The following is a 71,864-nucleotide window of genomic DNA, read 5'->3' as shown; positions in this document are numbered from 1 at the left end:
ATTGAGCCAGGAAACATTCAAAGTTCTGTTATAAATTATCTTTTAAGGTCTGGAATAGTAGACATAGTGGCTGTGCCAAGCCCTATTAACTGGAATAGATGGATTTAGAAGGAATCTTATTTTAGGGCTGGTCTCTAAAAGATATGGGGGCTTTCTGTCCCACTCATCCTTCAAAGATTATTTTTAAAAAGGGTTATAGAAAGCCCATCATGTTGTTAGGACCTGAGTAGCAAAGTATATATGGGCAACTAGAAGTATATATTTCAAAGGAGCAAGGTATAATAACAACAGTTTGATCCCTTCCTGTCCTATCCCATAAAAGTTATCACTACCATTTATAGGAGTGGGGGAGAAAGAGGCTTCTTTGGCTTGGTCAGATTTTGATAGGAGCTGCAAATGATAGGTTGTGCTGTTCTCCTTCCCCTACTGCCCTCAGACTGCAGTCAGAGCAGCAACCAAAGACAGGCAGCTGATCTGAATAACAAAGTTTTTCTGCTCCTCTCTCCAGCCTGGGACACTAGAGAGATAAGCTCACACACCACTACTTTACTTTTACTACAATTGCATGGACACAGAGAGTTTTTTGGTAATGCTGGGAGTTTGAAAGAGCAGGAGACTACGACGAAGTTCTTCTAATTTTCCTGCTGCTTGAGGAGCTGAAAGGCCTGTAGGTGCTACCTAAATCTTGATTGCATGAAATGGCAAATGTGGGGTAGCAATACTGTGCCAGGTCTCAGTGCAGACAATTTTATTTGGCTGTAGTAGTTCTTTCCTCTTTATGAAGAAACTAGGGGGTTAGGGGAAGTTTTTGTACAGATCAGTTCCAATTAAACCCCAGCTACAAACCCCTTACATTTATTTCCTGGTGGAGGCAAATCTTTACTAAGAGAAAATTGCTAAATCCCAGAATCAGAGAGCTTGGAGAGGGGATGAATCCTTTTCCCTATGGGTCTGTCCTTTAGTAGTCAGGTTTACACCTTGCCAGCATCTGCTGAGATGAATGGAAAGGTTTTCATACAGAATGGGACAGGACAGCCTTTAAAATGAACTGTACTTTTCCTTTAAGTATGACTAGCATGCTAGCTAGTGAGAAGTAAAAGGGACAAAAATAGAAAGATGAAAAAAGAATCTTTCTTTAGGTACAAGACTTGATACAGAGATTTTTGCTACGTAGTCTGTGCTGAAAACCCTCTAACACTTTGGAGGGACCATTCTGGTTTAGTTTACCTGCTGTGAACGAGACAGAACAGGGTTAGTGTTGAGACAGCAAGAGAAAAGGATTTCCTCTGGCAGGTGTATTGACCTAGCTAACAAGAAATGCCAAAGAGATGCTGGATGTGATAAGAGATTCCAGGATACCTTGCTCCAGTGTCCCCAGCTTCAGTCAGTTTATGTGAATCCAGTGTTGCATACCTTAGTAAAGCCAAAAGAGACAGCAGACTATGCATTCAGCTGGGGCTGGGTTTCACAGTTCTTCACTCAATATGTGATGCTTTTGTGAGGGCCATTCAAGTTCAGCAGTCAAGCATGGAGCAATGCAGACACCATGTCCTCACATGTTCAGGTACTCTTTACAACTTGCAGTGTTGCAGTACTGCATGAAGTGTTACTCGGAGCCAAAACTGGTTCCTACCCCTGCCAGAAGGTAAATTAGCAATAGTGATTTTTTACAAGTACCGTTTCTCAGTTGTTCTAAAGTCAGTCAGCAACATACGTGGTTACTTTCTTAGCAAGAAAAGTGCTTGTGCAGTATCTGCCCAAGGTGCTTGAATTATCTGGCATTTAATCATTCATTTTAATTTAACAGAGAAAGATAACTCTTGTGTCTAGTCTCTTCAGGAGGTGACTTACTTCCTGTGTAATTTCCCTTCGTGCAGCATGAAAAACAGCTATGCTGTTCATCTCTTCCTGTCTCCTCATTTTTAGCTCTAAGGTACAGAGCTGGGTACTGTTGCACATTATGCCAGAGGTCTATTAAGCAGCATACTGGTGCACCGAGGTGGAAAAATGTAGCAGGCAGTGATGCTGGCTGCATTCAGCACGAGCCTCGTAAATCCCGGGCACATTCTCTGCATCGCCTGCGAGGTGCTGAGGTAAAAGAGAAAAGCTGTGCTACCTGCATACATGATTGACTGCCAGCACTGAAATGTTCCCCCACACTGTGCTGCTGCTCCTCTGCCACCTTCTCTCCAGGCCCACGTCAGCAGGGGAGGCAGAGACAAGAAGGGGAAGGAAGGGCAAGGGGATGTGCCCAGGTTACACCATCCGTACGCATCGGGACTGAGGCCTTGGACATGCTGCTAAATGCTACACGGGAGCAGCTCCATGGCTTCCCCAGGCTGGTGTGGGCTGGCAACCAGACACAGAGTTAGGAAGTCATAACCAGCTCCTCACTCTGCTTCAACAAACGAGGACTCAGCAAAGCCGAAGCTCTGGCCCAGCGCCTTTGCTGAACACGGAGCCTGGGATGTGGGTGTATTTTTATCACTCACATTCTCTCTTGGAGTCTGACTGGAACATTTATGCAGAATTCATTTGCTGGGTTTTTAATTCTTTGCAGGCAAAACAATGTGTCAGCAGGTGTTGTCTTGCTCTCTGAAAGAAGTAATCATCTTCAGCAGCACTTCCAGTCTCCAGGGTCAACTCCAAGCTCTGCAGAGTCAAGGGGGATGTTTGAAAGAGAGGGCTCTGGATTTATCTCCAAAGCCTGTCAAACAGTTTAAGTGTCACATGGCACTCCGTGGAAGTATCACTGTCCCCATGTTTTGGGTGTAAATTGCAACATAAAGTGACACAAGTTTACTACAGGCTCCTACAAAGTGGTGCTGGCCAATATTGAGAGTGATATCCCATGTTTGTCCATGTTCTCCTTGGATGATGCACCTCTGAGAGTATCAGCACCTCAGCCCTCACAGGTGAGCCAGAATTGGAAATAGCCTCTTAGCTTCTGTCTGCAAGGCAGCTTTGAGTCAGTGCCTGCCTGTCGCCATCCCTGTGAGGCCATGCTGCCCCTGCAGCTCCCATGCTGCTGGACAGCCTCACCCCTCCAGCCACAAACACCAAGTGCCCAAACACATATCAGAAATGATGCTCCAGCAAATTGTTCCTGCTATGGGCATGAAAACAAAATAAAAACCCTTGCTTTGATAACTTGTTTTGAAGTTATCGTCCACTCACTGAATGGGACTGAAAAAATTAAGGTGCTCTCCCTCCCCTGACCCTGCTGTTTCTGGTGGCAGCCACCCCCACTCCCAGACCTGTCCTTCCCACCTACACAAGGCTCCTGTGCAGCCCTCCAGAGCTAGAGTGGGCTGGGAAAATGCAGTGGCTGAGTCACAAGGCTTGGCCAACAGGTTAACAATGCACCCACAATAAAAATGCCAGGGTGCATCTCAGCAAAGGTGAGCCCTGGGTCAGCGCTGCTCACACACAGCTCTGTGCCTGCAGCCACCACCCCAGGCTCCGTGCTTGGCTTTGTCCAAGAGCCAGCATGGAACCAAGGGGAGACAGCAGAGACACTGCCAGCCCCTCCATGCTGCGAGCAGATAAAGAGGGGAGCACCTCCCATTTGGAACGCGGAATAATTAAAACATCAGGATTTAATTTATTTATTCTTGTCCTAAAAATGTTGCATTAGAAAGCTGCTGTTTTCTGCAGGGTTGCAGAGGATAACAAATGGGTGGGGAGGCCAGGGGACAGAGCCCTGGCAGCTGAGGCAAGAGCCATGCTGAGGAATACCTCATGTTAAACAAGCAGGATAATTATTCTGCTCTACTTAGCACCAGCTAGGCCTCATTCGGAGAACAACGCTCATTTTGGGGCACTGCATTTTAAAACAGACAGAGACACTGGAGAGGGTTCAGATGAGAGCAACAAAAATGATTTAAGAGTTAGTAAATAAGACCTCTGAGAAAAGGTTATGAGAGCAGGGGCTGCTCAGTCTGGAGGAAAGAGGACTGAGGGGAAGCATTACTGTCTACAGATATGCAAAGGGCTGTTACAGAGACGACATAGACCAATTATTCTCATTAGAGAACAAGAACAGAACAGGAAGCAATGGATTTAAGATGCAGCAAGGGGGAATTTAGATTAAATAATAGGCAAATGTTATAACTATTGGAAAAGTTAGGTTACGGAACAAGTTTACAGTAAGGTTTGCAGAATCATCTTTACTGGAGAAATATGTGGCTGAGATGAGAGACCTGTCTGTCAGGGCTAGGCTAAGACTAGGGACATACAGAGCTCTCCTCCACTGCTCAGAGGTGATCCTGAGCCCTTCACAGGCAGACAAGGATGGCTGCTAAACAGAAAGGAAAACGAGGGGTTTGTGTACATGCACATGAATGCAGGTGTTTATGAATACTGCTGCAATTAACACTATACAACAAAAGAAATGCTATCAGTAGTCACAGCCCTTCTTGTTATTCCATGTTTTGTCCCAAAACACCATCTCTCCACATCAGTGTTTCTCCAGCACTAGGGAAGTCATGACTGGGACATCAGTAAAACCCTACATACATACTTGGGTTCCAGTTCTACATGATTTGTCCCACAGGATGGTGAACTTGGCAGGAAGCTCACAGAGCTTGATTTACAACCAAAATAACACACGATGTGCAAGTGCCATGGATGGCCAACCATGCTAGTGCCATGGAGGCTTACAGTGACAGCTCCATCATTTCACCTCTGTGCTAGTTCAGATACAACTGCACAATCCAGGCCCTTTGTACTCAATGGTTATCTTAACTGCAAGCCAGAAATCAACAAAGGCACAGGTGGGGAACCACAGATGGAAATGGAAGCACTGAGTCACTCCCACTGCTGCCTGCAGTTTTAGAGCAGTGCAAAGCCTGAGAAATGCCACTATGAATATAGAGTGCAAACAGAGAAATAGCTGTACCTGAAGCTCAAATATTATCTTGAATTCATATTATCTCTACCACTTCTGTAAAGTCCTAAATGCTTTGAAAATGACACTTGCAAGTAAGCACTGGGCTATCAATACATTTAGGGTTCTTTTTTCCTAAAACATTAACTTCACCTTTTTTCATCAAAAGAATGTCCAGCCCAAACTAAAAAGGTTCCCACACTAGGTCCATTCTGAGTCTTCAAAAGCTAATCTGAGAATTTTGAAAATTTTGGACTAAATAATATGATTAATGCTGACGTACCATTTAACCTGGAGTGAGGCTTTGTGCTGAAGTTTTATAAATATATTTGAAAAAGAAAAAAAAAACAAAACATGGGCACAGTTTTAGTCCAAATCTGAACACTGAACAGAGAAGAATGACAGTGTAGTCAAGTACAAACCACTTATTTGCTGCTATACTATGGCTGCTCAGAAACACTCCTCTCCTTGCTGTAGGTCACTGCTTTGGAGAGGTTATCACCATTGACCAAGCTCTGTGCAACATTTTTTTGAGGCTATTGTAAAGGCAAGCAAGAAGCATGTGCTGATAAAGAACTGATTTGAAATGTCAGCCTTACGGGAGGAGGTGCCACTACAGCTGGCTGGCTTTTTTTTTTTTTTTTCTTTTACTCAAGTACAAGAGGATTAAAACCTTCCTGGTCAGGAAGAAAACCCAGAGGAAAGGAAGCCAAAAGTCTAACAGGGCTATGAACCTCATAGCTATAGCAATAATTTTGCAAATGACTAATAATAAGGAGTCGATAATCCAAAGGATGATCTCTGAAGTGAAGAGCACCAAATTACTTTGGGGAGAAAATCAATTATCTCCTTTTGCGGCTGCACAGCCTACAATATGCAAATGCACAGAAGTTACCATAGTCACAGAAACCTGAATATCAACTTAGAAGAGAAAAAAAACCTAGGGATTTTACAAGAATTGCTCAAAAATATCCTCTTCATGAATGGATGTGTATCTGCTTTGTTGACACAGCTGCAATGCTATTCTGATATTCTTCATCACAAAGGCTGACAGCCTTCTAGAGATGTCAGCATCTATGAAAGAGATGCTGCACTATGGTGAAAGCAGAATGGGGCTACTGGGTCTGGAAGGCAGCAGAGAAATCAAATTATCATCAAATATTGTGGACAGATTTTTAACATCTCTTCTCTTGCTGAGTAGTGTCTTACTCCATAACTGGGTCACTGAAATTAATGGAACTACTTGCAAGTAAAACAGTACTCAATGTGCCTTAGAGCATCAGAGTCTGACCCACAGCACATATTCAAATGTCACCTTGTATTTTAATGTATCTCAGACTTGAGGGGGTTTAAAAATATTATTAATTTAGAAATAGACTCCTTATTGGGATCAGGCTCTTTTTTCACTAGAAGCACAAATGTCTTTAGAGGAGATGTCTGAACATTTGGCCACTTGTTACTAAAAATCCCATTTCCATGCCTGTGTAATCCACATTCCCTGAAGGTTTTGAGAGCAAGGAGCTTATTGTTGATGAAAAGGGAGAAGTGCAGCCTAAGGGCTGCTTGGGAGCTCCAGATGGATGGAGGTCTCCAAGGGGAGGGGTGCATTCCTCGAGCATCTGCGGGTGAGCCAGGAAGACTGCATGGGACAGACCTCATACACGTTGCAGTTAAGCATCGGGTTTAGGGACTTTGGTTAAAACGCATTTAACCTCTGGATTTAAGGATAAAACACTATTATCCCTATTGGGGGATAACTGTATCAATTGTGCTTGGAAGGATGAGGTTCCCTAATTACAAGCACCGCCTTTACGACCACACTAGGGAAGCCTCTGAAAAGACTCAGAAACGAGACAAGGAAAGTTTTATCCAGAACAGCTTATTTAGGAGCAAGGATTTTTCTCAGCCTCAGCGTATCCCTGGTATTTTCTAAAAATGGGAACAGAACGGTGTCACTTCTGAGATGCTGAAAAGAGCTGAAAGTACTTGGACTCAAGCCACAAAGAGAGAGAGCAACCCAACTGAGGGACATGGATAAGGACCTCCTAGCCTTATGACATGATTTGAGAGATGGCACAGACACTTCACTCAATGTTGAAAAAAGGAAAGCAAAGCAGTGAGAGATCTTTGTGCCCCACAGGTGAATTTCCCTTGTTCTCAACAAAAAATTCTTTTAACACAGAATATGGAAAAAGTATTTGTGAATTGCCTCACTACTTATTTCTCTGAGAGACAGGGGTTAAAACTTCACTAGGAGGGGAAAGTCTCACCTAATACCATTTCACTGTTCCTCAAGCTTATTCTGTGACCCCTTTTATATCTGCTTGAATATCTGCTCTTCAGAGACGCATGGAGTGATTAACACCATCATAGATAACTTCATTTAGTGTCCCAAGCTACTGGGATAAGACACTAATCTATTTAATTTAATTTATTATTTATTTAGGTTTTTTTTACGGTATCTCCTAAAGCCTGAATACAGAACTTATTAATACCTGTAGAGTTTCACTGAAAACATGATGAGGTCAAGTTGCAATCTTGTCCAGTCCAAGGTCCACTGAAATATTTATACTCCACAGGCCACCTGCCATGATACCAAAGGTTACCTCCAAGGATGGTTTAGGTCAGGACATGAAGCTCTGGGCTTTCAGCCTCCCTCTCTGCTGGGGTGTTGCTGCTGAGCTAATTTTCATTCCTGAAGTAAACTGACACAGCACCTGCATAAGAACTAAACCTTCAGTGAGGGAACTCTTCTTTTTACATTGGGGAAAAACTACAGAGACTGGCCCACCAAATCAACATTTATGGCAAAAAAAAAGTCAGTCATAGCTGAGAAAGCTGGGGAAGATCTACTGTGCATGTGGTACCTCAACTATACTCTTCACTCTTTTGGAGCAGCGCTGAATTATGACCTCTTGCCAGCTGTAGGATATGATATGCTCTAATATAAAAAACTTGTATTTGGAAATAAGTAGTAACAGTAAAATGTACAGGCTGCACATCACCTCCGTGCCACTGGGCATTGCTTTGCTTAGGCTCATTCCTTACAGGAATTACCATAGAAATAAATTGGTTGTCTAACACAGCAAGTTACAAGAGCTGTCTCAGAAGAAGGTGCTATGAAATATTTACACACATTAATTCTCTGGAGTCACTTATGGTATGCATAGGCCTTAGAAAAGTTTTGTCCCACCCCCATTTTGTACAAGTTGGTCATAACTCTGCAACTTCAAAATCATTACCCTCTCCATCAGCTGCTGTTCTTGCTCTTATTGTCAACCTGAAAGTCCAGTCTGAGGCACCCACACCATTTAGCCTTTTATAAGACAAACCTCATCAAGAATTCAGTTCAGCAAATCTTGACAGGAATTTTTTTCTTTGCAAGTAGCAGACAGACTATGTATATATATTTAAGGATAACATGGGAGTTGGTTGCCTTAGTAACAGGATCTTTCAGCCATTGCATTTAGTATTTACTCAGCACTGGAAATGTACACTGTATTGAGAAAAAATACAGTATTTTTATTAGTCTGCCCCTGTGTATATGCCCATCAGCAGCAAATACACACTGTGTAGTTTGACTTTCCATTTCTGAGTTATGTGAAACCTCTGAGAAGGGAGCATGCAGAAATGAAACCAGGGCACCTGGTGCAATGTATTTTTGTTACAAGTGTTTTGAAAGAGAAAAAAACCAAAAAACTGTTGTGAGAGTTTAAAGCTCTGCACTAAAGATATTCCTTGTTTCTCAATAATACATCCAGAAGCAGAAAACTATAAAAGCATTTCTATCCCACAGGTTTCATACTCTGCTGAAAACAAATATACAGAAAATAGTTATGCAAGAGGATATTTGTAAAGTGGCAGTTTCCACGACTGCATTAATGTGCAGCACCAGTTAACAAGATGTGTTAAAAGGCTGTTTTACTTGGCATTTGGGGGGATGGAGGGGAGTGTACGTACATTTAAAGTGCTGTTTCAAATCCTGCTTCACTCTGGGTGAAACAAGGCACCAGTTACAGCTGCATCGCTTAAAATGCAGGAGAAATTAAACAGAATTGAGCCATTAAATTTTGGGACCAGCCAGGATGCCAAAAAGTTCATAACTTTTCCTGTGCAAACATGGCATGGGATTTTTCATCCTCCCAGCAAGACGAAGTTGCCTTTAGGTACTAAGCACAGACCCACCACCTCCAGCTGCCCAGAGCCTCCTGTGAGGACACGGGGCTGCCTGGGAACAGAGTGGATGCACATGGCACAGAGTCCCCCCCTCCTCTGGGAAGTGCAGAGCCAGGAATTGCTTTGCTCCAAACCAACAGGCAAAGACCCACTGGATTTTCACAGATTTTATTTCAAGACCCAAGAACAGAAGCAGGCTCTTCTGCTTGGAAGTATGAGAGCAGGTCACCCAGGACCTTATGGTCCCAAATGTTCAGGGCTCAGGCTGGAGAAGGTTTAAGCACATGAGCCTGGCAGACTGTTTCTTCTAATAGTCTGTGCATTACCTCTTTCTCTTATGGTAACCCAGCTCTTGCACTGATAAGAAATCCACTCCTGGGCTGCTCTTTCTCATTATAATTTAAGAAAGTGTAAAACACTTCTGTATTATAGCAATTTAATATCTGATATGGCCTCTGTCACAGTGTTATATCACACCCTTACAGTATGATGGACTCCAGTCTAATATGGCTTTTCCTTCTCTAACTACTGCAATCTTACATCCATTTTGTAATTCAGATGGAACAGACCCTGCTCAGACAGGAAAGCAGAATGTTATAATCTCATAAAATAACTTAAACGTAATTACAGACAAAACATTTATTCTATATTAAAAAAAATAAGAGCTAGAAAATAGATGTGGAAAAGGCCTAACAGTGGAGAGAGCAGGCTGAACCAGATAGTTCTGCTGGTTTAAAGCACTGCCCAACAAATGCAGGCTTTTTCTTCTATCATGAACAGTTTTCTCCCCAGTCCTGACTTTCTCAGGTTTTTTTTTCAGCACAAAATATTGTTGCATAGGTAGGTTTGCAATGGACTTTTGGGTTAACTGCAGAAAAGGAGACCTGAAGACTCTGCTGGCAGACAGCATTACTGGGCTTTGCACTCCCCCCAGAGGGGCAGAGTGTGAGTCACTGTGTTCACATGTAGGGCTCTGCTGATGCTCCACCAGCTGGAAAAGTCAGTGGTGCCATACAGTGTCAGTGCAAGGGAGGCTGCAAAGCATCCACCTGGATAGGGATCAGCAGCAGGAGGAGCAGCGAGGTGGATCCATGACCCAAGAGAAATCACGCCCCCCCAGGTCGAGTAAAATGTTTGTGCTTAAAAAGAAAAGTGCTTTTTTGTCCCGTTTCTGTTGCCATCCTTCAGTGTACTACACAGAAAGATTAGTATTTCTGTAAAAAGTGGAGGGGAAAAAAGTAGATACTACACATTGTTTAAAAATGGCATTGAGATGGCAAGCTGCTTTTCCTGACAGGCCCTCCATGGGTTACCTCATTATCATAGGTTGCAAACTAAGCTGCATTTTCTCAGGACTGTCTTTTACAGGAAGAGCTCTGCTGCTGTTTATCACACACTTGAACTAAAATCTATCCATTTGCATTAAAAAAAAGGAGTTGTGAGAACTGGGAAAAGGTTTCAGCTAATTTCAGGTTTTTCAGCAGGTTTCAGCTTTTTTGTCTAATTGAAAAAAGAATCTTGGCTTGTCCTGCTCAGATTTTAGGGCCACAGAATTTGAAACAAAAAAAAGTAAAAGTCACACAGAAAGAGGCTCACCTACAGAATTCTTACCCACACAATAATCAGAAAGAGGAAACAAAATGGAAGTGTATTACTAACCCTCAGTGACTGCAGATAACAGACAACTCAATATTTTATGTATCCCATGTACAAAATTAAATTACTAAAGAGTTTTAATTATTTGGCTCCCAATCCCATACACTTTGGAACTATCCAGACATGCCATATTTTCCATATATTGACCCAGAATGTGCAATCCAACTTCAAAAAGCTGTGTATTAGTAGCTGTGACCATACAGAGCATGATATACAACTATGGTTTTGCTTTCAATTAATGTAGTAGCAACAAGGACGCAGACACATCTTGCAATTTGGGTTATTCATTACTACTGAAATTGCAACACCTTTTGTTTCCATTTGTTTGATTTTGCTGATAAGCATACTGCAGGGTTTTTAACTGTATTTTTTTTGACTGGCACAGCACTGTATATCTGTGTCTATCCTAAAGTGCTTCTGTCATACCTAACTGCTTCTGAAATGAAAGCACAGATGATAGTGACTGCAATAAACAGCAGACAGAAAAGGACAGGTAGTTTGTTGTATTGCTCCTTGGATCCTTTTCAGCAAAGTGAGTGCAAAGTATTGATGTTGCATGATGTGAACTGAATCTACATCTCCTCATGAGAGAGAGCACAGCTACAGCGGGAGTAAACAGGTAAGGAGAAAAAAAAAAGGGTGGGTATTTTTTTCAGCAGCTGAAGCTGTCAAGGTCCTTAGGAAAGAGAAAATCTGAAAGAATCGACATCTGTCAGCTCTGCTCACTTTGGGACTGACTGACAGCAAGAGAAGAGCATTATACTGAGATGGGAAACATTTGGGACTGCTCCAGACCATAAGAAGAGATGCATTCTCTGTCCCAACAATTCAACAGAAATTTATATACTTCTACTACCTCTTCCTGAGCTTGTGAAATCCCTCCCTCACACTGTTTAATTGCAGCTGTGGGTGCTGTGGGAGCACCTTAGTGTGATCACAGCCACAGAGCCCTCTGTGTTATGTACTGCAAACAGAAAAAAAAAAAAAAAAGGCAGGCAGTCCAGCCCAATGAGAGTGTTTGCACACAGTCAGAAATTTTTCTTAGTACCACGACATAAACATACTGTTGCATTTTTATCAGTATTTTGTACTTGGTAAAAATATTCTGAAGCTTAAGGGCTCGGCGCCCACAAATATGCTGGCACAGAGATTTTGCATATCTTGTAAAGTCTCTGCCTGTTCTTGGGTGTGCATAAGCAGTGGCTGATTTTTCAAACACTTCATATCTGAGCTGCAGGACCGAGCCAAAAGCAGGGCAATGAATTATGGGCTGCACGAAGGTGTTGGTGCAGTCCAGCAGACCTACACACGGTGCAATCATTCAAGAAAGAGAGGAAACTGGCATGGGACTTTTATTTTACTGTGATTGCACAGAAAGGCTAATCTCTGTTTCTGTGGATGGATCGTTTTCCCTAGCTGCACACACTTCTTCTGGAATGGCTCTAACTTTACAGTATCTGCTTCCAACAAACTTCTCTCCAGGCTAAACAGACACTTGCTACTCACACGACAGTGCAGGGGGAGTGATGCTGAAAAAAGAAGACATGGTGTGGCTGACATCTTTGCTTGTCTTGTAAGAGTAATCTGAGTAACGTCGGAACGATTCCATCAATACTGTCAGAAACAGGTTTAAGAGCCCTCCAGGTAGGTTGCAAGCCTTGGCACAGGGAACAACTAATGCAAAGTGGTTGCCAATTGACCAGAGGTTCTGGGAAGGTACAAAGCAGCACTAAGGACCTTGACTTAGGCTGATGACAGAGTTTTCTTCCTCTGTGTTCTCAACATTTCAACCTCTATTTCAGAGGGTATGAAAGAAGCATGGTGGGCTATGCTGTCAAGTGCTATTGGTTTTACATATGGCACTCAGGAATGAGTGACACCAAAACTGAGTTTGTATAGTGCTGGATGAGCTTGCTCACATCTCAGTTGTATCCAAACCATGTATCCACTAAACTGAAGTAAGCTGGACATTTACACAACGATGGCAACTCTGGTTCCTGCAGGACAGATGTGTACTATAAAGTTCATTAGGAAATGACACTACCACCTTGCCCAAAGAGCAGCCAAGGAGATGACACTTCTCTCCCATCAAATCATTGATGATATTGCTTAATAGAGATTCCTAAAAATAATGGAAGAAGGTTGATGCTGTTGTGACATCTCTGGAACAGTATTTGAGACATCTTTTCTCAAACTGTATTGGCCCTCCAGGCCTGTTATTTATTCTTGAGTCACTGACCTTCAGTGTTCCTTTGCTTCACACAGTGTAAAGAGGAATACATGCTCTTACCTATTATTTCTTCCTGGATTGGAAACAATACAGGCCAGGGAGCTAGGTCTTCTAGGAAAATAGGCAGAGCATAGTTCCTCCTGGAGTACCATAACACTACTTCTAAGTGATGACTGAAATAGTGCCAGTCAAATGATTCACAGTAAAGGCACAAAAGTTCTTATCCAGTGCACAAACCCACTGAGGTACTGTAGGTGATACCTCCAGGAAAAGAACAAATGTAAAACAGATACTCTGATACTTCTGCCTCAGTACTCCACAAAAAACCCCCAAAAAAACAAAACAAAACAAAACAAAAAAACAAGCAACAAAACAGAACAGAACTTTGCTCTATCCACACATACTGTGAAACTTCTCCTCTGCCTGGGGAGTTCACTGCTCAGGCAGCTATATTTGAGTGCATTCTTGTGTTTATCCTTTTGTTGTCATTTACAATAGACTGAATTGACAAGCCTGACTGACATCTGTATGGATTTCATATACACAGCATGAACGAGGTAAAGTGGCCTCCTGGGAGACGGCTGGAACTCTTATTCATTATCATTATCACCAAGATGATTGGTGCACATGATGAGGCTCCCAGCCATTCCATCCTTGAGCTCTGCAGCCCTTCATGGAGCGAGGTGCTGCAAACACTGCTCTCTGTGATCACTGTTCCTGTCACCCCGTGCAGCCCCACTCTCCCTGCTCCCACACAGGACACCCAAGCTGAGCTGGTGGATGATGTGTTCCAGGCTCCAGCATGAGTCCAAGGCAAGCCATGATTCAGGCCCACTACCCCAGGTTGCTGTGGCTGGGGAGAATTCAAGGCCTGGCAACACCGGCCCACTTCATCATGGTCAAGCAGGAAGAGAAACTCTCAGTTACCAGACCAATAAGTGCCAAACTGCCTTCTCTCTTCAATAAAATGTCTCTGGTTTTTATTTTTCACACCACAGAAAGCTGCATGGGCATTCAGATCAAATGAAATTCAAGAAGAAAAGTGGGACAGATAAAAAAATCTGTGAAAATCTCTTTTGTCTTCCAAATTGTTTTTCCTAGACACCTACTGGGTTACATTATATTGGTATCACTGCAACTGTATTCATGAAAGGGGAAACAGTAATTTCATTGTTAACCTCAAAATTATTTCATGAGGGTTTGGTGAAATGGGTATGTTAAAGCGATTAAAGAAACTGCAATGAAAATGTGGCACCGTTTTCATGACTTATGCCTTTACAAGACTTTAGATAACTACTGCTAAAGGTTAACGTGCTTTATTTGAATCTGCAGGTATCTGTCAGACACCAAAAGCAATCTGGGGAAGGAATGCTGCATGGCAGAGACATCTGCTGGGTGCTTCTTGCACTCCTCCCACGCCTCGTGGTTCAGCTCTCCGGGGCTGTGGATCCTGGGAGAAGCCCTGAGCTGCTCCTGCTGCCTCCAGCTGGGGAGTGAGTTTGTGACTAATGGAGAATGCAGCACACCCCTGCCCAGCCAGCCAGCCACTCAACAGGAGCCAAAAGTCTTCAGGCTGTGTGCTGGAATTTTAATGGAAACTTCTGCATCTAAATTGAAGGCTGTGCTCCTCTATCCAGCTGCCTGACATTGAACTGTCAGAGGAAGGCTGGTGAAATTCATCCCTTTCCCAAGCAGATCCAGCAGGAGAAGATCAGTGTTTTAATTAGGGAAAGGAACCATCAGGGACCTCTGCAATTTTGACAAGGTGCTCACACTAAGGCACTGTTATCTAAAGTAAAAACTGAAAATGAGGTTTCAGATTCTAGCATCTCCTAAATACCTTGCATCAATCACCTCCCTTCTCAGAGAGACAGTGATGCTACTCTCCACCTACAAAGTGATCTCAATCCTTCTCCCCCTTCCTCCTTCATCGTGGGAAAACATGGATTGATCATCCTGGGTTGACACTGGGATCACACTGTGCTTTGACCATATCCCAGCATCGTGTGTTTCAGTTTTAGACACTGGCTGGGGTAGTGCAGAAAGCACTCACCGAGTACACCCTAGAATGATGAAATCCTGTTTTACACAACAGCAGAAAAGAGGATGCTTTGCAAACTCAATTCCCTTTTCTCCAAATGCAAGGATACAGCTGATGCAAAGCATCCTGCAAATGAAAACAAGCTGTATTTGATTCCACACGCACCGAATGCTTGAACTGTGTTTAGCACATCACAGGTGTAGGGTTTGAGTGATAATCCCCAGTGCAGCAGGATTTTTCCTGCAGACACCAGTTCACATCTGATGGGAGACTGCTTTAAAACCAGCCTCTGCTCTTACATTGTAAGAACAATTCTCTCCCTCAAGCTACTTGCAGACAAAAACATGTTTACCTCCACCTATCAAAGCACCAGGGGAAAAGAACAGCCCCTTGAAGGAAATTAATCCCCGAAAAGCGTTTGAAATGTTATAAACAGCTTACTACCAGAGTGAACAGATGCACTAAGAAGGATAAACAAGCATTTGCCCAGCCCCTCAGAGGCAGCTGGCTGCACACCCCTGTTACAGGCAGAGGCAGGCAGGTGTTGGGGTGCCAGTGGTGGTGGCCAAGGGCCACTCGATGTGGCCCAGCCCAGGTGTCCCAGGCTAGCAGCTCAGGATGAGCAGCCCCTGGCACTGCAGCCCCTCACTCAGGGGCACCCAGAGAAGCTTTACCACAGCTTTTGGAAAGCAGCTGTGCAGGTCTGAACTCGCACTGCCCACCCTCGGGTGAGGGTGCTCACCACGGAGAATGTGCCCTGCCTGCTGCTGCAGGGAAGTGGCAAAAGCACAGCACTCCAGGAAAACAAAGACCAGCCTTCCAGTGACTGCCCCAAACACATTTATGCTTTCCCCATGAGGCACTCTGTGGGGCAGAGGCTCCATAGCTTTCTCTCCCAGTCAAATAAGCCTCTCCCTCTATTGCCCAATGAATATTGAATTATTCTGTGCAAAATCAAGCCATTTTCTTGTTCAGGAACACTGAATGTTCCCTTGTGTTCCTGAACAATCCATTCCTGAGTGTAGCACTCCCTCAGATAATGGAGGAAAATGGAGACAGGCCTCCCTGTCACAAACAAAAGTAGGTTAAGAAAGGTGATACAGAAAACACAGTGGTAATGCCCAAAAACACAAGGGCAAGGTCACTAGGATTAATTCTGCCCATTTTGGAGATGCAAGACAAGTCTGGCATCACTGTGCACAGTCCAGGAGCCTCCATGAGCAGGTCCTAATTATGCCATGGAGAAGACGTGGAGGGAAACAATTAGGAACTTGTGGACTTCTTTTAAGCACATCTGCTGAAGAGCATGTGCTCAAGGGACTACAGAATACTTGTGGTGGACCGAGCCCCAAACTCTGCAGCAGCCCAAAGCAGCTGCAGGGGAGGCAGTGGCTTCTGCTGCAGGGCACAAAGCCTGCTGAGATGCTCCCCTTGACTTGACTCCCAGGCAGGTGGCCTGTGCCGTGTAATCCTGCAGGAACAGCCAGGCCTCCAGGGAGCCAGTCAGCTGGGGAGGCCTTGACTGACACACTGGAGTCATTAAGCTGCTTTGCTAATGAGAAATAGAACGGAAATCATGCAGGAAAAAAAAGAAAAGGGCATTTGAGTTCTGTCCTTGGGCAGGTATGGTAACAAGGGATTCCAAAGTCTTTTAGAGGTTTAAGCTCAAGGACAAAAACCAAAGCCATGCCTCTGCTCCAGAAAAGGAAAAAATCTCTGAAATAAGGGGCTTGTACTTTTTTAGAACACATCCCTACATATCTGCACTCTGCAGTGTCATATTTCAGATGATCCCTATGTATTAAAAAAATCTGCTATTAAATATCAAAATCTTGAGCAGTTTGATTGTGTTTGTGCTAAACCTTTTTTTCTGCTCACCATCCACTGGCAGTGGCACAAAACACAAAGTGCCTGCTCATGAGTTACATGGATAAAGAAGTACTGTAAACAACTATTATGAGTTTCCCCCACTTAAGAATGAGCACAATTACAATGGTCCCACTTCAAGAAAAATTATTAAAGTATGCAAAAGAAATTAAGAATAGAAATTAAGTCACCTAAGTAATTAGAAAAGAGGCAGATCATGAGTCATTAAGGAGGCTGAATGGTTTAACCTTTCCTTCCCTTTCCAAAGAGTTTCCGCTTTCTCATGCTGAGAATGAAGCACGTCACTATACGTTAACCACAAGTGGAGGATGAATGTATTTTTACTATTAAGTTAAAGCAGTGCCAGTGTCTTTGCATATAGAAGGTGTTTTTAAGTGAGCTCCTGGGAATTACTTTTGGGTTATGTGTCTTTCCATCACTTAGGAGAAACAGAGATGCTGGAGATGGTAGCTGCAACAGGACTTAGTCTAACATTTTTTCCACTATGCTATTTGCTACCAGCTACTCATTTATGAATATTTTTATATTTAAAAAGCTTCTAACTTAAAACTTCTGCCCGAAACAGAAACCTGCTCTGCAAGAACCTGAAAATCCATTACTCCTTATGAGAGCGGAGCAGAGGGGAGGAAGAAGTGATGAGAAGCAAACCACAGAGAACTGCAGACGGCATTTCTCGGAGCGGCCGCCCGCCCTGCCCTGCAGGACGCCTCTGAGGGGCAGGTTTCACCCGCACTCTCCTTGCTTCTCCAAAATAAACAACGTCTCCTTTCCGAACCTGCCTCTTGGCCGTGTGAAAGGCACCACGGCCGGGCTCTCTCGAAACCCTTGCAGGGGGGGGTTCGGTACTTTCTAGCTGAAAACCGAGGGGATAAAGGAAGACGTTCTGCCCCAGCACCGCCACAGCCGCGGTCTCTGACGCCTCACGCTGGCGGGAGGCCGCAGAGCACCATGGCGCCGGGGCGCGGGACTACAACTCCCAGCAGTCACCGCGACCGCACCCGGATCTGCGTATGCGCCTCTGAGAGGGCACACACCGCCTTCCCTGCTAACCGGTAACGCGCCTCGCCGCCCATTGGCTGGTACCCGCCGGAACCGGCTGCGCCGCGATGCGCATCGGGAGTTGTGGTTTTCTCCTCCATAGCAGCAGCAGAGCGGGCGGGATATGTGTACTACCGTTCCCTGCGTGCCCCGCGCGGCCCGGAAGGAGCCGTCAGCAGCAGAGCCACGGGCAGACATGGCGGGGCAGATGGCCGTGCTGGGTGAGGCGGCGGCGCGGCGGGTTTTGGGGAGTTTTGCTTCCGCTCTCGCGTGCTCGGTGTGTTGTGCTGTGTCCAATTCTGGGCTCTTCTGAACAGAAGAGACATGGCTCTCCTCGAGCGGGTCCAGAGGAGGGCAAGAGGTGATGAGGGACTGGATCTTTTAGAAGCAAAGGCTAAGGGGGCTGGGGCTGTTGAGCCTCGAGAAGAGACGACTGAGAGGGGACTTCATCAATGCTGGGGAACCTCATAAATTTTTTCTTCCCAGTGTCTGCAGAGAGGGGTCAGAGCAGGGACCAGGCTCTGCTCAGTGGTGCCCAGCAATGGGACAAGGGGCAATGGGCAGGAATTGTTGCACAGAAGTTTCACCTGAACATGGGGAAGAAATTCTTCACTGTGCAGTGACCAAACACTGGGACAGATCACTCAGAGAGGATGTGGAGTCTCCCCCACTGGAGATATTCCAGAAGTGTCGGGACACAATCCTGTCCCATGTGCTCTGGGATGGCCCTGCTGGAGCAGGGAGGTGGGACCAGATGAGCCACTGTGGTCCTTTCCAACCTGACCCACTGTGGGATTCTGTGACAGTCAGAGTGCTCAGTGGCACAACAACGAACTCTTCTGCACATAAGCTGGTCTTCCCTTGGGTTTCAAGGTACAGGATGGATTCAGAGGTGTGGGAATATGCTTTTTTGGGAGCTATGGCTGAAACAGAACAAGGTACTGTGGGTTTCTCTCCCCTTATTTTTAGCCTTCTGGTGAAGCTGGAGGTGTTAGAATTGAGTTCGTAGTTTCACTGTGGTTTTGGGTGGCCCCATTAACTCGATGTCCTTTTAGGGTCATTCATAGGCAGCTCCTTCAGAAGTACTAATTAGCCTGTGTTACTGCAGAAACATGCAGAGAGAAATGGAATTATTACAGTGCAGTGATATTTTTGGCTTGGCTGCCTCTTGGGCTTTTTTTCCTCAATCAGTTCAATGTTTAATGCCTTAAATTCTCGACTTGTAGCCACTCTCTGTTGAGCAGGGAATTAAAAGCTAATGAGGTGGCTGCGCAGCCCGTGGGGTGTGAGGTAAATGTGCAGCGTGTCACACCGCGCCGTCCGCTCGTGGGCTGGCAGCGCTGCTGCCCTAACCCCGCTGCTCCCAATCCGCGTTTCAGGCTCTGCTGTGCTGGCCCTGCTCCTGGCCAGCTACCTGGCGCAGCAGTACCTGCCCATGCCCACCCCCCGCGTGATCGGGATCGACCTGGGCACCACCTACTGCTCCGTGGGCGTGTTCCTGCCCGGCAGCGGGGCTGTGGAGGTCATCGCGGACGGGCACGGGCACAGCAGCATCCCCAGCGTGGTCTCCTTCACGGACACCGGGGCGCACGTGGGGTACGAAGGGCTGGAGCTGGCCGATGCCAATCCTCAGAACACCATCTACGACGCCAAGAGATTCATTGGGAAAGTCTTCACTGCGGAAGAACTGCAAAGCGAAAGCAGCAGGTATCCCTTTAAGGTAGGCAGCCGCCACCTTCAGTTCCCTCCAAGGAGTAAGGGATATCCAGCAGGACACAATCCAGGCTGGGGATGAACAAATCCAGAGCAGCCCAGGGGGCTGGACATGCCCTGGCCATTGGGAGCCCAGATCCCCCCGTGTGCTGGGCTCATCCAAAGCCCCGTGGGCAGCAGGGCAGGGAGGGGATTCTGCCCCTCTGCCCCGCTCTGCTCAGACCCCACCTGCAGGGCTGCATCCAGCTCTGGGCTCCCAGCACAGCAAGGACAGGGACCTGCTGGAGCCAGGCCAGAGCAGGCACCAAGGGGATCAGAGGGGATTGGAAGGAGGTGAGCTGTAAGGTCCCTCCAACCTGATTCTATGACACCTGAAATGTGGTTGATCATCTTGTCAGACCTTGAGTCATTTGGCTCAGTCTGATGTGCCTGAAGAATGTAAGAGGTATCCAGAGAGCAGAAGGAAATGATTGTGGAAGTTGTGTACCTCTGCATGAGAGATGATAATGATTTTCCAGAGGACCCTGTGTTTCCCTACTGAGAAATGTGCTCCTGGGTAACCTTTCAGTCCCATCTCTGAAAGGATAAATTTAAACTGGAAATGCTAACTGTGCTTTGCTGGAACTTTACTTCTCCCTGAAATTGTAAAATAAAAACACAAAAACCAACAAACCTCTCCCCCCCCCGCCAAAAAAAAAAAAAAACCCAAAAAACCAAAATCCAAAAAAGTTTTAAAGCCACATCTTCTCTGTCCCAGTGTGTTTTTTCCTTCAGCACTTTACTACTTACTTGACCAGTAGCAGAACTTGAAAGTTGCTTTAAAAAAACTAACCTGCATTATATGAGCATGGTGCAGAATTGGTTGAAAAAATAAATAAATAAATGTGTACTGTAAGTGGTCTTTGAAGTAATTTTAATTTTTAAATATTGTTAAGAGAAGCTGTTTCAGTACCAAGCTGTTTCCTTTCAGAAACCTGAAAGGTAACCTAATGATTAAAAAAACATCCCTTCTGTCTTTGAATGTGGTGTTGGAAGTTACTCCACTGTTTCTAGGTCTTAACTTTTTTTAATGTGTTTTACTGGGGCATAGTGGGTGTCATTTGTTTGGATATACTTTCACCCCTTAAGTGGCATGTTTTGCATAATCCCCCTAATCAAGGAATAAAAGTGGCCCAGAAATGGCAAAAGCACATTTAAACTTTTCCAGAATAAAGAGATTACATGCAAATAAAGTATTTGGTGGGAACAGGGTGGGGGAGCGTAGGAGGATTTCTCACTTGGGGGTTGTGTCGCTTTGTCCTTCTAGATTGTCAACAAGAATGGATTAGCTGAATTTTCTGTGACAACTAATGAAACCTTTCACATCACTCCAGAGGGCATTGGCTCTAAGCTGCTGCTGAAACTGAAGCAAATGGCAGAAGCCAACCTTGGCACGTCCATTTCCAAGGCAGTCATCTCCGTGCCAGCAGAGTTTGATGAAAGGCAGCGGAATTCTACCATTAAGGCAGCTAACCTTGCAGGTGATGTCTCTCTACTCCAGAGTTTTTCTTGGAGAGCTTGAGGTCTGTTTCACTAACAGTAAGGTCTTTGTGGAGGATATAGAAACTGTGAATCAGTGATAGAGAAGCTTAGAATGGATTTATTGTGAGGAACAGCTGAGAACTTCTGAGTACCAACAGGTGCGCCTGACTAATGCAGACATGGATGGCTGGAAGTAAGCTTTACTTCAGGGAAAATAGTCTTTTTTATAATCTCCAAATAGGGAGACTATATAGAGCACCCTTGGACAATCATTTAAACAGAAATAGGATGCATGCAAATAAATCTTAGCAGGTTTCTCTGGAAGCAGTGTGTTTGGGCCCATTGTGGTTCATGATTTCGCCCTGAAGCAGTACTATTTTAGGATTAAATAAGGAAAAGAGTTCATTGGATATTACTGCTTAGGAAAATACTTCCTTTAGATCTGACACTTGAGTATGGTTAAAAAAAGCCCCAACAAGTAATGGCAAATGTACATTCTGATGTAAGAACTGCAGTTTTCTGAGTGTATCTGAGTGTTCCTTGTTGTCTCTGCTCTTCATAGGGCTCAACGTTTTGCGAGTAATCAACGAGCCCACAGCTGCTGCTATGGCTTATGGGCTGCACAAAGCTGATGTGTTTAACGTTCTGGTGGTGGATTTGGGTGGAGGAACTTTGGACGTGTCTCTGTTGAACAAGATGGGAGGGATGTTCATCACACGAGCCATGGCAGGTGAGAAAAATGCTTTTGTTTCTCAAGGAGTGGGAGGCAAGGTGCACCTGAAGTCACTGTCGGAGGGACTTTAAAACATACCAGCCATGTCACAGAGTGTTTTCCCAATGCACTCTCAGCTGATTTTCATGCAGAATTAGGTTTGTGGCCGGTTTCAGCAATTAAGACCACAGAGTCATAGGTTTAGGCTGACCCAGAGGGTAAGTTGTGGTTTCATTTTATCTGTGTCTGTTAACTTTTGTGCCCACTAATAAAGTGCTGGTGCATGTTACACTTACTGTGACCAAACTTTTGGGGGGTTGGGATTGTTTAAAATCCTTCTGTCACCTTTGCCCAAACTGGGAGTATTGGCAGATCACTGACCATGCTTTGGTGTGTCCTTGCTTTGTGGTTGGTGCCAGTTGAGCTGAGCAGGGTTTGGGAATGCGCAGACCGTTAACCCCGAAGTTTTGTGATTGGTGTAGGAATGGTTCATCCCCAGGCACAGAGCTCTGTGTTTGGTCACACTGGTGAAGAGACAGCCATGCTTCAGCTGGCCTGCATGCACACAGCTCTGAGGTGCAGTGCCAGCTGCTTGTGTTGCCTTCAGCAAGCAAGTTCTGATGTGAGCTGCTGCTGCTGCTGCTCAGTCCAGTTAGACTGGAACAGCAAGACAGATTCAGCAGCTTCACTCTGATTTAGTTAGACAGAGGTCCACTAAGTGAGTTACTGTTTTTAGTCAAAACAAAACAGTGGAAATTATCCATCATGTATGCAGTGGACAATAATTTTGTCTATTGTCACAGCTCTGTGAGGTCATGTACTTGTGTTCTTCTGTGATTGTTCTTGCCCTTGAGCACCATTTCTCAGTGAAAGAGAAGCAGGGTGCTGCTTTCTGGGGCTTTGAAGGTGCTCTGTCTGATGCCTTCTGTTCTGATCTTTCAGGTAACAACAAACTCGGAGGACAGGATTTCAATCAGAGGTTGATGGTGTATTTATATGATCAGCTCCGTCAAACGTACGGTTCTCTGCCAGCACAGAAAGAGGACATTCACCGCCTCAGACAGGCCGTGGAAGCTGTTAAATTAAACCTGACTGTCCACGAGGCAGCCACACTGAGGGTGCTGTTGACTCTGCCAGCAAACGAGCTTACAAGAGAACTTGCAAAAAGCCAGGTAAAAACAAGCAGTGCACTAAAGGGTGAGGCCTCACAAAACACAAAAGGCCTGAAAAATCCTGGAGACACTTCCAAAGCAGAGGATAACTTTGTGGAAGTTGTGTTTGAAACAGAAATCTCTCGGAAGCTGTTTGAGATGTTAAATGCAGATCTTTTTGAGAAGATTCTTGTGCCCATTGAACAGGTGCTGCAGGAAGGGCACCTGCACAAAGCAGAAGTGGATGAAATTGTCTTAGTTGGAGGCTCCACACGGATTCCCAAAATACGTGAAGTTATTCGGGACTTCTTTGGAAAGGAACCCAACACCTCGGTGGATCCCGACCTGGCAGTTGTGACGGGCGTAGCCATCCAAGCAGGAATTCTTGCTGGGTCCTGGCCCCTCCAAGTCAGTGCTATAGAAATCCCTAACAAACATTTACGGAAGACTAATTTTAACTGAAAAGAAACTCTTCTCAATTGCATTCCAGCTCTCCAAAAGGATCCATACTTATCTGACTGGGAATGGAACCTAATCTTAGCTTCATTCTGTTCAATTTTCACCTGTTCCAATTAGGTGTTACTGGACACCTACCTGTGCTAAAGCTTGATGTTACTTTAAAGGTACAAACGAGTTCTGAAGTGTGCTGTGTTTACTTGGAGAGGGATATTGGATGAAAATGCCAGTGATGACACACACACATTTTCTTGCTAAATTTTATTAGCAAATCCTGGAACAGTGTGTATTTAAAGTATCAAGGGAGTGTGACCAAAGGTTTGAGATGATGTGGTACTGAGGTATTCCTGGGTCCGTGCATTTACTTGGAAAGACTGTGAAGCAGTGTTAATGCACAGAGCACTGGCAGTGTTCAGCTCACACTTATTTATTATATTGAGCCATTTGAGCATTTAAGCACCTTTCCTAAAGGCATCTTGCAGCTTAAATGAGACTGAGGCATTCACTTGATTCTTCTGCTGTTCATAACAGCATAATGGTATGCTGAGGCTCCGTGGCAAATTGTCCCATGATTAGGAAACCTTATGGAAAATGTAACTCTTGCCAGTGCAGTTTGTTGGTCTCCAAGGGCCTCATTGCTGACCTGGCTGTGATGGTTAAACACAGGTGCTGCTGTTTTACCACTGATGTTCTCTACAGAGAACGAGGGTATATTGCCAAATATTCATACCTGCCCCTGCCTTATTCTAAAACTACAGTGATTTTATGTATCTTGAAGCCACACCTGCCTGTCTTCCCTTGAATTTGACCAACAAGAATTTCATCATTCTGCATCTACAAGTGTGTGACATCCTCTCCCTGAAGTACCCCAAGCCATACTGTCCTCATGGAGAAAGTGTGAGACAGAAGGGATGGCCTGGATGAAATGTAATTCCTGTAGCCCTAGTAAATGAAAATTGACCCAACTACTTTGTGCTTTTTAGCTCTTATGTGGTTTTAAGTTTTTTTATATTCCTGCTCTAAACTGAACAGAGATTGTAGCTGTCCTGTTGGGAAAGAAACAGTGTTGTGTGCAACTTGGGGTTTGAGGTGGCACTTCTTAGGACTCTTTTAGGCAAATAGATCACTATCCAGATACCTTGAAAATGTGTTGTGAGGAGAACAAAGTTACTGATCTGAAAAAAAACCGAATTGGTGACAGTTCTCTCTTTGGAGGGATTAAGCAATAATCAAGCACCAGCTGAATTCTGTTATCTGCTTGAAGCTTCCTACCAAAAAAACATGTCATTCAGCTGAGACTGGTTTCAACATCCATCAGCCCAGTCTTCATCAAGTAAGCTCTAGTAACAGGTGGTTTTAAGGATTTTCTTGTCTTCTCCAGAATAATTTTGTATTAACCTTGCTAAGATAAAGTATAGGCCTTAGATTTATTGTTTTAACCTATGACTATATTAAAATAGGCTTATTGCTCTTCTGGCAGGAAGCCTGATTTATGGCACCATAAATCAATTGTGCTGATTCAGCTGTTTGCATAGCTATTGTCTAAATGCATCTTTGAAGTAATCCAATTAAAAACCTCTTAAATTGAATCATAGTTGCACACAGACGTTCCGTCAGCATTGTTTAACTTGACAGAGGATTCCCAAAGTACTGCTGACATCTGCTTAATTTTCCTGCATTGAAAACGAGGAATTTTTTTAATTTGAGGATTCTTTCTTTCCTTTGTGCCTCTTTGAAAGTGACCCCAACTAAATCTGTATGGAGCTTCCAGTAAGTAAAACTCCTGCAGTGAAAGAAGTGCCTCTTCAGTGACACCATGGATAAATGCAGTACAGTCCTCAGTTGCTGCTGGGGGCCTTTGCTTTGCAGACATAAATGTGTGTGCATAAAAGAGCTGCACCAACTCTTTACAGAGTCATTGTGGCCTTTCCTTCTGCCCTGCTCTAAGTTCATCTCAAAATCCACTGGAGTTACAGTAGGACTTTGGTCTTCATGTCTTTAATGCACTGTGTAAAACAAGCAGACCTATCTAGAAACAGAACCACATCACAGAGAAGCTAAACTATTAAAAGCTTTTGCAGTTTTGGGACAAGTTAGGTAGGAGCTGTTAAAACTCTCAAAGCAAATAAATGAAGTACTTTTTTCTTTCACATCCTCCTTCACCCTGGGGGAGTTGAATCTCCTTCAATGTTAATCTGGGAACTGAAAGGGAAGGGCACGTTGTTTACTTGTAAAAACTAAACCTACAAAAGGGTATTTATTCAGAGGTCTATACAGGTTGGATTTTTTAGCAGAGAAGTTACTATACACTGGATATCACAATGCATCCTTATTTATTATTTTTTCTGAATTATTTATTTTGTATATTTTAATACTGTATTTTGGCACAAACAAATTTTAAAGATGAGTCTACTGCAGTAAGTGGATATTTCCAGGTATGCACATGAGCTGCTTACCAAAAATCTTTCTGTAAAAAAGTTGATACTTGAAGGCTGAAATCTTTCTGTAATCCTTACGATTGCCTGTGGTGGTAGGTGTGTAACCAATTTCTCTAGCTAAGGTTTGTTTGGTGAGTTGAAATTCCTAAAGCATCAAGAGGCCTCAACAATTGTGTGTTCCCTAATTGTATCCCAGTGCAGATGATGAAATGCATTTTATAAATAACCTTTTAGATTTTTTTAATAAAAGCAATTTCTATCCCTTGGATCTGTCTTCTTTCACTTTCTCAAGGAAATTCGGTCTTCCTCAAACTCCCTTGAAGTGTAGAAGATGAGGTTGTGTGAGCTGTGAGTTTGTACATCTGCGTTGTCTTGGGGAACTGTGAAGTCTGCAGAGCCTGAACAATTACAGTGTTTCAAAAATGTTTCAAAGCTGGCAAAAAGCAGAAACGTGTCTCTTCCTGTGAGGGAAAGGGAGAGTTCCTCCTCAACTTCTTTCTAGTTTCTCTGTGATACTACAGGAAAGTGTAGAGCAAGGCAACAGGCAGGGCTGAGGGAAGCAGCTCCTGGGAGGGTGGTGCATGTGGGATTTTTGAGTGCTGTGGGGAATGAAGTGGGAGCAGGGCATAAGCAGGTTCTGCTCCATGCTCCTTCCTGTTAGAGGGAATGATGGAGTCCTGGCCCCTTATGAGCCTCATTCTTCAGGACTGCTCTGGTCCCCTGCCTGTCCCACTCTTCCTATGAGCAGTCCCACAGGACAAGACTGGAACCCAATTCCCAAATACCATGGAAGCTCAGGGAATTCCTGTTTGGAGGAGGAAGGTCAGGGGTGTGTGCCAAGCTGCAGAGCTAGCACATGGCTTTGTTTGTGCTGGCTGGTGCCCTGGTGTTTGGTGGGTTGAGTCAGTTCTGCACTCAGCCAAGTGGCCCTTCCTGGTTTCCTGGAGTGAGTCTCCAACATCAGGTGTGTGAGGAGAGGAGAGGAGAGGCTGCAGAGCCTGGCTGATGTGCTTACCTGGCTGTTGCCCTGGTGTTTGGTGGGTTGAGTCAGTTCTGCACTCAGCCAAGTGGCCCTTCCTGGTTTCCTGGAGTGAGTCTCCAACATCAGGTGTGTGAGGAGAGGAGAGGCTGCAGAGCCTGGCTGATGTGCTTAAGGCAAAAGTGCCTTTCCCTGCCCACCCTAAGCCTGTTAGGGGGTTTGCTTTGGTAAGCTATTGCTGCACAGAAACAGCAGGAGCATTTCCTGCTGCTTCTGCCTCCACTGCACCCTCTTTTCAGAAGTTATAGTCCAATATGAGGGGTACAGCATGCTGGAAGAGAAGGAATGGCTTTGCTGACACTAGTTCAGCATTTTCTATTCTCTCAGGCTTTGCCATTGCTCAGTCTGCAGCTCTCCCAGCTGCATTCTGAAGCTAGCTGGAAGTGAAAGGTTATGTCAGCCTGGCAGTAAGCACAGAAAGCTCTCCCCACAAATTAAAGTAAATGAAGTAAAAATCACCATGCACTGATGCCTCTCTTACTGTTTTCTCTAGACCTTGCAAAAGGGATTGGTTCCTGAGGTACTGATGGCTACTTCCCCTAGCCTACATGCCCAAAACTTTCTCTTGGGCAAGAAATTAAGATTGTACTTGATACGCCAGGTGTCAGTATTAAACTAATTTAACAGGGCTGTACCCAGGAACTTTATTCAGTTTATTGGGTTTTTTAAAGGAGTTGATGGGGATCTTATCTTAAGATTGATTACATGTTGGTATCAAATTTCAAGAGCTTCAGGAACTGCAATAAAAATGGAAATGACTATTTATGTGGCCGACAGAGGCAGATTCATTTAGCTGACACTTCAAGTAAGTGTACATAACCTGCCCTGCTTCTGTAATTAGTATGGAGGTTTACATTAATATTTACCAGCAAAGAGGCAGCTCCACCTGACTGCATCTTTTGGGATTCTTTCACAATGAGATTTTGTAATGCTCAATCAGATATGTAAGATGTGGTTTTCAGTTTTTCAGCAATCACAAAAGGAAAACTGACTTAACGGGGCACATTTACTGCCTCAAGAACTACCTAAGTGTACCTGGGAGGATGTGTAAATCCTAAAAATTAGCCCCAAGTGACATGTCTCTGTGTCCACACAACAAGTAGTTTTGTTTTTTCCTTAAATGTGTAATCATAATAAGAAATAGTAACTAAATGAGCATAATGTCAGAGAAACGTAGTTGAAGTTAAGACCAGCACGTCAACAGCAAGATTTATTTTTCAGTCTTTACTAATGCAACAGTTTTAACATATGCCGTGAAAATCCCTGTTTCGTTCTGTTGTCCCAGTGCCAGTATGATGAAAACAAGTGATTTGTATAAAATCTGAATTTTAAGAAACCTGATCAATATATACAGATTGCAGCTGTAGTTAACAGCAATGCTGCAAGGAGCTCTTGAGTAAGTCAGTTGTTTTATATGGAATATAAAATATTGCACCTATATATATGGAATGACAGAGATCCTTTGAGTGTTCCCTCAGAATTCACTTAGAAGTTTTCTTTACCTTCTTATCCTGGCCTCTGCAACCATTTCAGAAAAGGCACTTTTTCACTGTAACAGAGTCTGTGGTGTATCATATTCTAGAATCCTTCATGCATCCAGAACAAGCACTACAATACAAGAGCAGAAAGATTACAGAAGAAAAATCAGCTCTTCAACTACATTTTCCAGTCTCAGTACAGATATCTCTGGATTATGGGAATGTATTTCAAGGAAGTAATTTATTTTTCAAATGGCTTATCAAAACTTGCCTCTGAATCCATGGCAAGTTTTATACTTGTGTATAAAACTTGTGTAACCCGTGGGCTGTAGTTAACACCGTACAGTTGTGAAACACTCCTTTGATGGTGGACTGCACAAAGTTATCTGTTTCCATGTCAACAGAAGCTGTCACCTCATCTAGAACCAGATTTTTGTCTTCCATAGTAAAGCACAGGCCAGACAGACCAGCTGTCTCTGCCCAGCACTGTTAAAAATACATTTGAGAAGGGCAAGTCAGGCACACAAAGGAAAGAGAGAACAAGATAAAGCTGAGATTACCGTGGAGCATGTCTGTACTTCTTTCCTAACAATACTTTATGCTTCTAAAAAGACTACTGAAATATGTTCATCCTGCTTTGGAATTTTGTTTCTTCTTCCTCAGCATATCAATAGTAGTTAAGGTAGGACTCTTCAACACCCATGGCTGAACTTTGAATCTTAAACCCAGTCTTCAGTTTTATGTTCACATTATAGTGGGCACTCAGATTGAACCAAATTGAATGCTGAACCACTTTTTAATAATGTTCAGTGTAACAGTTGGGATACTTCTACATGTTAGCTGTAGTATGCATCTTCCAGAAATGTCTTCCTGAAAATTATCTGTCTGAAAAATTCAGGTTTATACTCAGTACACTATTTAAGACCTGTCCCTTTGCTGCTGAAAGCTTCAATATTTGTCTCCTCAGTTTAGAGTACTTTTATTTCAAGTGTCACCCTCCTTACATAACTATGGGTTAATGTTTCAAAGTTAAAACTGAGTTGTTTTGCTTAAGCAAACAGAACAAAAGAATAAGCTCTCTGCATTTTGGTGGGTTTCGAATTTGCTGGGTTTTTTTTTATTCATTGTTTTTTGTTGGTGTTTTTTTTCTGGTTTGATTTATTTTTTTAAGTTTAAATAAATAAGCTCTTTTCTACCAAAATTTAACGAGGTGCTGCATGAGTTGCAACACCACACCCCCCTTCTTCACACTTACTTATACACTTGAGCTGAAAATAGTCTGTTCCCTTTGCTTCTGATGGCACAGGCCATCAGAATTTATACCACTGTGACCAGTTGGTCACCTCAAAGAAATTTGCACTACCAGAATAGTTCTACTGAGAATGACAGGAGAGGTGTCATTTCCATCCTGATAGATTTTGAAGTAAATTCCTTGGAAGGACCACATAGTTTTACAGTACTGGAAAATAACGACATTAGCACTTGATTATGTACCTGAGATTTTCACCACCTTCTGAAATCTCATGGGGGAGCTTCTTTGGCAGAGAGTGGACAAAATCCTTTAAGTCACATAATTCCAGCATCTCCCACAGTTCAAGATCAGAGTGTTTTCCAAGTGGATCCAGATTTGACTGCACTGTCCCAGAAAACAAGATGGGGTCCCAAATAGCAGCAGAATGTGATTAAACAATTCTGACATGATCCTAAAATGAGCTGTCATAAATCCTTACATTAATAGAAGGAACTGAGACAAATAATCTTGGGAATGGATCTTTGCAAGGGAAATTTTAACAGTTTGAAGCTGGTGAATGGAGGACAAAAATTGTGTGCAGTCTCTGTGAGCTAAGTTCTTCATTAAGGTGAAACATAAAGGGCAAGAGATTTCTTGTGCATTCTCTGTACTCTGGTTTTGTGGCTGACTAAAGACCTGCCCAGCACCTGGCAACTGCCACAGCACATGAATTATTATTAAGGTTTGTGAAGCACTTGAGACTACATTCATGAACACTGATAAGAAAAATTAAAAGGCTGACTCTAAGTTAAATATCCTTAATTTTCTTTAAGAAAGATAACATATTCAGCAACAAGAATACTTGCAGAGATTTATAGATTGAACTAATGCTCCTAGAGATGGTGAACAGACACCTTGACCACATGCAGTCACAGTGGCGTGACCCAGGCATAAGAGGCCAACAACAGTCACATGCAAACAGAACAGTGACAGTTTTGAGGGAGCTCAGTGACCAAACAGGGCAGTTGAAGTGGTAGCAGACCTTGTGCCTGTTCTTCATTTAAACTTCATTTTACTTGCACTGGAACAACATTAAATTATTTTGTTGTACTTTAATGTGATTCTTAAAAGCTGTTTGTATGAGGTGTATTTGGCTGACCTGAAGAAGCTACGTGCACAGAGTCAGCTTTGGTATTTGCCATGCCCTTGTTTCTGTCCCAGATTTTTACCTTCATCCACTCTCCTGACCTATGCAGTTCAACACTCCAGAGTGCACCTACTCTTCACAAGCTTCAGACTCCCTTTTTTCACCTTTCAGTTCTATTCTGAACCCAGCCTGTAAGGTCACTGCACTATTGGGTTCCTCTCAGTTCAGTTTTCTGGATGTGGATCCGATAAACTCCATCCACAGTAAATTAGACTTGCAACTGTTGAGAAAATACTGTGTAATTCACAACTGTCAGATGTTGTTCAGATTTCTAGAGCATTACCTGCTTAAAACAAGACAGATGTTACAACCAAATGTGTATGAATCGTGTTCTGAAGACCTTTGGAATAATCAATTTTGGTCTTGTATTCTCATTTTGAGAATACAGTTACATCAAAAAACTATATCAAAATTATAAATTGTGATTAAAAATGGTGAATTTGCCATTCCCCTAACAAAGTACAGTTCTCAAAGGAAAAGCAGCCAAGAATTTGCAGGAATCTTTAGGTATTTTCTTTTAATCATCTCTTTCTTGGAAAGACTCAATCTGTTTTGGTGTAAATATTGGAATCATCTCTACGCATGGTCTGTGGGTAGATACACACAGGAAATATTACCAAGGTTAAGGCTCCTAAAAGGCTAGGAAAAAACCAAAGCCTCCCTTTGAAAAACGTCAGATAAATTAATTGCAATCACTGCTAACATCATCCATTCACAAAAATGTTTGTATGAATGGCATTCAGGGAATGTGCAAAGACTTCAGGTGACCATTCAATTTGTGTCCTAGGTTTTACTTTATACTGGAGCATTTCAACATATACCACCTGAAGACAATCCTAATAATATATAACCTAATCTTGAGTTTCCCACCCTCTTCTGAAGTAAAAAGTAAGCTCTACATGACAGATCACAGCAGATTGGTTTAAATACATAATATATAACTCGTGTATACACCACTTTATTCCCTACAGGCTTCAAACATAGTTGAACCTAGTTAAAAAGTCCTCAGGTGGATTTTGAAAACACCATATGTAGCTATTCTAGCTAAGACTGTTAAACTAAACACAACATAAAAAACTTAATGTCATATTTGTGGTCCCCATGTTTTGAAGTTTCTTCCATTTAATTGCCAAAATTCCACTGGTACCTCTGTCTCTTGGCAGCCTGTGGACTTAGAGGTTATAATTTCCCCTAAAAATCCAATGTCTTATGTTAGTAAAAAAAGAATAAATAGTTGTCTCTCAACCACGCCTCACCTGTGGAATGATGTTAAGATTTCCACTTAGGTCAAGGAGTCCAATAGTTGATATATCAATTCCATCAGTAATTATTTTGCCTTCACATCCCTCCAAGAATCTAAATAAGGAATTTGTGAGTGTTGATTTTCCAGCTCCTGTTCTTCCAACAATTCCAGCCTGATGCAGAAAGTTTTATGATAGAGACTGTAACTTTCCACGCCACACATTCTAAATGAAAAGTCATATAGATATAGGGAATTATAGGATAGAGTGAATTCAGTTTCACAGCTCCCAGTCCAGTTCTCTCAGAAGATATACAGCTCATGCCTGGTTCAGTGAGAATCCTTCCCATTTCCTCTCCCCTTTATCCAGCACTCCTAAGCTCAAAGCAATGGCTTAAAATAGGTCTCAACTGGTGTTCCTTGATCCCATGCCTGATGTTCACCAGCCCTAACCTGGCACCACTTGCTATTACTTGTACTTACCTGTTCCTTAATGTTAAATGTTTTCCACCTGTTTCCTGCTCAGGAATGGCTTAGAATAGGTTTAAAGAATTAGATATTCCAGCTTTTACTACACTACATTAAGTTTAATAGTCTCAGTATTAAAATCTGCTTCCAAGTCTACCATCACGTCTACTATCACTGGAGTTCTTGCTTCTGCCAGATACTTATAAGCCATGGAGCAGGTCAGTTAAGAACAGGGAAGGGAGAGAGGAAAAGACAATTGTGAAGTCAGTAATGCTGACCCAGTAGTAGGTAGTTCATGTTAATACATGTGTTTTGCAGGCAGCAGTGGGAATAATCTGTACTCACACCACTGAGATTTTGACAAATTTTACCTTCCCACATGAATGGTTTTTAAATTGGAGAATTTACTCCTCCAGATTCCACTTTCCTGTAGGAACTTCTTTGTTCAACAAGAACCCTTTCCTTCTGTATCCTGTACTGGCTGTACCCCTGTACTGCTTTTTGTTTAGCCTCTTTATTCAGAAATGTCATCAACAATCTGTTGGTAAGAGATGAGCTTTTGTAGAATGCTTTTGTACAAAGCAGTTCATGGAATTTGAAAGGAAGACATCCTACATTACCTTGATTTTTAGGAGAGCTGAAGGGTTAGCTTCAATTATCTTCTCAAAAAGATGGTTTCCAACATGTACATGTACAGCAGGAGAGGGTCATCCAGGAGATGCAAGTCAGCCTTGCTGCACACAGCTCTAGCAAGGCTCACTCTCTGCTTCTGCCCTCCACTTACATTGACACCCTAAGGAAAGGAAGCCACAACAATCCACATTTAAATAGGAAATACTAAAGACCTGTGTATTATACTCAGTCTTGACAAAAATTTGGCTCTGTTGATTATTCCCACTCCAAATGGGTAACTGCAAGGTTACTTTGTAAAACTAAAAAGTATTTTTTATTTACAATTATACAGGCATTTTTATACTATAGAAGAAACTCCTGGAGAACAGGAAAGGGCAGACACAAAATTCTATACAGAAAAAAGCCACTTCCAAACTTTTTAAGAGTTCAGAACTTGAACAGAATTTAAGTTCAAAGTAAGTAACGAAGGCAAGGAGATGGGCAGGATGTACTTGGCTGAACACTGATTAGTCATCACGTTAATTATCAAATAGGTAATCATAAAACCACAGAATCCATAACTTATCTTACTGTTTAATTTATGACACCTCAAATTCTCACCCTTTCTCCAATCTCTTTTTGGTCTCCATTCAGTAACTGTTCCAAATCTGGCAGTAAAGCACAAGACTCTAAAACAAGTCTGTAGTATGGCCTGTTTAGAACCAAACCATTGGAACCAAAGAGAATATTTTCCTGTGAACTGTCATTTCAAATCCAGGCCTGCTGAGAAACATATGCCACAGAACCCTAAAAAGAACTGGAAACAATTTTGTTTTATTTGGGCTTTCTGAACACATAAAACATAATTTAAAAATAAATTTGAAATTCCAGCTTTGCCTCAAAGTAAAACCAGTAATTCCTTCCAAAACCTGAGCACCATTAAAATTTGTCATCAATGATCTGAGTGTTGTTAAAATTTTTATTAAGTCAGGTAATAGAAACAATCTGCTGCATATTACACTGTAACAGCTTTCCTATAAAAAAACACATATGACTGAATAAAACTGACAGAGCTGGGACATATATGGAGCAAAGTCTTCCAGGGAAAGATCATAGTGACAAACAGGCATCCATTGTAATATCTATATGCAGGAAACTGGGTCTTATTAGACATCAAAACACCGTTTGATGGTCTGTATTTATACATAAAATGTGGAATGTGTCAGCTTTAGAATTTAAGATTACAGGATAGGAACAAAGTGCTTTTAAATATTTTTTTTTACATTAACCTATATGCCCTCTGAATATCTGTTCATTAGTTCTGCTTAACTGGAGTATTGAGGAGTGGAAAGGGCAGGGGAAGACGGACAATCTTATTCTACTCTGAACCATTCCTTCAAGTTTCTCCATTTCTCCAAGAATAGCAGAAAGAAAAGATGACTTTCCAGATCCAACCTGTTCCACAACAGCAACTAAAGAGCCTTCAGGAATGCTGACATGACTACTCTTTTGTAGACCAGGCCAACAACTGCGGTCTTGATTTTGACTGCTGTAAGAACGTTGTTCCGATGGTATAACTGATGGAGAAGAGTTTGTGAAAGAACCACAAAAACTGGGCAATAGTATAGCCACAGCCACTCCCACACAAACTAGGCTGGGTTTCACTGCCACAATCATTGATCTGAAAAGAAAAGAAAAAATTAATTTTAAATTCCATCCATTAAATCAACAGCCAACAACAAACATTTCACAAACTAAGACAGTGGAAACTTTTTTAATTGAATCTATTTTGGATATGGATATGGCCAAAGATCCATCAAAATTTTTTGATCACAAAAAATTATGATGTTAAAAATGGTAGGTTTTATCTGTGTTTTCCAACCCCTCACAATTCTCAAATACAAATCTCAACATGAATGTGCTATTGCTGACTTCTCTGACAAAGGAGTATGAATAAAGAGTAAAAAAAAAAAAAGATTTTATAAAAGAAATATTTTTTAAAATTAGGTATTTGGACTTAAAAACATTGTAACTACCAGCCACAGAAGATAAGGAAAAAGAAAAATCTAGAGAAGAGAAAAAAATCTAAAGGAAAATTCTGACTTTTTGTGTTAATAAAACATAATCTTAAATAACCATCTTAAATAAGCCGTGATGTCTTCAAACAAATTTTATAGTTAACTATTTTTATCAGGTTTACATTGATTCAGAGCATATTTTGGAGGTAATAATTCTGTTCATTAACTCTTTTCTTTATAAACACTCAAGTATTTGATCATCTCAACACACCTGTGGTAAGTACAATTTCTAAAAACTATTTCTGTCAACACCATGGTACTAGAACACAAGAACAGAGTAACTTCATTTGAAATTTCATTAATGAAATGTCATTAAATATTATATATTTATGTGACTTTTTTAAAAGTAGGGATGGAAAAAATTGACAAAATGAAATGAAAGTTATCTTTTTTAGTCTGTTTTTCTTAGCACTTTGATTTTATCTTTGTATATTTAATACTTAAAACAATACTGTAGAACTTTTAGTAATTTTGTCTCAGTCTTTTAATTATGAAATTCTTCATCTCTTTGAGTTTTCCTTCACTTGTTTGCAAATAATCATGTGGATGGAGGATTAGGAACTGATAACCTTTTAGCTTTATTATTAATACTGCTCTTTGAACAAAAAATGAAACACATTAAAAACTTACTTCATTACTTGTGGACTCATAAAAGCCAGAATGTCACCTGTAACTTTCAGAAATTAAACTTTAATCAATAAATACTTAAATGTTTGCCATAATGGCAAAATCAAAGATGTTTCGAGGAAAACTTGTTTTCTTAAATAGCACTCTCTGGATGCAAGAAGCCTGCAAGATTACAAAAATATAGAGATTATTCAGAGAAAAAAAAAATTTAAACTTCACCCACGTTTACAGTACAAAATATGCAATATTAGAGTGTCCATCTAAAGCCATCAGTTTAATCTAAAAAATAAAATTTCCTACAGACAAAAGAAAAACTTTGTAGTAAGAAATTATGTCTGGTTTTATTTGGCCAAGCTAATAGTTATTCGGGAAAGGATAAGTGCAATTCCTAGGGTTGCCCCTATCATCCGTGAATATAATTACAATATACTTTAATCCTCAAATTATTATCACAGGTCAAGAAAAAAGTATCTGAATAAACAGAGATAAGCTTCAATATAAATGCATTCTCATTTATAGCAGGCTTGCAGCAACTTTATATTTAAGGCTGAATAGCCCTTCTATTATTTCAGAGTACTTTTTTCAGTTGTCAAGCAACTTATTATTTTAGTTTGAATTTTGCTCAAACAATTGTGAAGGTTCTTTACAAGGCTCAAAAAAAACCACAACAAAACCAGAGGCTGTCTTAATTATCATAGTGATGATGGATAGCAAACTGGTAACAGACTTCTCTACTTGAAATACAGATGCAAAGAAAAGACACAGGGAAACAGACAAGTCCAGAGAGATTTAGAAAGTTGTTATATTGTCATTGTTAAATAATGCCATAGTTAATGTATAAAATGACTCTTACTATGTATTAACAATCCCCCACCAAATTGTTGAATGTGATCTCTAAATGTTGCAAACTTTGATTTTTGTGCAAAAGGCTAACAGCACTCTCAAGGTCAGGCTCAAGCCTGAGACACTGTGGAATCTAAGAGCACAGTCTACAATTCTGTGAGCACCAATGAACAGCAAAAACCAGTTTAATAAATTCTCACCCGCCAAACCAGGAATATGTTAATTTACTGAAGAAAGAAGCATTCTCTTCAGTGTTGCACTTCTGTTTAAAAACAAACAACGGAAAAAGTATCAATGATACTTGAAAGACCGATGTTCTTGTCGGTGTTTTTTTTTCTTATTTAGTAAACACCTAGCTTTAGAAGATATTTAGTTCTGAGCTATCAAAAGACCTAAACCTACACAAACTTTTTTTTTTTGTTTTTTTTCCCTGTTTTTTGTTTTTTTGGGTTTTTTTTTTTTTGCCTGTCTCCCACCAGTCTCCCACCAGTACACTCCAGAAAAAGGCATGAAGAATGAGAGAGCTCTACAGCCTCCTGAATGAACAGATGCTAACTGGCTTCCTTCAATCTTTGACAGTCAAAATCCTGCAGGGTTTGGGGCTTTTTCTCCCCCCTCTTTGCTACTATAGGTATTGGAAGTTATCAACAGCTAATACTTAAAGAACAGCAGGGTCCTTTCAGGACACCCTAAGAAACAAAGCACTACTATCATGTGCCATATGCACATACACGAGCATGAGGCTTGTGCACTGCTGCCAGTTTCATAAGGCGCTGGAGATAAGAGTAAAGAGGCAAACAATCAGGAACTCTCCCCTAGTGCCCGACCCGCCCAGGAGCGGCTGCAGCACAGCCAGGGAGTGAATTCTGTCCCTCGGTCACTGGGACATAAAACCATTATTCCTCCCTAAAACAATCCCAGCCCCAGGACGCAGTTGCAGCCTTTTCCAGCAGGTGCCGTGAAACACCCACCGACACAACCGGAGCTCCTCTGTCGTTTCCCGCAATAATTTCTGTCCTGCTTTCAGTAAAATGCCGAATGGCTGCACGATAACGCGGCAAATGACTGCAAACAGGCGATAAAGATGTATGTCCCCCTGCCCTGGCAAAGGGACCCGCTCCTGCACCCACCCGCCCTCACAGCACGGCGAGCTTGGCTGCGGAGGAACATCCGTGCCCATTCCCTGCTTAAACCCGCTCCTGTCCGCCGCCTGAGGATTATTCCTTCTTTATCCACGCAAAGGACATATCCCCAGGGGCAAGACTAGCAAGCACCCAAACCGGAACCCGGCGGGTTTCGGGAGACCGTGGGAGGAAGCGGGCACCGCTCGGGGCCCCGCAGCCGCCCGGAGCCCTCCTCCCTCCGCCGCCCTCCTCCCCGGCCCCGACACCTCCGTGCCGGGACCCAGCGGCTCGCAGCCAGGAGCCTTGGGCGGCGGGCACAGCTCCAGCAGCACCCGCCGGGGGAGGGAAGGACAGGGAAGGAGAGGGAAGAACAGGGAAGGGCGGTGCTGCTGCAGCTGCCTCCCCTCAGCCTCCCCGGGCCGCTCCCGCCGGGCCCGCCCTGTTCGCCGGCACCTGCTGAGGGAGCCTGCGACAGGAGCCTGGGGAGGTTTAGGCTGGATGTCAGGAAAAGGTACTTCTGGTGAGGCTGTCTGAGCTCTGGAAGAGGCTCACAGGGCACAGCACTAAGGCTGACCGGCTTCAAAGAGCGTTTGGACAATGCCCTCAGGCACAGGGATGGTCCTGTGCAAGGCAGGGAGTTGGACTCCATTGTCCTCATGGGTCCCTTTCAGCTCAGCGTGTTCTGTGGTTCTGTAGCTATTGTATGCATAACATATTTCAAAAACAGTGTGAATCTTGAACATTCCTTTTTTTTGATAAAGTTCAAAGATCTGAAAATTTCTGTCACGTGAAAAAAACCTAAATAACTAAAAAACCAAACAAACAAACAAAAAACCAGAAAAAAAACCCACAAAAAACCCCCAAAACAAACAAACAAACAACCAAAACCCCAGACCAACCCAAAAAAACCAAAACCAAGAAACAAATAAAAAAATTTAAATTAATCCTGTATTAGCGTGTCTATTTCTTGACTTCTGTGGTCCTGACCATGCTCTCTGTGTCTCCTTTTGTTATTTTTGGTACTCCATGTGTCATTGTCACAACTTTCCCATTTTCTCATTCTTTCAGACGGTCTTTCCTCCACCTGGTGCCCTTCAGATTCACTTGAGTGTGGCAGGGCCAGCTCAGGAGAGCTCTGTGCAATCTTAGCATTTGCACCTTGATTCTGGTAAGGACAAAACTATAAATTTGAAGGCACAGGTGGAGGCACCTGCTGGTAAGGAAATTGTTGACCTGATGGACTCTTTACCATGTGCTGTCCTGCTAATAAATGGTACTTCTAGAGAAATAGAAACTTGAGCTGTTAACACTGAGAAAGTTCTGAAGGGTTTAATTTTTGCATGCATTATGGCTTTAAAATTAAGAGACTGACAAACTATAAAATAACACCGAATGTTTGAAAATAAAGCTAATCTACTATATCACAACATCTAGTATAGCTGGAGAAAGAAGTAGGTCAAAAAAGAGCAACCTGTGAGGGGGGTGCATGCTCTGTGGCTGTGCTGGAGGAGATGGGGAGGGAGACAGAGCAGAGTGGCACAGTGGGCACAGGTCCAGCTGGGAATTATGTCGCAGTGATCACATGACACTTCAGTGTTTTAAGGCACTTAATTCAGTTTTTCTTTCCTGGGTTTCCCCTGCTGACAGGAAGAAAAGGACTGATGTTGACAAGCCTCACAGTGGAAGCATGCATGGCACAGGAACAAGGCCCTGGGAAGAATTTTGTGTGCCACAGAGTATTTCCTTCTCCTCTGAGTGAAACTGCAAGTGAATAACTACTGGGAAACCACATAATCATGTGAAAATTTGGCTAAGAAACTGCACTCCCCAAGTGCTGCCCTCATCAGCATGGTTCAACATTGTAATAGTTACTGACAAAACGCACATGTGCAATATTGGATGTTGTTCACTTCTCAATAAAGATTACTGGAGTATGATTGCTATCTTTAAAGATGGAGTTTCACCTGCCTTATAACTCACAGCTGCCTGGCTGCTACAAACAGGTTTCAATCGTGTACACATACTCAGCATTCCAAATATATATTTTAAAGTGTTATTTTACAAAGGAACGCATTTTCACAAGTCATCCTGATGACAACAATGTGAAAAATAATAATTAAAGAATTTCTTTTCCAAGGAATAAATGGTGTGTATTGCCTCAGTGCCCATGGGCTAAGAAACTGCACTCCCCAAATGCTGCCCTCATCAGCATGGTTAAACATTGTAATAGTTACTGACAAAACACACATGTGCAATATTGGATGTGTTCACTTCCCAATAAAGATTACTGGAGTATGATTGCTACCCTTAAAGATGGAGTTACACCTGCCTTATAACCCAAAGCTGCCTGGTTGCTGCAAACAGGTTTCAATCATGTACACATATTCAGCATTCCAAGTATATTTTTAAAGTGTTATTTTACAAAGGAGTGCATTTTCACAAGTCATCCTGATGACAACAATGTGAAAAATAATCATTAAAGAATTTCTTTTCCAAAGCATAAATGGTGTGTATTGCCTCAGTGCCCATATTTTCTGAAGGAGGGTTAGTTACCAACTTGTCAAGCCTATTTAGGAAGGGATTATCAATTTACAGGAATTGCAAGCATCAGTGCAGAAGACAGTAAGTCTTAAATTTCTTCCAACAAGTCAGAGGTTTTTTTGTTTGCAATCTTTAGATAACTTATTTTCCTAGTTAAACATACTGCATTGCAAAAGCCTGGTGGGATTTCCTCTTGCCTGGCAGGGAGCGGTGCTCTTAAGCTTAGTGGTTAGAGAAGAATTTTTCTGTAGAAGAGGCTTGAGACGGAAGAGAAACGAGAGTTGTTCTGAGAATGGGATTTCCCAACACCACGGAATCCCGGGGGGCAGAGAGGAGATTAGAAGGGGAAATGCCATTTGCATATGACCACAGATCAGCATATCAAGGCTTGTGTAAGAATTCTATCTTAATCTTGAGAAATCACACTGTAATGTTTCTGAATGTTATTTTACCCAAAACTTCTGGGGATAAATTCAATTGTAATAGTGCCATTCTTTTATTGATAAACCATAGCAATCTTGTACTGTGGTAAATTTAAATTTTTATATCTCTTTTCAGCTTGAATACTTACCCAGCAGTCTGTGGGGTCCCCTAAAATTATCAGGGTTTATTCATCAGGTAGTGACTCTTACAGATTGTACTGTGGTAAAATTAAATTTTATATCTCTTTTCAGCTTGAATAATTACCCAGCAGTCTGTGGGGTCCCCTAAAATTGTCTGGATTTATTCATCAGTTGGTGACTCTTACAGTCCTGAGCACTTTGGGGGTCAATCAAAGTCCTGAAGAAGCAGTGCCAGCATCCAGCACTGGTTTGCATAAGGCACTTTCAAAGCAGATAACTCTGAATTTCAGTGTGAGGAGGAGTGTGTCCTTGTGGGAAAGGCGTGAGGCATGAGTGGGCATAACAAAAATGCAGCAAAATGGGATGGGAAATAGCTGAACTTTGGAGTTTGTGAGAGAGTACCTGAAACTCAGGTCATGAAACTTCATGAGTCACCATGAAGGGAGCTGTCAGTAGAACCTACGGTATAACCAGTAACAGGAGCTGGGATTTCTGAATTTCTCAGAAGCACAAGTGTCCCTGTTGTTGAGCACAGTTCCCTTGTCCTGTGAAAGAGATGTGAGTTCACCCCAGTTCAACATCCTGATTAATACCACAAAACTTTTTGGGCATTGATTTGGTAAGGGAGTCCCTTCCCAGCACTGGTTTCAGAGGGCTTTGAAATCATTTCATGGTGGGGTTATATCAACATTACTGTGAGCTGGGCTTATTTCAGTTTTCAGTTCAAGAAAAACTTAAAATGTGCTTTCTTTTCCCTGTTTCTGTATAAAAGAATAAACGTTAGCAGTTTATTCACAGCTAGTGTCATTAGGTACATGTAAAAGTTCATATGTAGGATTTTCTTCTAAGGTCAGGTGATTTGCTCTTGTATAAACCCAGTAAATGCTTTACGGGGACTATTAGCCATTTGGTTTTAGTGGTGTTAATCTCTCCATGCTTTAACTTGTATATGATTGGGTACTGTACACAGAGTTCATGCTGAGGTTCCCTGACTGGAGGTTCTTGGGTGCACTAAGCTTTTGTTGTAACAATAATCCAGATTAAAATGTAGTGAGAGGAAAGAGTCAGACACTCTGCCATTACTTGTAATAAGCAATATATGATGTCAGTAAAGCTGTGCTTTTATAGTAGTGGCTGGGCAAAGTGTCAAAGATTTGAGATGACAGGGAAGTGCAAAGGAATTGAAGAGCTGCCATACTGAACTTTACTCCAAACAAAATGACATATTTGAGGAATGGGAGCAAAAAATTAATTAGAGGTCATTTGTTGAGCTGAGTTGATTTTCATAACAACAGACATTCTGCATCTTTTGCACCGTGCAGCTGCATTCAAAATGAAAAAGACACCTTTGATGGCACCTCCTAAAGGCTGTCTGCTGCAAAAACTTGTACAGCACAGCTTTGATGAACTGCTTAGATTCATACTGTAGTGGAAAGAAACAAAGGAAACCTATACCTATGTTTAGAAGCACTGTAAAGGATACTCTGTGCAGGAAACATTCCTAAGATGCATTTGCATCATATTTGAATGGTTGTGGTATGGTTTTCTTTCTCCTGCACTGGAAATAATTGGGACACAGATGTAGGCAAACTGAGCATCCTCACTTCATACATAAATAATGCAGGGTTTATCTGCCTCTTTGCCTCGCCACAAACTTTAAAAACTTGTAGTCTGCACTCCTGTATTTATCCAGTGAAGTGATGTGTAAATAAATGAGCTTCATAAAAATAAATATTTCTTCATTTGTTTTGCAGCTGGGATGAAAAGGGAATGAGGTTAAAAAACACCCAGGAAATCAATATCTGGGTGAGGTATGTGGGACTCTAAGCATCATGTCTCTGCCAGAGAAGCTTTTGCATACCCTCTCAGAATTTAGATTAGAGAATGAATCTTTGGAAAAGCTCAGATGATAATTCTGTGGAAGAATGATCTCTGGGTAAACAGTTTTCAGAACTATTTTCTAGTTCTTACAGGAAGATCCTTCTGTCAGCAGAATGACTTTTTGTTCTAAGCTCCTTTTGCCCATCTCAGTGCCCCTAACTGCAGTTCAGTGAAACACTTAAACCCCCCCACGCTGTGGATCTCTAATGGCATGCACCCCTAGTTACCCCACTTCCTAAACTCCACATATGAAGGAGTTGCCAGTAATATATGACATCACAAAGCCCAGTAACCACCCTATCTACTGAAGTCACTCAATAGGAGGAGTCATAAATTGCAGAAGCTTGACTAGAGCTTTATTTTCTGCTTCCTACACACTCGCTTCATTGGTGTCATTCAGTTGTGTTAGACATCTAGCATAAGGAAACACTCAATTTGCCACTTGTTTGTGGATATTACTCATCACTTTTTCTCCACTTCCACATGCTGAAATTGTGTTTCTTCATCTGTTTGATATACTGGGTGAAATCAGGTAAGAACCATTAGCTTACTTGTAATGTGGAATCTTTGTTTTAATCAAACATTTAAAAAATGAATATTCCTTAATTTAAATTGGCCAAAAGATTAAGATAAAATCTTATGAATTATGCCTAATGGAGCAGATGATTAATAAAAAGAATTCAATAACTTTGAAACTAAGACATAAGTTTTTGTTTTAAAGTAAATAGAACCAAGCCTGATACTTTATCTCTGGTTGTACTTTGCCCAGAGACCTGCTCAGGTATGTGAACTTTGTACAAAGTAGACGTAATCATGAAATAGTCTTAATAAACTCATGTGAGTTTATTGGTTTTTGCTGATGTGATAGGTGCTTAGATTTTCAAGTAACATGTTACATTTTTAAATAGTAAAACTTAGTTACCAAAGAGACTGTGCACTTAAGATTTTCTCCTTTTCAATCACACAAGATAATTAAAATGCTTACAAACGTGCACAAGAAAGTTACAATTATACATTAACTTGCTTAAAATGCATGTGTAACAGCCCAATGCCTACGTGTATGTTTTGATTGCTCAGAAAAGAGTACTCCAACAAGAGAGCACAAAGGGCAACTGGGTATTGCTTCCAGTGTTCTCAGTGTTCAATGAGAAACAGGAGTTTGAAAAACTTCCCCCTATGACTCCTTGCTAAACAATTCAGAGTATTACATCTATAAACCTATTTGTATTGCTTATCTAATTCCACAGTAAAAACATCATCATTTCGCTTTTATTCTCTATTTACTTTTGAAAGAATGACTTCTGTCATTTCACAGCCAAGAGTAAACGAGTTGCTTCTCTTTGACATTTGCCAGCTAGTAAATAGGTTTGGCAGTTAAAATAATTTCCTTGTGATAGAGTTCTCACTCCCATGGAACAGACTGTGTCTGGTTTATCTCACTGTCATTCCACTGATTTTAGAAGAAGTAATTTTTATTTCTACCAATCAAATAATTAAAATTTTTCAAAATATTTAAAGGGATACAGAGCAATATCTTAGCATGAACCTTATATTCTAGATGTGAAGGAGTGAATTTTAAGGATCAGTGATTAAACTTGGATTTAAAGACCAAAATGAGAGTTTCATGTTGTACCTTTGGAATTATAATCAAGTGACTGGTTTTATTTTCACTTTGTAGATGAGGTTAGTGTAATGTAATTTACATTCAAGTTTTATCATCATATACAAATATATGAAAACCAGAAATCAAATGTGACACATATTGTTAACGTCTCAAGATTATGTCACATGCATGACATTTTACCAGGTTCTTGATTATTATTTTTATAAAATTCAAGTCCACTTCAGCTGAACAGTTCTCAGTTTCAGAACTTCTTGGATAAGTCCAAGTGATGAAATTAGTTGTCTTCCCATTTAACTTGTTAATTAATAATCTGTCTAGTAATCTTAGTTAAAGTTACTTATATTATTATATGTTTAAATGAAGAAAACAATGGTATTTATTTTTCAATATAATTCTGTGTTTTTTTCCATGTAATAATTGTAGTTACTCTCATAACACAATGATAGGCATGAAGCTTTTGTCAGGTTGGTTTGCAACAGGGAGTTTCAGGTTATTTGTAACACTGTGTAACTTCAAGCCTGCACTTGTTTGTACTATATCCATTATTTTTTTGTGATGTCCAGCCCAGAGGTGACCAGTCTAGTCCTTGTAGATACACAAGGCATTAGAGGTGATTGCTTTAGTTCCCTAAATTAGTGAATTAGTGTCTTTAGTGCCTGTACTGAATCTTTACTGCACCTTGAATGGCATAATTCACATTGTTTAGCTTTGCTTGGACCTGACCTGTAGTATGGAACACGTTTCAGATACCTTGTAAGCACCCACACCTGCCTTTGGCAGCTTTAAGACAGGCTGCAGGCTTAGTGTCCTTCTCAGATGTGGTGGATTTGGTTCTGCTTGCGAGCTGTTCTCTGGGAAAAGAAGGGCTGGAACTGCTTCTTTTATGACTCAAAAAATCTGAGAAATTCAGATTATTTTTTATATTATTTTTAAGGAACTAAAAAGACAGTATTTCTTTTCTCATTTAACTTTCTTGAAAGTGACTTGTTTTGCAAAGATTTTAAAATGAATTGTTGAGAAAGGTGACATTAAACACCAGAGAGACAAAAGTCTTGTGTAAAATAATATAAGAACTAGAAGTCAAGAGATGGGCCAAGAACCTTGGCCAAAAACCAACTAACACCATGGCAAAGGTGAAAAGACCATTACAGAAGAACTGTGACAGGTGTTGGTGTTCTGCCCAGAGTCCTGAAGTGGTTTATCCATACAATGTGGATGGATAAACTCAGTAGCCAAAAGAGATCATTCAAGTGTGAACTTTGGATGTTGATAACCAGACAGGGAAGAAATTTAGACTTTTTAGACTATGTTGAAAATCCCCATTCTCTTGTTGAGCAGCTAAATCTGTTACACTCTAACTGTCCAAGTACAGACAGAAATGCTAAATCCTACTGTTTGTCTTGTGCCATTAAGTACACTGACCTTAATTCTTGTTTTTTCGAACTCAGAGCAAGATTCCTTGTTTTTTTCTGCCTTAATTTCTTGGTAATGATGCCATTATGGTGATCCAAAGCTAGGAAAGGGTTCTGGATCATTCCTGCTTTGTCAGGTAGCTATTCCTTATTGCTAGATCAAACAACCGTGGCCCAAAATGGACAGCAACCGTGGCCCAAAGAGGAAGAAACAACCACCACAAGCTTCCTGTTAGTGAAAAAATTCTGAGAACCTGCCTTTGATGGTGAGGTAAATGATCTTATCAACAGTGGCTACTAATTAGTACTTATAAGGAGAAAATACCCTGTTCAGGAAAAATTAGGATAATTTCACATTTGAAGGGTTCAGAGGAGCAAAATGGTATTTGCAGAGTCATTAGTTAAACTGTTGTTCCTTGTTCAGTGTATGTTTTGACACTTCTTTCCAAAGGTCAAGAGTAAAGAAAATGGAAGTCCTCCACTTTCAGCAGAAAAAGATATAGAAAGAAGAGTGAAGAGGTGGTATTTCAGGTATCCCAACTCATCAAATGACTGTCTTAACATTTGCATCTTTTTCAGATGAGGGAGAAAAATGTCCCGAGTTTACAGACCTTAACATAGGCAATGCTTTGGCTGGAACAGATCTCCAGGTTCAGCTACTCCTATACACAAGGGAAAATCAAGATTGTGCTGAGAGAGTCATTGAACACAATGTTACTGCATCTGCGTACCTGAATACAAACAAGAAAATTGTCTTTGTCATTCATGGCTTCAGGCCAACAGGGTCTCCTCCAGCATGGCTGGGCAACATGAAGAAGCTTTTACTGTCTTCAGAGGATATTAATCTCATTATAGTAGATTGGAATCGTGGTGCTACCACCGTGAATTACAATACTGCTGTGGAAAACTGCGGAAAAGTTGCAGAAATACTGAAGAATTATGTTGACCAGATGGTGGTAAGGCAGAGCATTGCATCTGTTCTGAATAAGTGTGAAGAGCATGGTTTGAGTGGGAATGGATATTTAAAATATATCTATAGGGAAGTCCAGTAGACAATATAAAATCACAATTCTTTATAGCGGTATTACTAACTTTATTTGCATGTATTATTGCATATATTTAACTTCACTTGAGTTCCTATTTCTCTTTCACTGAAATGTGCCTGAAAGTGCATCTGATTTCTTGAACCAGCTGGAAGTTTTAGATCTTCTGGAATGAGTGAATTCAGCAGTGGGATAATGAAGGGAGAGATGTTCAAATGTTTATGTAACATAAACATTTAACAAAGGCATTCCACTACTATTTTTATTATTAATTTACTATAAATAAAGGTTCTATATGAGAAATAAGCCACTTGCAAAGATATAAATATTAATTCCAAAATGGCATAAACTTCTTGTCTCTAGAGGCAGTTACTGAAACCATAGTTGATGCCAGTGGTCTTAACTGGATGTTAGATTTATTGCTTGATCAAACGAACAAAACATGTCATATGTTATTTATACTGTTGTCTGATTTGTCACTTGAATTTTTGTCTTGTCTCACCACTTATTTCTCAGCCATTCTCAGAAATTTGGAATGCTGTGCAATAAAAAAAAAAATATTCATGTGGAATTTCAGAAAAGCATTCAACATTTTGAGAAAGGCTGAGGTGAAAGGAGAGAAAGCCTGTCAGAATCTGTCCTCTGGGCAGATTTGCAATTGTGCCAGTAGATTTATTGTTATGGAATAAAAAAAAATTAAATAGGACTATGAGAAGATTAATTAAGTTAATTGCTGTTTACAGATCTGTGTGGCAAACAGTGAGTGTGTGTGCTAGTCCTGAAAGTGGTGGAGGAGGAGGGTCTATAGTGTCCCACAGCTATCACTTTCATACTTACAAGTTGTTGTGAGGCCTTTCTAATTCATTTTGAGACATCCTAATATTTCAGACCCTGTGTGTCACCCCATCATTTTGCAGGGATTCCAACTAGGTCAGCTGACACTGTTTTAGGGTTCTGCTGTAGATTTTAATTTGGGTTTTTTTGAATAATGCCTGCTTTGTAGAATAGGCATTTTAAGGTGTGCACTTGGCACCATTATTCAGCAGTTGTGTGACATAGGTATTTGTTAATGATATTATGTTTTTAATTTATTTTATTGGAAGGATAAAGAAGGGCAAGGTTTTTTTTTCCTCATTCATAGTTTTGGTTCAACTTTTTTATATCTGATAAATGTCTTCCTCTTCCCTTCTAACTAATGTGGCATTTCAGGAGAAATGTGACTCAAGCTTCCTTTTTTACCTTTTCTTTACCTTTTTCTAAAGAATTTCATAATTTCTACACTTTAACTAATATAGAATTGCAAAACTGAAAGCAACTTCATTATATATATATTATTTTTTATTTTATTTTATTTTTTTTTTTTTACAGCTAGAAAATTAGAAATGTAATTCAAAGTACTGACCAAAGTGAAAACTAAATCAGCCTTGTGATTTGTGTTCCATTAATTCTGTGCATGACTGGCTTTGGTGTTTTTTCCCCCTGATAGGTGGGTGGAGCTTCTCTTGACTCTCTGTATTTGATTGGAGTTAGTCTTGGTGCTCATATAGCTGGTTTTGTTGGCCAGAAGTATAATGGCAAACTTGGCAGAATTACAGGTAAGGCTTTTAATCCCAGTGCACATATTCTATTGTACCTTGTATTGTTGTCAGAGCTCTGAGACATTGACAAATGAGAACTGAATATTTAATGACATACATGAGGGAAAATATAGCCCTGATAGCAGTTCAGGAAATTGGGCAAGTCTGCCTTCAGGACATAAATTACAGATTAAATTTTCCAACCTGGTTACCTTTAGTCTCTCAAATGAAAATTGAGTGTTTCATCTAGATGCCACTTAAGTTAAATGATATGCTAGCTGAGTGTCTGACTAGTTGTTTTCTGGAGGTGAGAGCAGTTATATTGTGCATTTTGGTCTTATAAAGTGTATAATAGGCATGGCATTTTCTGAGGGAAAAGGAAAAAAAAATTCCTGACTTGATCCTCAATGGTGTTGGCTTATATTCATCTGAATAAATGGGAGATAAGCACACACAATTATGGAAGGAGAGAAGTTCAACATATGGGTTGATCACTCTTGTGGTAGGAATCTTTGCTTTTCTTAGCAAGTTGTAGAGAAAAATTATGCTTTTTAAAAATTTTTATACCAAGAAAATGAAGAATAACTGCTGAATAATGCTCAGATGTTGGTCTTCTATATATCTGTAGAAGGAGGCCAGAGTTTATAATGCAAATGTTGTTTATATTCAGGTCTGGATCCAGCAGGCCCTTCATTCACTGGAGAACCACCAGAGAGCAGACTGGATCCTACTGATGCACAGTTTGTGGATGTAATCCATTCAGATATTGATGGTAATAAATGAGCCTTGACTTGCCTCTTTCAGCCTGAGGAAAGGCAGGAAGCAAAAGCAAAAGGGATAAGCTGTTTCAGTAACATCCAAATAGTGCTGCAGGAGAATATTTTCTGTTAACATGAATGTTCTTTTGCTGTGCAAGTGTGTATGAACATAGAGGTTGTAAGGAAAGGTTGTCACTGAATTAATCCCTTCTGAGACAGTCAGGCTCTGCTGTATCAACTTAGTACATCACATTTTAAGTCACTGCTTCAAATACTAAATCATGTTACTGTAAGGTTAAAAAGAAGAGCATTGTAAAGTCTGCTTCTTCTGTACTTTAATCTCTGGTTCACTTTTTTCCTCAAAACCATAAATAAACCTTTAATACCACAATCGTCCCATTATTTGTGTAGTTTCATATCAGTTTCTTTAATAATATTAAAATTTAAGCATTTTCCTATACAAATTTCAGTGTGAGGCTGTAAAATACCAATTTTTGTAATGGTCCCATTATGTGAATAAAGATAATGTGTAGGAAGGTAGATCAGATTAAATTAACTCTTATTCTTGGAATTTTGCTTACTTTTATAGGACAGATACAGATTTTCCTACTTTGATTTACTGCTAATATTAGTGTAGTTCAAAATCCAATGTATTGCAAAGAATGGAAAAATTTTACTCTTATGAAAATTGCACTAGGAAAGAATTTTGGTTGGAGAGAAGGTGAATTTCCTACATTTATTTATGTAAATAATATCTCAGTTACAGCTGTTTCTGTTCGTTCCCTCTTGCAGCAGTAGGAGTCTTCCACAATTTTGTATACATATTTGTACAGCATTTTACATATGTATATATAAATTGCTTAAAGAGAAAAAACCCTTGACTTTTACCTCATAGTATGACTTTGATTTACAGTACAAAAAGAATGGTATAATTGCAAAAATGTTCTTTAAGACCTCCATGATTTTTAGAGTGAATGTAATGATAAATAATTGCCTTTGTAATTCTGTTTATGGATTTTTTTTCATTCATGATGTTTTTACTTTAGTACTAGGTTTCAAGAAGCCTTTAGGAACCATTGATTTCTATCCAAATGGAGGAATGGATCAGCCTGGTTGTCCAAAAACATTTTTGAGTGGTAAATAAAAATCTGTTTATTTAATGAGAAGAAAAGTTTGATGTCAAATCAAAAAAGGTTAAATTGAATTGAATATACACTGCACTTTGTCAGTAATATGGGACCTGAGACTGTATGCTTTCTTTTCCGTCCCTATACAGCAAAAGAAAAATAATAAAGATATTTGAAAATTGTTTTGCTGAAACATAAATTTCCCACCATATAATTAATATTGGTATGATGGAATTATGTTATTGTATTATATATAAAACCTGAATATACTGATTATTATTTTTTGCCTGGTAATATGGGTCCAGGAATGGGGGATGGTGTTGATGTCCCAGTGGTTTGGGAAGGATCCCTTGCCTATGACATGTAAGGCAAGGCTTCCACATCCCCACTGTGTTATAGATTCCGCCTGGCTGGCAATGATGAACTAAGTTTTGGTGTTGGATATGTCTTTTAGACTCTAGGGTGAAATCAGTTTTATGAAATGATTTTTTGAAGCAGAATTTTGCTTATTTCAACTTCCATGAGTGTTTGGCGAGGTTGCTGGCAGTTATTTAGTTTACTCTTTTGAATACATTTTTTTCTGTCAGTGTTTCCCATTACTAATTTGCACAGTGCTACCAGTTAGAGTTGTGAGTATGGAAGAATTCCTTAAGCCAGCACAATCGTCATCTCTACAATTCCCAAAGTTTGCTTTACCAAAAAAGGAAGGAATTTATTTGCACCAGAAAACTAGAGAGAAGCATCTCTGAAGTGATCATCAGGATAATTTTCTTTGGCCAAAACTGTCACTCAGAGAGTGGGAAAGCACTGGCACAGGTTTCATGGAGAATTTGTGGATGTACCACAGGATGAACTCTGGAAGTGTTCAAGGCCAGGTTGGATGGGGCTCTGAGCAAATTGGTGTAGTGGAAGGTGTCCCTGCCCAAGGCAGAGGGGTTGGAACAAGATGATATTTAGGGTCCCTTCCAACCCAAACCATTTTATGATTCTACTTACACAACATCTTTTTATTCATTAATAAAAATTACTAACTATTCTTTCTATATTTCTTTTTTTTTTTCCTTCCCTTAAGGACTTCACTATTTTAAATGTGACCATCAGAGATCTGTCTTCCTCTTCTTAGCATCTTTGAAAAGCAAGTGTGACATAATAACATATCCTTGTGACTCTTATCTGGATTACAAGAGAGGAAAATGTGTTGATTGTGATGCTTTCCAACCAATGTCCTGCCCAGTAGTGGGTAAGTGTTACCATATCTGTTCTGGGCTGGGTGAGATTTCCTGGGAAGTTAAAGTAGTTTAAAGTTCATGGGTTTGTCTGCTTTATAGCTATCTCTGTTAGGCATAGGTGCTGAATGTTCCTACTCTTTGGTCTTTATGCTTTCTAGTCTGGAATGTATTCAGTGTTTCCCCTTTCTGGAGAGAAACTTCTTGTGCTTATTTCATCACTTCAGGCTTTAAGAGTGTTGTGTGATCCCTAGAGGACCTGTGGTTTTTACTTAAGAGTAATAATGTTTAAAGCATCTTCATGGTTTTTTTTTTTTTTGCTCTGCCTTTTGAATCAAGTTGTTTTTTGTTTGGTTTTTTTTTGGAAGGGGTTTTAATTGTTTTGGGGATTTGTTGCTTTTAGAGAGGATTTGTTTGTTGCTTTTAGAGAGCTACAATAGTGTGAACATTTCCTAGTTGGAAGGGATTTCTTAAGAATGAAATTTTAAAAATACATAATTAGAAGTTAACTTTCAGTTATCTTGTCTTTTGCACTCTAGCTTGTCTTTTGCACATTAACTTGTCTTTTTGCACCCTTATGCTGGGATGTGTATTTTATATTAGTTGGATCAGGCTAGAAGAACAAGCATAGATAGATCTGTGTGCTATTTTCTAAAAACTCAACCATAATGAGCCCTTATAGTAGGATAGAAAGACTCCAGGCCTTCCCCAGCATGGTTATTTGCCAAGCCTGATGCACTTGGACAGAATGCCCAAGGTAGAGGTGGAGAAATATTTCCCCAGCTGCTGAGTCTGGGAACTGAGCGGAGAAGCAGCATCCTTCTGCTGCAATCTTTCCTGCTGCTTGCTTTGCAGTGGCTGCTCTGCAGTCTGGAATTAGCCTTCCTTGTCCAGTTTAAAAAAAGAGATTAACAGGAACAGAAGAGGATCATCTGTTCTAGAAACAGGGACTGTTATCAAGCCCCAAAGACGACAATCATGGAATTGTATAAATTTCTTTCTATGTTAAATCCATGAGCTTAGGGGGGTTGCAGGGCATCTTATATTTTATTAAACAATATCTGCAAATGGGCTAAAGAATTTAAAGATATTTAATGATTCAAATGAAAGAAAGGAAAGCTATTCTGCAAGTGCTCTCTTCAAATGTGTAGACTACATTTTTGGGGCTGTTTTTATTACCTCTGCAGGATTTTGTAAGCACTAATTTTTTGAGTTAGTATCTAGACTAAAGAGGTTACTATTACATTATGACAATTTTAGTGATACTAATGTATTAGAAGAATTAAATACTTGTATACTATACTCTGTTTTACTCAGAGGATTCCTTCCTTTTTCTAGTCAGGTTTTTTTTCTCAGAGGATTTTTAAGAAAATTAAAGCCAAATTTGTCATGGTGTGATATTCTTTTGTGTAAACATATGTGCATCATGATTTTGCTAAATGTCTGAAATATTTAAACTTTGGATTTCAGGTTATCATGCTGATAGATGGAAAAACCTGTTGATACAGTACAGTTCACCAACAAAAGCTTACTTCGATACCTCAGACCAAGACCCATTCTGCAGTGAGTAACTAAATACATACATAAAACCTCTTTATAAAAATTTATGACTCTTATTTTTTAGCTGATCTGGAGTAAAAACATGTTAAAAGTAGAAGTTAGTGTTAGCCACTGTGTAAAATAATGTAATGATGTAAATGATGTGGGCCAGTTCATAGACTGGAGGAAGAAGAAAAAGTAATACTGTATGAACTGCGAAAGAAATGTACCTTTAAAAATAATGGGGTGGACTGCCAAGAGGAAGAAGGAAGCTAGAAAATGAGAATCAGGTGGGAGGGAAAAAGGAATGATGCCACCTGCTTTGATGGAATCAGTGCTGCCATTTCCAGAGAGCAGGCAAGGAAAGCGAGACTGCCCTGGGTTGGGGACAAAAAAGAGACACCTCTATGTTCCACCCCAGGAGGAGACCACCCTATAGTCAACTAAAGCTTCTCCATGTCTCCCCAGGAGTAAAACAGTGAAGGGACAGCTCAGCTGGCTGCTTCAGAGTTATGCTCTGTGCCAATGAGCTCTCATGACACGGGCTTCAGCTGCAACAGTTTAGATACCTACCTACCCATGTAGGTCCATCCTGGATTCTCATGCAATTTCTGTTGGTATTAAAAGACTCCAGCACCTTGAACAAGTGCAACACACTCTTATAATTAGTTATGTTTAAGGTTCTTTCATTTAGGGTATGGGGATAGGCTTACTGGGAATTAATGTGAAATTAGGTTTTCCCATTAGTTTTGACCATCATCTTGGCAAGTTTTGTGACCGGGAACAAATGCTCCTAGTCATGCTTGCTGACATTATTGTACCTTCCAAAGGATTGAGGAGAGGTTAATGAAGTGATGGATTTTACATATTTTTTTTAAAATGATATAATGTAATAACGTAATATAAAATAACTCCTCTTCCCAGTGTCTTTGAGCTCAACCCAAACCTGTTACTACTGCTCTCCCCTGCCCCTCACTGATGGTGGTAAAGGGAGAAAAGAGGAAGGGAAATATTATCAAAGATAGGAGGAGGCACATGGAGCAGAATAAGAAGTATTGTAATGACAGTATAAATTTAAAGGAAATTATGCAAGATAAGAAAAAGAAATGCAAAGTCAGGAAGCAAAACAGACCAGTCTGAAAAAGAGTGCATTCTTTAATTAAAGCCTTAATTATTAGATATTTGGAAACCTGAGGAAGCAGAAATGAACAAGAGGTCTTAAAAAGAAGGGAAATTGTAAACTTGAGTAAGTCAAGGCCTCATATGAGGCCTGGTCTTTTCGGAGAGAATGATAATATGCCACATGCCAAAAAATAAAAGACAGTTTTACTTGGTGTCCTGACTGGGGGTAGTAAAGGTGTGTGGTTCTAATACTGGTGATGGCTGCAGAAAACCAGGTCAGGGTTTATGAGGGCACAAGGCAGGTCAGCAGCAGGTCAGCTTTTTATTCTCCTTTGAACAGGGAGGGTAAAAGTAAAGAGTCACTATTCCTATCATCTACCAGTAAATACATTTAACAGGGTGGGGATATCAACTGTTTCCTGTTGAGATCATTCTTTGACTCTCATGATTTCCTATTTCTTCCTGCAGTGTATAACTACTTACTGGACATTACGACCTGGAATAAAAGCATTAGGAGAGGTTTCATTAAAGTTAAATTAATAGATGATGCTGGAAACACAGTAGAGTCGCAGATGAATAAGTATGTTGTTCTTTGTCTTCAAATCTTTTTTTATCACTTTATAGGACTAATTTTCTGAGTTTTCTAAACCTTTTAACTTGTTAGCTTGCAAGTTGAAAAAGTATCTTGAGTTTGTTAAGACATGCCCATGGCCCCATTTCCTGGATGTGGCTCAGTATCAGGGGCAGTGCCCTCATACTGAAATGATCCTTTCCCAGGTCCTTGCTTGGTACTGGTTTGAATCCAGTTCTAGCTGTCCTTGTTCTAAATGCTCAGAGTTGTTACATCCCACAAGATTTCCCAGTTAAATAATACATAGCAGTAATGAATGTTACTCAACTAACAAAATCCTGACTAAATATTTTTCTTTAGTGAAGCTTCAACATTTCAGCAATATAAAAGAGTCAAAATACTGACTGGATTTTACCAAGACATTGAAAAAATTGCAAAAATTTCCTTGACCTTTTCTACGAAGACTTTAATAGGCCCAAAACAAAAGCTTAGGATTCTTCAGATGAAACTGAAATCTCTCAATAATCCAAAAAGGTGAGTGTTTGTCATGTATCACAGCTGGGTATCAACTAAGGTGCTCAGGATGTTTTCTTAGTAACCTGTATTTCCCTGCATTAATTTTTTTTAATTGCATATTCCTTAGTGTATGAATACTCTCCTCATGCTGATGATTAAATTTGTCATGTGGAGGAGCTGCTGTGTGCATTAACATTTAGTGCACAGCAGCTTGTACATGGAGGTGTCACACGTGCTGTGTGTCACTGCTGTGCTTTCAAGGACCAGCCTGACTTGCATGGTCAGCTTCTCCTCCATAAGATAAATTTTATTAAGCACTTTTCTGATTTTCTCATGTGTCTGTACACAGCTTTTCACACTCAGGTGTGAAATGGAGCACTTCAGCAACATGTGTGACTGGAATAGTTTTTTTGCTCTTACTGATGATGGTAAAAAGTTCTTCTAAGATCAGAGCACACTCTGTGTCTGCTTACAGTTAAAATTAAATAATCTGCTTTATCTTTTTTTTAATTGAGTGTAATTACTAAGCTTTTATTAATATTTCAGTAATATTATCATATGTTCATTTTTTAAATGTCCATATTTACTTGTACACTAACTCTAGCAGTTAAATTTTGCATTTGCATCTTGTGAAAAGAATAGGTAAGAAACATCCAGGAGTAGCAAGAGTACTTTATTTGAGTTGTTAATTTGTTTCTTACTAATGGCATATTCAAGAAAGACAGAATTTAAAATAAAAACCTAAAAATGTGTATCAAATAAGTAATAGCAAATGAGTAATGAATGAGAATAATATTCCAATACTTAGTAAGTCTTAAGCCAGTGTATTTTATTAACTTGAGATGTAACATTTGGGGATTTTTTACATGGTGCATGGTAATAGCCTAGTAAGAATTTGGTATGATAATTTGCAAAAATGATGAGACCTTCTTATATTAATGTACTATTTTAGATTTACTGAGGAAGAGAAGGAGATAGATGGGAGAGACTTAGGAAGAAACAAAACACTCAGTAATCAAAATAGTACCCCAGAATGTACATTCATTTGACTTTATTAACTTATTGAAAGCCATAAGTCTCAAGCTCTCAGGTGAAAATGGCATGATTGTATTTCAAAGCGTTTGGTGATGAGAGAGGGTGAAAAGTTCTAAATCATATTCCAATTTTTTTCTCAGCCCAGTGGTGATAAATCAGAAGATACATTTCGTGTAAGCCTGTCAGCACTTAGGGCTTTCTCAGATAATGATCTAGCAAGCAAACAAGAAAGATTTTCAGTGAACAGCCCTTATAGGGTTTCAGTTTTCATTCCTGTTAGTCTGACTCTTGGTAGTTTAAAAGTAAGGTGCACTTGATATGCTGCAAGATCCACTAAGGTCCTTCATGTGGAGCGTCATCAGATTGCAGCTGTAGAGGCATGTTAGATACTTTTAGAGACCAGTGAAAAATACTGCATTGAATCAGCATGTGAAGGTGATTTAAATGCAGATGTTACAGCACTATTGGTATAATTACCTAATTGCTCTTTGTAATTTTACCAACCTATATTTACCTTATTTACATATAATTATAACAATTACTTGAATAGAGGATGATCAACTAGAAACTACATTAAAACTATTTAAATTACTCACAACAAATAGTAGATAAAAACTAGGGGACAGATGCAGGGATAAAAGACAATAGGAGCAATAGGAGTCTCAATCTCCCCATGTCTGGATTAATGGCAAACTGTGGGAGTTTGGGGAATATCACAGACAATTGTCTACTGGGCTGATCCACTGTTCACACAGATGGTGTGTAAATATGGGAGTGCTGAAAGGTACACAAAATTTTCATACTCTTCTTCTGATCCCTGAGATAAATCATTTCTGCTCACCCATAAAACCAGAAAGCTTTGCTAACTTGTGCATGTCCAGATGTCAAAATCTTATGAACCTGTCAGATTCAGACTCAGTGAATTCAGATGCAGTTCAAGAGGAAGGTGAATGTCTCAAAGATACTCAGCTCAGACACCTCTGGGGTTTTTGAGCAAAACAAGAACAGAGGTAATAAAAAGAAGACCTTGCAAATACCTCTTCTGAACAAGTGTGGCTTGACCATGGTTTTTAGTAGATAGCAGAGAAGCTATTTGGTTTGAGGGGTTAAGGAAGCCTCAACTAACAAAACCATTTTTTGGGTTTTGCTCCTTTTTGGTGAACCTGCTCCCTGCTCAGGGCCACTCTTCTTTGAGGCATTCCTGCTACTCAGTATTCACAAGCTGAGATGGATTGCACTTCAAATGAGAAAAAATATGTTGGAAAGCATAAGCTTTTATTTCTAGAATTTAGCATTGTGGTTTGGCTAGGTATTTCATCCCCTGGGGTTAGATATAAATAATACTACAAAAATACTATAATAATGAAACATTGAATTCAAATCAAAACAAATTGTTGATGAAAGACTGGATGAAATTCTATGCTTTGCATTGTGCAGAACACCAGAATTCATCTTGATCTTTTTAGTCCTAAAATTACTGTCATAATTTTGTGCAGACATTAAAAGGTGTCATATTCTTAAGTAGAAATCTGACAGGCCTTTCACATACAGGCAGGTGGAACCTTAACTGGTAGGAAATCTTATAAGAATGGGAAACAATGGAAATGCCTGGTGTGCTGTTCTCTCCTTCTGCTGTTTCACTGTATTCTACTTCTCAGGCTGAGGTGAATTGTGTGATATAGCCCAATCTATGAGTTCAGAGCAACAGAGAAGACAATTCTAAATAAAATAATTCTCATAGCTTGTATGCTATGGAGGTGCCATCCAGGGATGTGTCTGCATTTCCCTGTTCAAACCAGCTCTCCCCATACATTACAATAGTGCATGAAGAGCAGGACTCTGAACTGACTCTGCCCTGAAAGGCTGAGCATTTAGATTGACCTCAAAAAGCATGTTTTTCACATATATGTGTCTCTGTGACCTCTTTATGTGTTCATGTAGTATTATTCAGCTGTGAATTTTCTAGGTGTTTAAAAGACAAATTGCTTCTTGCATTAAAATTTCTTACACATGCTGTCATTGCAAGTGAAACAGAAAATATTATGATGTGGTTCTTTACTTTCCAATGTAAAATAAAAGCAGAGAAATTTTCCTACCTAGGGAACTCAAAATAAATTATTCCTGTGTTAACAGGAATTGTGCAGATTTTGGGCCATGCTAAAGAGTAGCAGATTAATAGCTGTGATAAATGAAATGCTGCATCTTTGTACTTCAGACCAGTGTGACACACTTCTTTGCATCATCCAGCTGATGTTTGGTTGTTTTTCAGTCCGTCAAAGCTAGGAATGCATGAAATAAGGTATAAACTTAGACAAGGAGGCACTTCTTGTTCTGAGTAGTGTCTCTGAGAGCTGGCGAATACTGGAGGTTTAATAATTCAAATACTGGAATATTTTTATGTTAAAGTTAACTTTTTCTGTTGTGAATCTTTTTGTTTCTCTGTTTTTGTAGGCCGCAGCTGTGCAGGTACGATTTTGTATTGATGGAGAACACTGAAGTGACCTTCAAACCTATCCCTTGCTTGGAGAGAAGTACATGAAAAGAGAGCTACTACTAACCTAATTTCTCTCAGGGCAGTGACATTTTGATGCTTCCTCAGGATAAAGACTGCAATGAGAAAGGAAATGAGATAAGCTAGATTTATTTTTCAAGAGTCTACCTGATAATATGCATTACTTGCTCTGAGTGCCTTAGGCTGAAATTAATTGAAAAGTTCAGACATATATGTGCTTGGAAAATTATTTGAGTAAAGTAAATGTATCATGGTGGAGGACATGCAGTGGTCTGTTCATTACTCTTTGTTAGCAATGAAGCAACTACTGAATTAAATATGAATTATCTGCATAATCCTGGCACATTATTTGTCATACATATATTTAAATATTTATTATTTGTAATGGCTTTTACATGGAAACATAACAATCTGTCTACTAAATGAATTTAATATACTGTACATGTGATCTACGGATCTAATACACAACAGTTTTGCTGTGCTCTGTTCATTGGATAAATGAATTCATATTTTCTGTTTATGTAACATCTCAATATGAAGAGTGGAGCAATAATATTTGTGAGCACATTTGTAAATTTTCTGGTTTTAAGCTGTTGTCTTTATCATAGATGAATGCTATTGCAGGCATTCAGATTTTTTTTTTTTATAACTGCTATGCACAGAGTAGTGTTGTTTCAGATACAAAGTAATCTAATGTCTATTCTGAGGAGAATAACTTAGAAGTTAAATAAATGTATTTCCATTTTGTTTCTGCTTGGGCCTCTTGGAATTAGAGCTGCTGCTCAGGTTGATACTGATGACAGCTTTCCAACTGTTGGGACGTGAGCAGGAATAAATGGTACAAAAATCCTCCTCCATTTCAGAAAAACATGTTTTCTTGTCCCAGACTGCCTTTCCTGATGGAACTGGTTGGAGGAGAGATGGGTGTGTTTTTCTTCTGTAAGGCTGTTTTATGTGTTTCATGCTGGTTTCTCATGCAAATGCATCCTATGCACATTATCCATTTCCTTTCTTCCCTATGCCCCCCTCTGTCCCTACACTTGACAGCAATGCTTGGCTGAACCTATTAACCAATTTAATCTGAATGTCAGTGGAATGGGATGTCCAAAACCTGTGAATTGTATGTTTTGTTGCAAGTCAAAAGCTGGGTAGTAAGGAAGATGGAATATAGTGACCTAAGGCAGGCAGGCAGGCATGTTTTCACTGCTGGAGACAGCTCCATGCAAAGCTCTGAACCAGCCACTGCACATGCTTTTACGTGTCTGGACAAACCAAAAATACACAGACTTGTGAACAGACATGCTTATGGACTGACTCTTTAAAAGAAGAAAATAATTCTAGAGAAATAGTAATTGCATTACCATAGGCAATTGCCATAGCTCTAGTCAAGTTCTCAGCTTTAGCATTTTACTTCATAGTTCTTTGTCCCTTTCCTTTGAGGCAGTCATTAGGAGATACACAGGAGAAAACATTTTTGACTGCTTATATGTTTATGTATGAAGGGGTGGATTTTTACAATTTTTTTTCTTTTCTGTTTTTGAAACTGCTGTTACTCTCCTTATTTCATTCTGCAGGCTTTTGTCCAGCCTTTCTCCCATCTACCATAGTCTGACCTTAACAGGTCCCTGAGTCTCCTTTCCTTCCTCACCTTGCCCCCAAATACCTGCTACTTGTATCCCTTTAAACAAGCACAGAGACCCGAGACTAGATTTCAGATGTCTGGAACTAGAATATTTCAATGTGTGATATAGATATTCAGGCATAGAAATAAATCAGACTGAGGGACCTTCCTTAAATTTTTTGTTTTCCCTGTTTACACAGGAAGGCATACAGACATGACTAAGTGTTGCTCAGTGCTGTGATAAGGGAATTATAATATATTATAAAGGGAATGATATTTTCACACATCCGTATAAAATATGTGGGACAGGAATAGTGATTTTTTTTTGCCTTGATTTTCATAAGCTTTGGGTGAAAAGGAAAGAAGCAGCAGGGTTGATAACTGTGGAGGTTCCAATAAACAGTGTGAGACAAAGAAACTTTCTTTTCTCAATGTCCAATTTTAGCTGGTAAATTCTGTTTTGTAAGAGGGACTGTTCCAGGCAGTGCATTTCCAGCACAGAATTGCACTTCTCAAGTAGCTGAGCACTTGTGTCTCCCAGCACCAACAAAATGGGCTGTAATTGTTTGGAAAAGCAGTGCTTTCTGTGGCTTGCTGCCACATGCTACTTTGTACTAATTGTGTCAGCTCCCAGACTCAGCAGATGATGCAGAAAATTAAAATCTTCCAGGGAGTTCCCTGTTCTGAGGCAAGTGCTGGTGGCTCAGTGCAGCAAACTTCTGCATCAGAGCTGAAGAGAGGCTGGACTCATTGCAGTTCATTTGTGTATTTGTGTTCAGAGTCCAAAATACCCACTAACATTGTTCATTTTAATACAAAAAGGTGTCATTGGGGAAATTCAGAAAGGGCTGAATACACCAAATCACCTTCCTTTGAGAAAATCTGAAGTGGTGCATTAGGTCATTTCGGAGCAGTTTGATTTAGAATTAAATGTTTGCCTTATGCAGCTGCCCTAAATGCTCCAGTTTTCTCCTGGTTCAGTATTTGGCAATAAGTCCTGTTGTGTTGCGTGGTGATGCCATTGTGCTTTGATTTTCCCACCTGTAAAATGGAAACACTTACCAATTTGCCATGATAAATTTGTTAACTTTTTTTTTAAAAAAAATATGCTTGTATCTAGTTTGTTAAACAGCAAGGGAGAATCTCTTTACATGGGAAGAAAGATATGTCCCATGAGTAAATGTAGGCTCTGTAATTAACCACTGTATTGTAGTGATACCAAAGGGATCTCATTAGTGTGTACTTGCAGTAATGAGCTCTAAGTTGGTTTCATCAGATGCAACAAGCTTGGGAAATTTAATGCAGTATTTATATGTAGTGTGTAGTCACAGGGAGATTAAACTGTTAAGTGGCCAGTTTAAAAAACTCATACAAACTTGTTTTTCCTGCGTGTGTATAGGACCAGTTTAGTATTTGATAAATTCATTTTTTCTTTTAACTTTACTGTTTGGAATGGCATGACAGGAAGGATAAGTCAAGAAACTCATTAAGTGCTACGAGTCACTGGAGCAAGCAGGATGTTACTTGGATGAAAGGCAATGAGTGTAAGACAGGAGATGTTTGCTGCATCATCATCTTAATTCATGATAGGCTGAAAAGCTCTAGATCAAAGATATGCAGGACAAGACCATTTGCTAGTTTAATTTGGGATGGCTGTATTGATTTCAGTGATGCTCTATAGAGTTAAGGCTGTGGTTTATGATCTCTGCCTCAGATAAGGATTGATTACACATTGGAATTACTTATTTGTATAAGGTGAAGTGCAGATATATGATGGTGGAACTAAGGTCTGGGTTTATATGCAGCTAAGTGGAAAACAATTTAATAAGGACATGCTGAAAGGAGGTTGGGTATCTTTTTAAGAAGAAGAAAGCACTGTAAAAACATCTACTCTTCTCATGCAAGTTTTGTAAATAGAGTTATAGGTTACCTCTGAAGGAGTATTTCAGGGTAATTAATAATCACATGAGGCATTAAATATCTGGATGGACACTGATGGGTCAATACAGCACAGCTGATATGAGTCAGGAATGAAGGATTTGGACATGGGGTCCTAAACAATTACTGAAACAAGGTAAGTCCACTGTCACCTTATGCATTTGACAGCTGCCACCGGCAGCACTCAGCTGGTACCTCAACTTCTTTTTCCACTTTGGAGATTCCAAGGTTTCTTTTGAGCTTTTGGGACAGAGAAAGTACAGGGTAGCCCAGAAATTGGAGTTCTCAGTGGGAGAGGATCTCCTGGGTGACAGGCCTTACTTCAGGGGCTGTTAATATAATTTTAATACTGAATAGTCAATGTGTAACTCCTAAAATTCTGTGTTCAGTTGTCAATTTCAAGTGAACTGTGTGTCCTTCCTTACAAGGTAAGAAGCAGCCTGTATGGCTGGTACCACAGAGCTCTGCATTTGCTGCAGCTACCAAGGAGGCTCAGCAGTGTGGCATCAAAATCCAGTTTTATTTCAGCCCTTGCATCCTTCTGTGTACTATAGGAATGTAAGAGCTGACTCCCCAGCACTGGTGAGAGTGCATTAGGTGTGCTCCTGGAAAGCTTCCTTCTATTTTATTTTATTTGAAAGCAATGAAATGCTCTGCCTGTTCTGAGACCAGTCTGCAATGTGAAGTTGGTTGTCGTACGTCAGGATTCAGACTAAAAGGCTTACACAGATACTGCCAAATTGCTGTGGATAAAGAGATCCCTAGAACTGATCTGTCTGAAAAATGGGAAGATGACACCTTTTAAAGTGGGAGTGTGGCAGTTAATATTTTTACCACAGCTCAAAATACCAGACACCTATCAGCTTCCTTCTTGACTGAGTATGAAGTATGGTGATTTTTATCATGTTTATTAAATACATGCAGTTTTCACATTAATTGTTTGGTGTGTTTAACCCTCTCATTTCTATGTTATATCATTCTGAATATGGGCAGAAGGACTAGGGATGATGGCCCTATTGATACAATGTACCTCCGTACAAACAAAGGAGAAACTATAAATGGAGAATACAAAAATGTGTGAAGACTTTTGTGGAAATTGAAAAGTTGTCAGAAGAGGGCAGCCTTTTCCCATAAACTATAAACCAACAAGATAGAGAAAACATCTGAAATTTTTCCTTTCACTAGAGTTATGCATGTCACTGTGGGGTTAACCTTGTTAAGGAAACTGGAACATGCACAAAACTTGATCACAACAAGAATGCTTCTCTTTTGTGCTATCTACAAAAGACATAGGCCTGGCTTTGTAGAAATATTTTTTTCCTCTTATGTTCAGACAATAGAGTTAGAAATGATTGTAAGATGAGTCAACAAAGGGAAATGAAATCATCCTCCTTTTTGGTTTTATTTTTAGTGAAAGAGAAATGAACTTTGAATACTTTGGATATTAGGAATTAGATGCTTGCTTACATATTGCAGAGAAGTAAGTCAATCTTTAGATTAAGAGTGAACAAAGAACTAGAAAATTAAATGAATGTTGCTTTATTAATGTATTCTTAATCATATCAATCTGTCTCAGTATTTACTCAAATACAATATGTACTTCATGAAGACTGTTTCAAATAGTGTAATTTATGTCATAAACAATTGGCAGACTACACTGGTTTGCCACAGAACTCATTGCTGTCAGTACACTCCGGCTACAACTAGTCTGTAACAATTCCAGTGAATTTGTCACTGCAGTGGAAAACGTGCCAGAATTTGAATGAACATCATTTGTGAACTTATAAAGAGATATGAAGATGTGTTTTCATTTTGTTGGGGTTTTTTGGATTGTTTGTTTAGGTTTTTTTTGTTTGTTTTTTTCTTAATTCTTTTAATTTCTTGTTCCTGAATGGAAGGAGTAGCCTTTTGCCCGTGTCTCTGAATAAATTGGCTCCTGGTAGGGCTGGACTATGGAGCAGGAACTCTGAATGGAAAGCCAGGCCAGGCCAAATATCTAGACTGGGAATTTGGGTCTGGACACTGGGCTGAGTGAGGACTCAACTTCAGTTAATGAAGTTTTTAGATCTTGATTGAGCAAAGAAGTTAAACTCCAGTGATTTAAGTGATTGGCGAAGATAAAATTTAAGCACTTTAACAGAAGCCTACCTAATTGTAGTCTCAAGCACTTAAGTGCTTTTTGCTCAGATATTAAAGATTACTTTAGTACTTAAAAGCATCATAAAATATTTATTGTATTATATGCATATTATGCCATTGTTCCAGTTAAGAAACAAACATAAGCATATTACTGTACTTCTGATAGCTGAATTTTGGATATTTCCCAATGTTTTGACTAGCAAAACACATGGGTTCCTGGTAGGTCCACATTATTGAAGAGACACATATAAATTGGAAATTCTCCAGGAACAGTATGACTCTGTCTGTTTGTTATGATGTTTCCTTCTGAGCCTGGTTGGAGGTAGCAGCCTTATATCCTTGTCTCTCTTGGTGTGTGTGTAGTGGGCTGACCCCAGCTGGTGCCAGATGCCCCCCAAAGCTGCTGCATCCCTGCCCTCCTCAGCTGGATATGGGAGAGAAAATACCACAAAAGGCTTGTGGGTGGAGATAAGGGCAGGGAGGCATCACTCAGCAGTCACTGTCTCAGGTAAAACAAACACCCTGGAAAATCAGATGAATTTATTACCAGTCAAATCAGAGCAGGGTCATGAGAGAAGAAATAAAATCTTAAAACCTTTCCCTCCATCTCTCCTTTCTTCCCAGGCTCAGCTTCATTCCTGTATTCTCTGCCTCCCTCCCCACAGTGGCACAGGGGGAAGGGGAGCAGGGGCTCTGTCAGCTCATCACGGGCTGTCTCTGCTGCTCCCTCCTCACACCCTTCCCCTGATCCCATGTGGGGTCTCTCCTGTGGGAGGCAGTCCTACATCCAACTCCTCCAAATGAAGTCCTCCCACAGGCTGCAGTCCTTCACAAACAGCTCCAGAGTGGGCTCTCCACAGGATCACAAGTCCTGCTCCAGCAAGGGCTCCTCTCTCCACAGAGCCACTTGTCCCATCAGGAGCCTGATCCACTCTGGGCTTCCTGCAAGGTCACACCTGGTCACAGAAACCCCATACAACACAATGAAAGTTTCTCCCCTAATAGACATTATTGTTGGCTTGTTGTTAGGATTCCTTGGCCATCCTTTAATTGTCAATAGCTGGATTTATTTATTTTTTTCTTCATTTTCCCATTCCTTTCTTTCTGGACAAAGAGGGGAGAAATCAGTTCTGGACAGCAACATCACCCACTTTGAAATCATGTGTCCTTATTGTAGAAAGATTACTTTAAAAATCGTAAACTAGAACAATTTTTAAAATAAATATAGTAAATATATAATATAATAAATAATGGTGAAGTGTTTAGCTCTATCAAGGGTAGGGCTTATGCTGATTTATACCCAGGTAAATCCATCTGCCTTTCCCGCAAAAGTTATTACTGCTCCATCTACCTCAGTGTACTCTGCTTGATGTCAAAGACCTTGTGTTTCAATTGCTTCAGCTAAACTGTGTCAGTCACCTTTATTTGGATAGATAGGAAGCTTGCAGCTTTGAGGACATTGTAACTACCAGAGGGACAGGGGTGACAAGTCCTAAAGAACAGAGCTGAAAAATAACACAAATTGTCAACCTGATCAGCTGTGTAAAGTGAGAGAAATAAAGGAAAACCAAGGAAGTCTTTCAGAAGGAGACAGTTAAAATAATGACAAAAACAGTCTGGAAACTGCTGAGGGTAAAAGAGGGAGATTTCTGGATGCAGTTTTACCTGGGAAAAGAACTTTGAATTGAAACAACTAGGGGGACTTTGTCGATAGACATAGTTCCATCCCAGGCTGAGCCAGATGGGGTTTATTCTAGTTCAGATGAGTGGATATTAATGTCAGAGGTAGATCCTCAGCTGTCTGTCAGCTGAAAAAGTGCAGCTCTCCATGCTGGTACACTTTTTTCTGGGAGCCATGCCACCCAAACTTGGCTCGGCAGTGAGCTCCTCCTTCCCCTGCCCACTCAAGCACAGAACATGAAGTCCCTATCACTGAAACTGCCTGTGAATTTGGCAACTCACCCATTCCTGCTCCTCCCTCCAGCAGCAACATTTCCTCCCAATAAAAAAAAAAAACCTCACAGGACCACAAACCCTACTTTACTGCTTGGTTCTTAAAGGGGATGCTCAGCGACAGAGTAATTGTGGTGTTTAAAAAATAGAAATGCATATTGCACAAAAATAATTCCAGTAAACATTACTGAAACTCTTCAAATCACAAAGGCTAAAAAGAGATAAATATGAAGCACTGCAATATCTGCCCCTGAATGTCTTTTGGGTTTCAATTAAAGGACTGAAACAGGGTCAATAGTGCCAATAGTCCTCACTCCATGCCTTTTCTGCTCCACATCTATTAAGTTGCAAGGTACTGTATTTCTTTTTTGTTTACTAAGCCTTGAAGTATTCAGTGGAGTCAGTGGAAAAACTCCTCCTGATGGCAATGAGCTTGGATGAGCTCCCTCCCAACCTACCCCCACCAATATAAAAAAAACCCAGGGTGATAATATCAACATCAAATCTAAAGCCAGTGAAGGGGAAATGAGGTATAATGTTAATGAAACCTTTAAAATGGAATTTATTCTAAGAAATAAATATAACTGGAGCTCTTGCAGTAGTTTTATCACATTATCTACAGAGACATAGACATGGCACTTGGATTTTGTCTCATGCAAGACTTTGAAGAAGAGATAATGCTTTCAGGCATACAAATCACTAGAAGAAAGATCCAACATTGAATAAAAGAAGCTTGAAATTATTTTCAAGATGGAGATGTAGATTTTGCCTACAGCGTTAATATATTACAGTTTGGCATCTCTGAAATACAGCTGTGAAGAATGCTGTGAACTTGCTAATTAATAAGACTCCTTTCCTCAGACATTTCATTAACCTAAAGTTTTTAGTTTTCTGCAGATGAATGCATGCATGCCTGTTTTTAACCTTTGTACGATGGCTCCTCATGTTATAATTAATTTATTTCCACTAGCAAGATGAGAATATTGGGTTATAGAAGTAATTCAAAATGAGACATGCATAATTTATGCTGATCAATATTGTTGAGTATAGTGTTTTATTTTCTGTTCTGACTTTTCATTTTATAGAAATAATGTATTGTCCAAAATATAGAACCCTAACATTTAATTTATCATCTAGCTTTAAACAATAGGCAGGTAAATATTTAGGAGGATACAGAAACCTTCAAGATCATCTAGTCTGACCATCATCCCAGCATAAATAAACCCCTAAGTGCTATCCCCAAGTGCCACATCCAGATGCCTCTTGAACACTTCCAAAGACAGTGACTCCACCATCTTCCTGGGTATTTCTTCCAATGCCAAACCATTCTTTCAGTTAATTTTTTTTAATATATCTTATCTGAACCTCTCGTGGTGGGGTATTTATTCCAATGCCAAACCATTCTTTCAGTTTTTTTTTTTTAAAATATATCTTATCTGAACCTCTCGTGGTGCAACCTGAGTCAATTTCCTCTTATCCTTTCACATTAGACATGGCAAAAGTGACCAGCACCCACCTTGCTGTTTGTGTGTTTGAAAATTCACATTGAGGACTCTGCACTCTGCAAGAGATTGAAACTGAACAAGGGCGGGGAGATTTCTCTTACTAGGTGAGTGGGCTGGTCAAGTGTCTTTGATTTGTTCTGCTTTGATTTTTTTCCAACTGTATCAACGGTAGAAGAAGAACCAGAAGGTCTTGTTATCTGATAAGCTGGGTGGGAAATGGGCTGTCAGGAAGAAGGTAAATGCATTAAAATACCTATTTTCTGTGAGGTCACAGGGTAACAAATAACAGTGATCAGCTCTCCTTTGATTTTTAGCCAAGGAGGGACTGAAAGATTGCTACCATGTCAGCAGGGTGACGAGCACCCTCCCAAATGGGTTGGGGCAATCATGGGTGGAACAATTTACTGCTGAGAAATGATCCCAGATTTAATGAAGCTGTAGCCTAATTAAACTATAGCCTTTGCATCTTGTCCTTCTCTTTTACCTTATTTTCTTCCTTCTTGGTGGTATTGCTGATGCCATCTCCTTGTAGAGAGGGGAATTTGCAGTGGCTCTCTGCACTCACAGGCACCCAGAGGCTGGATGTCAGGTTGTAACAGTGATGCTGCATGAAATTAAGGATTTCTGTTCCATAAATAAGTCCCCTGTGAAAAGCCACTAGGTAAACTCACATGTTTAAAGTTTTAAACACTCACATGGTTAAAGTTTTGTTTCCCGTGACAAGTGCAGCACTAAATAAAACTACCTGGATACTTCTACAGGACAGATCCTAACTGATGTGAATTTTACTACTGATGTAGAAAATTCCTTGTGAAATTAGATTTAAGTCTTTGTGAGAATGAGGCCTTTATTTACCAGGCAAAGGGAATAAGAGCTCTCCATGTTTGGGAAAATAAGACACTTCTGTAGCTGTAATTGTTTTAGGTACAGTAAAGAACTTAAGATGTCAGTAGAGAGGAATGTGAAGCAGGTGGATTGATCCTGGTTAGAGAAAGGTTGTTGTAACTATTATTGATGCAGGCTGTTGCTGTCCATGGTCTGGATGCCTGTGATCAGGTGAGTCACAGGAAGACCTTCAGTGAATCTCCATCCTTTCACCTTCAGTGAATCTCTAAACCTTTTCCTGTTATTGCATTAAGTTGATAATAAAGTATTTAAATTCAGTCTTGGCTGTAAGCAGACCAAAACTTATTTTAAACAAATGATTACAGGTGATCCTTCTCTATTTTCTTTTATTTTCCATTTTATTTTTATTTTTTAGTGTCTTTTGTGAAACAATTTATCACACAGTGCCTATATGTTAATTTCATCATATGTTAACTTCATCAAGGAGAAGATTGTAACAAGGATGTTGTTTTTATGACACCCTTTCTCCCTCTCTGCCCAGTTTGGTAATACATATATTTTCAGGTATGCAGTCATACACAGACTGGTTTGAATTGATAGTATTTTTCAGTGTGCAAATAGCTTTGGGTTCCCGGCTTTAGTATTCATTTGTTATTTCCCTTGTAAATATTCTGGCTTTCTTGGTGTTTATTATGTAGCATTTTCCTAATTATATGCTTGCACACTCCAAAGTTTAGGGATTTGAATGTCTATTATTATGTGCCTATTCCACAGCTCTCCATAAATTTCTTTTAATATGCTTTGACACTGCAGTCATTCCAGAAAATAACATTGAAACTACCCTTAATGTCTTACTAACTTGTTGAGGGTGGCACTTCAAGTTTGTTTTCTTTCTCATTCTTATTCCATATATTCCTGCCAGGCATTTTGGCAAAGTGAAATGAAAATTGCAGAATGGCATGAAGAGTGAGCAAACCCGTAATTACCTACTTTGTATGCTTACATTGTGAAGTATTCCATCCTGAGTGTTTTGAAGATTTATGGATGTGTGCTTATTCAGAAGCATGTAGGGTTACAAAATCTTTTTCTCAAGAAATGGTCTTGAGCCTGCATCAATCTGCTTAATTTGGATCTTGTCTCACCTAATTTTTTTGAGTAATTAAAAATGAAAGAAGCTGAAGCTCCTGTCTAAATGCTTCTCAAACTATGGTTTCACTAGATGGCTGAATTCACAGGGAACGGACAAACTTGAAAATAATAGCAACAAAAGCAGGAAAGAGTTTTGGCAGAGCCCAATTCCTAGATATAGTTTGTAGAATGCTCTCACACACAGGCATTCTAGCTCTATTTAGTCCCTGGCCACTTTAGCTCCTGTTACTTGTGCCAAAGACAGCTAGTTCTGAGTCTACTACAGCTGCTGAATGGTCTGCAAACCTTCTGGGATTTGGGAAATTCTTGCTGTGGCTGGAGCAGTTTTCCATCTTACCTGTTGAGTCAGGCTTTCTGCACATCAGTCTCTTCAGCACTTAAACTTTCTGCCTGGCTACTGGTCTTAAATTGAGAAGCTGTTCTAAAACATGCCTTCTCCACTTTGTTTTTTTCCCCCCTGCCATAATGATCTATTGCTTTCTGATTTCTGCCAGCACACTACCAAAAGGATGAACTCAGCAATGGGAAAACCTGTGTGGTAAAATAAGCTAAAAGACACGTCTCGAACATTTGTAACCCAGTGAGTTACAGAAATACATCTCAGCGTGCTGACTTCCAGCCAATTGTATGAGATAATTCAGGGAAGAGAAAATGAGAGTATGAGAATGCTTTTACTGCAAGAAATAAACATGTTTTAAAGCACTTCTTTAGTCTGCATTTTAGGTTTTCTTTGAAATCATCAAAGCAAGATGGCAAATAGCCGGACTTTGGTGAATCAATACAACGGAGCTGAGTATGTGCCAGTGGCAGTGTTTTCATTACAGCAGACACAGGAGGCTTATTTCCAAATAATATAATAAATCTTCTTGTCTTCAGATCTGAAGATAATATTCCACTGTTTGTGTTGGTTTTGGAAAGAAAGCATGACTAACAGAACATTTCAATTATTATGACATGTCAGTAGGAGCTATTGCTGCTCAGATGTCATGTAATGCTAGGAAAGAACATAAAAAGAACATGAACCCAGAAGGGAAACAAAACATGATCTTTTTTTCAGTCTACTACAGCATTTTATTATTTTCTGGATCAAATTTTAAAAACTGCCATCAGCAAATTCCAATGTAAAATCCCCAAAACAGTTCTAAATGAAGACAATATAAGTAAATAAATATTTGTTTGCTATAAACACTTTTTTCAGCAGGCAAACCATCACAATATGTATAAGGAAATACCATCATTCAGACATGATATTGGAATTTTTGTGTTCAGCATTGTTCATTGTGCAGGTATCAGTGATCAGTTGGGTTATCTACTAAAGTGATCTATGCATGTCATGGTCTCATGGCCTTTTCCAAAGTCTGGGCATTACAGATGATAGAGGTCACAGCAGATCTACTTGTCCCTAAATTTTATCTTTTCCAGTTGAGTTCCTTATGAGGTGATTTTCTTGTTAAATAAGTAGCCTCCATTCTCATGTCCATGCTTTTCATATGTAAAATCTTTCCATGTCAAAGTGCTTTAGTCTCCTTCAAACTTCTATTAAAACAAGTAGGAATTTTGTCTGATTGCAAAGCACTGGGAAGGACCTTATCTGAATGCTGCATAACAGCTCCTCTTATCTTTCAGACTTCCCCGACTGAATTGCTTTGCAAGAGGGTTTTGGGTTTTTTTTTCAGTTAAAAATGAGTACATCATTTTCATTATTCAATTATCTGTCATGCACTGGAGGAGTTTCAGTTTCTGAAAGAGGAAGAAAGCAGAAAACATGGTTTTCTATTTAAAGTGGGCATTCCTTTTATCCTATTAAAGCCA

At 40.3% G+C, this 71,864-nt stretch overlaps 2 protein-coding genes and 1 long non-coding RNA gene across 5 annotated transcripts; 2 read left to right on the top strand and 1 right to left on the bottom strand.

Moving 5' to 3' along the window:
- The first annotated feature begins 18,077 nt into the window (after positions 1-18,077).
- Positions 18,078-26,173, top strand: HSPA13 (heat shock protein family A (Hsp70) member 13). 2 transcript variants are annotated; one of them, XM_039713257.1, is made up of 5 exons: positions 18,078-18,137; positions 19,296-19,636; positions 20,936-21,149; positions 21,713-21,880; positions 22,805-26,173. In XM_039713257.1, exons 1-5 carry the CDS (start codon positions 18,113-18,115, stop codon positions 23,473-23,475), a joined length of 1,419 nt encoding a protein of 472 aa, XP_039569191.1. In that variant the 5' UTR covers positions 18,078-18,112; the 3' UTR covers positions 23,476-26,173. The 2 variants fall into 2 exon arrangements, with proteins under 2 accessions (XP_039569191.1, XP_039569190.1); XM_039713256.1 differs by lacking the exon at positions 18,078-18,137 and adding an exon at positions 18,145-18,277.
- A 7,974-nt stretch (positions 26,174-34,147) lies between these two features.
- On the bottom strand, positions 34,148-38,213 carry LOC120504065. Of its 2 annotated transcripts, XR_005627921.1 has the most exons (5): positions 38,121-38,213; positions 37,702-37,795; positions 36,931-36,992; positions 35,891-36,049; positions 34,148-34,863 (listed from the first exon to the last, which is right to left on the bottom strand). It is a non-coding gene; the product is annotated as an uncharacterized LOC120504065 (long non-coding RNA). The 2 variants fall into 2 exon arrangements; XR_005627920.1 differs by having other exon boundaries at positions 37,702-38,171.
- A 5,007-nt stretch (positions 38,214-43,220) lies between these two features.
- LIPI (lipase I) lies at positions 43,221-59,721 on the top strand. Its single transcript, XM_039713213.1, has 10 exons — positions 43,221-43,371; positions 46,455-46,831; positions 48,405-48,513; positions 49,166-49,267; positions 50,300-50,389; positions 51,453-51,620; positions 53,077-53,169; positions 54,736-54,847; positions 55,199-55,372; positions 58,841-59,721. The coding sequence occupies exons 1-10, from the start codon at positions 43,323-43,325 to the stop codon at positions 58,926-58,928; spliced, it is 1,362 nt and encodes a 453-aa protein (XP_039569147.1). The 5' UTR covers positions 43,221-43,322; the 3' UTR covers positions 58,929-59,721.
- Positions 59,722-71,864: the final 12,143 nt, after the last annotated feature.

Source organism: Passer montanus, unplaced genomic scaffold (genome assembly GCF_014805655.1).
Source record: "Passer montanus isolate IOZ18808 unplaced genomic scaffold, ASM1480565v1 scaffold28, whole genome shotgun sequence".
NCBI classification, from domain to species: Eukaryota; Metazoa; Chordata; class Aves; order Passeriformes; family Passeridae; genus Passer; species Passer montanus.
Note: the sequence above shows the minus strand (reverse complement) of the source record. Positions and strands in the feature narration are given on the sequence as shown.

Coding starts and splice junctions, on each gene's coding strand:
- HSPA13 (XM_039713256.1), top strand. CDS start 18,241: ATGGCTCTCCTCGAGCGGGTCCAGAGGAGGGCAAGAG. Junction 19,637..20,935: donor GCAGCAGGTATCCCTTTAAG/GTAGGCAGCCGC, acceptor TTGTCCTTCTAG/ATTGTCAACAAGAATGGATT. Junction 21,150..21,712: donor TAAGGCAGCTAACCTTGCAG/GTGATGTCTCTC, acceptor TGCTCTTCATAG/GGCTCAACGTTTTGCGAGTA.
- LIPI (XM_039713213.1), top strand. CDS start 43,323: ATGCTGAAATTGTGTTTCTTCATCTGTTTGATATACTGGGTGAAATCA. Junction 48,514..49,165: donor CAAACTTGGCAGAATTACAG/GTAAGGCTTTTA, acceptor GTTTATATTCAG/GTCTGGATCCAGCAGGCCCT. Junction 49,268..50,299: donor AATCCATTCAGATATTGATG/GTAATAAATGAG, acceptor TTTTTACTTTAG/TACTAGGTTTCAAGAAGCCT.